This window comes from Triticum aestivum, chromosome 3B (genome assembly GCF_018294505.1).
Source record: "Triticum aestivum cultivar Chinese Spring chromosome 3B, IWGSC CS RefSeq v2.1, whole genome shotgun sequence".
In the NCBI taxonomy this organism is placed as follows: Eukaryota; Viridiplantae; Streptophyta; class Magnoliopsida; order Poales; family Poaceae; genus Triticum; species Triticum aestivum.
The window spans coordinates 452,540,974-452,613,062 of NC_057801.1; the positions used below are offsets into that span (position 1 = coordinate 452,540,974).

Sequence of the window (72,089 nt, forward strand, 5' to 3'; positions counted from 1 at the left end):
GACCATTCCCCTTGCAGTAGAAGCACTCAGTCTCAGGTTTGGGTCCAGCCTTGGGTTTCTTCACGAGAGCGGCAACTACTTTTACCGTTGTTCTTGAAGTTTCCTTTCTTTCCCTTGCCTTTCTTGAAACTAGTGGTCTTTTTAACCATCAACATATGATGATCCTTCTTGATTTCTACCTCTGCGGCCTTAAGCATCGCGAAGAGCTCAGGAAGTGTTTTCTCCATCCCTTGAATATTATAGTTCATCACAAAGCCCTTATAGCTTGGTGGCAGTGATTGGAGAATTCTGTCAATAACTGAGTCATCTAGAAGATTAACTCCCAACTGAGTCAAGCGGTTGTGCAACCCAGAAATTCTGAGTATATGCTCACTAACATAATTGTTCTCCTCCATTTTACTGCTAAATAACTTGTCGGATATGTCATACCTCTCGACCCGGGCATGAGCTTGAAATACCAATTTCAGCTCATGGACCATCTCATATGCTTTGTGGTGCTCAAAACGTCTTTGGAGCCCCGGTTCTAAGCCATAAAACATGGCACACTGAACTATCAAGTATTCATTAGAACGTGCCTGCCAGATGTTCACAACATCCACAGACGACGCTGGAGGGGGTGCGTCACCTAGCGGTGCATCATAAGCCTTCTGTGCAACTAATATGTCTCCAACGTATCTATAATTTATGAAGTATTCATGATGTTATATTATCATTCTTGGATGTTTTACAATCATTTTATAGCAACTTTATATCATTTTTTGGGACTAACCTATTGACATAGTGCCCAGTGCAAGTTGCTGTTTTTTTTACTTCGCAGGAAATCAATATCAAACGGAGTCCAAACGCAGCGAAATTTTTTGGAGAATTTTTTTGGACCAAAAGACCCAGGATGGGCTAAAAAAGTACCAAAGGGGAGGCCCGAGGTGGGCACAACCCACCTGGGTGCGCCTAGGAGCCCAGGCGCGCCCAGGAGGGTTGTGCCCCCCTCCATGACCTCCCGCACCGCCTTTTCACCCTATAAATTGCCAAATATTCCAAAACCCCTCTGGGTAACCGTTCAGCCGCCGCAAGCCTCTGTTGCCACGAAAAACCAATCTAGACCCCATTCTGGCACCCTGTTGGAGTGGGAAATCATCACCAGAGGCCATCTTGATCATCCCGACGGCCACCATGATGAGGAGGGAGTAGTTCACCCTTGGGGCTGAGGGTTTGTACCAGTATCTATGTGTTTAATCTCTCTTTCTCTCTCATGTTCTTGAGATGTCAGGATCTTGATGTATCGCGTGCTTTGTTAATATAGTTGGATCATATGGTGTTTTCCCCTCTCTATCTTGTTGTGAATTGAGTTTTCCCTTTGAGATTTCATTTTATCGGATTGAATATTTTTATGAATTTAAGAACACTAGATGTATGTCTTGCTATGAATACCCGTGGTGACAATGGGGTATCATATTGATTCACTTGATATATGTTTTGGCACTCAACTCGTGGATTCCCGAGGTGACATTGGGGTAATCTATGCATAGGGGTTGATGCATGTTCTTGTCTTTGTTTCTCCGGTAGAAATCTTGGGGCACTCTTTGAGGTTCTTTGTGTTGGATTGAGTATTATGAATCTGAAATTTGTTTGATGCATATCGTATAATCAACTCACGGATACTCACGGTGACATTAGAGTTGGTTGATGTGTATCATATGGTGTTATTTTAGTACGAACTCTTGGTTAGATCGATTGGAAAGAATAGCTTGGTGTTATTTTAGTATGAACTCTAGGATAAATTGATCAGAAAGAATAGCTTTAAGGTGGTTTCGTACCCTACAAACAATTTCGTCTTATGTTCTCCGCTAGATAGGAACTTTGGAGTGATTCTTCATCACACGTTGAGGGATGGCTATATGATCCAATTAGATTAGTAGTGTTGAGAGATTGCACTAGCGAAAGTACAGACCCTAGGCCTCATTTTCAAGCATTGCAATACCGTTTGTGCTCCATTTTATCAATTGCTACCTTGCTGTTTTTTATTGTTACTATTACAAAAATCAATATCTACTATCATTAGTACACTTGTATCACCATCTCTTCGCCGAACTAGTGCACCTATACAATTTACCATTGTATTTGGTGTGTTGGGGACATAAGAGATTTTTTATTATTTGGTTTTAGGGTTGCTTGAGAGAGACCATCTTCATCCTACGACTCCCACGAATTGATAAACCTTAGGTCATCCACTTGAGGAAAATTGCTACTGTCCTACAAAACTCTACGCTTGGAGGCCCAACACATGTCTACAAGAATAAAGTTGCTTAGTAGACATCAACAACAATGAGGATAATCCTCAAGTTACGGGCCCAGTCCACATAGTTGCTTCCATCATCTTTCAACTTAGCTTTCTCTAGGAACGCATTAAAATTCAGGGGAACTACAGCGCAGGCCATTGATCTACAACACAAATTTTGCAAATATAATTAAGACTAAGTTCATGATAATTTAGTTCAGTTAATCAAATTACTAATGAACTCCCACTTAAATCAACATCCCTCAAGTTGTCTAAGTGACACATGATTCAAATCAACTAACCCATGTCCGATCATCACGTGAGATGGGGTAGTCATCAATGGTGAAAATCTTCATCTTGATCACATCTACTATATGACTCATGTACAAACTTTCGATCTCTTGTGTTCCGAGGCCATGTCTATACATGCTAGGCTTGTCAAGTTTAACCCAAGTATTCTGCATGTGTAAAACTGGCTTACACCTACTGTATGCGAACGCAGAGTCTATCACACCTGATCATCACGAGGTGCTTCAAAACGACAAACTTTTGCAATGGTGCATGATATGTCTCCAACATATCTATAATTTTTTATTGTTCCATGCTGTTATATTATCATTCTTGGATGTTTTACAATCATTTTATAGCAACTTTATATCATTTTTTAGGACTAACCGATTAACATAGTGCCCAGTGCCAGTATTTTTTGCTTGTTTTTTACTTCATAGAAAATCAATACCAAACGGAGTCCAAACGCAATGAACCTTTTGGAGAATTTTTCTGGGCCAGAAGACACAGGATGGGCCAAAGAAGTACCAGAGGGGTGCCCCGAGGGGGGCACAACCCACCTGGGTGCGCCTGGGGCTCAAGCGCGCCTAGGGCCCAGGCGCGCCCTGGTGGGTTGTGCCCACCTCGTTGGCCTCCCGCACCGCCTATTTGCTCTATAAATACCCCAATATTCCAAAAACCCTAGGGGAGTCGACGAAACACAATTCTAGCCGCCACAAGTTCCAGAAACCATAGATCCAATCTAGACACCATCACGGAGGGGTTCATCATCCTCATTGGTGCCTCTCCGATACGTGAGTAGTTCATTGTAGACCTACGAGTCCGTAGTTAGTAGCTAGATGGCTTCCTCTCTCTTTTGGTTCTCAATACAATGATCTCTTGAAGAACTATTTGATGTAACTCCTTTTGCGGTGTGTTTGTTGGGATCCGATGAACTTTGAGTTTATGATCAAATCTATATTTTTATCCATGAAAGTTATTTGAGTTCTTTGATCTCTTATATGCATGATTTCTTAGAGCCTCGTATTTCTTCTTCGAATCTTTGGTTTAGTTAGTCCGACTAGATCGATTTTTCTTGCCATGGGAAGAGGTGCTTTGTGATGGATTCGATCTTACGGTGCTCAATCCCAGTGACAGAAGGGGAAATGACACGTATTTATCGTTGCTATTAATTATAACAAGATGGGGTCTATTCCTACATGAATAGATCTTGTCTGCATCATGTGATCGTTCTTATTGCATTACTCCGTTTCTCCATGAACTTAATACACTAGATGCATGTTGGATAGTGGTCGATGTGTGGAGTAATAGTAGTAGATGCAGGCAGGAGTCGGTCTACTAATGTTGGACGTGATGCCTATATAATGGTCATTGCCTGGATATCATCATAATTATTTGAAGTTCTATCAATTGCCCAACAGTAATTTGTTTACCCACCATATGCTATTTTTCTCGAGAGAAGCCACTAGTGAAATCTACGCCCCCGGGTCTCTTCTTTATCATATTTGCCTTCGAGATATATTTTTATTTGATTTTCTTTTCAGATCTATTAATCAAAAAATTACAAAAATACCTTGCTGCAATTTATTGTTATTTATTTTATCTCGCATTCTCGTGAGATCTATTTGTCCAATCTACTACAATTTTATCTATCTTTTTACCCCGGAGGGATTGACAACCCCTCTTTTACGTCGGGTTGCAAGTACTTGTTCTTTGTGTGCCGTTCACGTAGTGTTGCGTTGTTCTCCTACTGGTTCGATAACCGTGGTCTCATCACCGAGGGAAATACCTACCGTAGATGTGCTGCATCATCCCTTCCTCTTTGGGGAAATACTGATGTAGTTCAAGCCGCATCAAAAGGAGTTTCTGGTGCCGTTGAAGGCAACATAATAAACATCTATCAAGTTCTAATCACAAATCTCATCTCCTTGCAATTTACATTATTTGTCATTTGCCTCTCGTTTTCATCTCCCCCACTTCAAAAAATATGTCATTTTATTTGCCTTCTTTTTCATTTGCCTTTTTCTCGTTCGATCTTATATTTGCTTGTGTTGCCATGTGCCTTCTATTTGCTTGCATCTTCACTTGCTGAAAGTCTATTGATATAGATCCTCATCCACTTGTTAATCTTTTTAAAAGATCCAATTATGAAGAACCAATTGCTAGTGAATTGAGTTCGCTAGATTATCTTTATGAAGTTTTGCTTGAGATTCATGAATCTGAATATTGTGATGAAGTGCTAAACAAAGAAATTTATGAAGTGATTCATGATAGCTCCTTGAATGAAAAGCACAATTGCAATGATTTTATTATAAATTCTATTAATGTCAATTGTGCTAATAATACGCAAAACCCCAAGCTTGGGGATACTAATTTTGCTATGTCCACTATTATTGGAATGATCATGATTGGGGTGATAATGCTTCTTAATTATGATCTTGAAAATTTATTTAAGCATCATGATGAATATGTTTGCGATAATATTGAAAATGGGTTTGAAGAGGTCATGACTTTAGTTGATGTTAATCCCACTATCTTGGAAGATTATAAAACTTTTATGCATGTGGATCATGAAGAGGAAAAAAAATTACATGATAGATATATTGTTGAATTGATTATGATCCTACATGTAATTATTATGTGAGAGTCAAATATGGTTGTAGAAATTTTCATGTTACTAAATTACCTCTCGTTATGTTGAGATTGCTATTGTTTCTTTCTTCTTCCTTGCATATGCTAGTTTTTGCTTGTCTTGATAAATCTTTTCCCTATAAAATGCCTATGCATAGAAGTATGAAAGACTCAAACTTGTTTTTAACATGTTATATGATGCTCTCTTTGTGCTTCAATTTTTTGTCTTTCTTGTGACCATCATTAAAATTATCAACGCCTAGCTAAAAGGCTTTAAAGAAAAGCGCTTGTTGGGACACAACCCAATATTTTTATTTTCTATTTTATGAGTATATGAAATTATACTTCTGTTATGATTATGTTTTAGTGTTTTAATTAGTGTTTGTGCCAAGTAAGACCTTTGGGATGATCTTGGGTGATAGTTGATTCGATTCTGCTAAAAAATAGAAACTTTAGCACTCAGTTATGGATTTTTTAAAATTCACAAAAACATTATTTCGATCTAAATTTTTTACACTAGATTTATATACAAATTTGCTATGTTGTACTAATTTTTTTAGAATTTTTGAAGTTATAGAAGTTTGGCTAAAGTCCAGATTGCTACAAATTGTTCTATTTTTGACAGATTCTATTTTCATTGTGTTGTTCGCTTATTTTAATGAATCTATGGGTAGTATCGGGGGGTATGAACCACGGTGAAGTTAGAACATAGTAGACATAATGCAAATATAAAATTGGAATGAGTTTACAACAGTACCTAAAGGTGGTGATTTGCTTTATTATACTAACAAATCTCACGAGTTTTCTGTTGAGTTTTGTGTTGTGAAGTTTTCAAGTTTTGGATGAAGTTTTGATGGGATAAGGAATAAGGGGTGCCAAGAGCCTAAGCTTGCGGATGCCCATGGCACCCCAAGGTAATATTCAAGGACAACCAAGCATCTAAGCTTGGGGATGTCCCGAATGACATCCACTCTTTTGTCTACAATCCATCGTTAAATTACTTGAGGCTATATTTTTATTCACCACATGATATGTGTGTTGCTTGGAGCGTCTTGTATTATATGAGTCTTTGCTTTATTTGCTATTTAGTTTGCCACAATCATACTTTGTGGACACACCTTTTGCTCTATGTGCTTCACTTATATTTTTTGAGCTAGGTAGTTGCTTTAGTGTTTCACTTATATCTTTTGGAGCACGGCGGTGGTTATATTTTGAAGAAATTGAGGAACTATCATGCTTCACTTATATTATTTTGAGCGTCTTATAAATAATATGGCAATTTGCTTAGGTTATGAGTTTAGTCCTAATGTGATGGCTATCCAAGAGGGATATAATAGAAACTTTCACGAAGATCATTGAATATATGAGAAGTTTGATTACTTGCATTTGTTTTGAGATATAAAGATGGTGATATTAGAGTCATGCTAGTGAGTAATTGTGGTTTAGTAAGAATATTTGTGTTAAGGCTTGTGATTCCTAAAGCATGCACTTATGGTCTCTCATTATGCTATGAAATTGGAGCATGCTATATTATTGATTGTCTTCCTTATGAGTGGCGGTCGGGGACGAGCGATGATCTTTTCCTACCAATCTACCATCCTAGGAGCATGCATAGTACAATCTACCACAAGTCGGGATGAGACTCCGGACAAAAATATAAAAAATAGGCCGAAGAGCCCAACAAGAAAATGAGAGAAAAAGAGAGCAGGGACAATGTTACTATCCTTTTTCCACACTTGTGCTTCAAAGTAGCACCGTGTTCTTCATGATAGAGAGTCTCCTATTTTGTCACTTCCATATATTACTAGTGGGAAGTTTTCATTATAGAACTTGGCATGTATATTCCAATGATGGGCTTCCTCAAATGCCCTAGGTCTTCATGGGCAAGCAAGTTGGATGCACACCCACTCAGTTTTCTTTCGAGCTTTCATACACTTATAGCTCTAGTGCATCTGTTGCATGGCAATCCCTACTCCTTGCATTGACATCAATTGATGGGCATCTCCATAGCTCGTTGATTAGCCTCGTCAAGGTGAGACTTTCTCCCTTTTTATTTTCTCCACACAACCTCCAACATCATATTCTATTACACCTATTGTGTAATATCCATGGCTCACACTCGTGTATTGCGTGAGAGTTGAAAAAGCTAAAGCGCGTTAAAAAGTATGAACCAATTGCTTGGATTGTCATCGGGGTTGTGCATGATAAATACTTTGTGTTAAGAAGATAGAGCATGACAAGACTATATGATTTTGTAGGGATAACTTTATTTAGCCATGATATTTTGAGAAGACATGATTGCTTTTTAGTACGCTTGAAGCATTGTTGTTTTTATGTCAATATTAAACTTTAGTTTTGAATCTTATGGATCTAAATATTCATGCCATGTTAAGAAAGATTACGTGATATACATGTTAGGTAGCATTCCACATCAAAAATTCTATTTTTATCATTTACCTAATCGAGGACGAGCATGAGTTAAGCTTGGGGATGCTTGATACGTCTCCAATGTATATATAATTTTTTATTGTTCCATGCTATTATATTATCAATCTTGGATATTTTATATGCATTATTATGCTATTTTATATCACTTTTGGGACTAACCTATTAACCTAGTGCCCAATGCGAGTTGCTGTTTTTTCTTGTTTTTATCTTTAGAGAAAATCAATACCAAACGAAACGAAACTTTTTGACGATTTTTTTGGAGCACAAGACACCCTGGAAGCTTCGGGAAGAGGCTAGAAGAGCCACGAGGTGACAACAAGCTCGGAGGGCGCGCCCCCCAGGCTTGTGGGCCCACAGTTGCTCCTCCAGCCCTAATTCTTCTTCTATGAATAGTAAAATATTCCTCGTAGACCAGAGGAGACACCAAAAATACTTTTCCGCCGCCGCAAGTTTTTGTCCTCGTGAGATCCCATCTTGGGGCCTTTTCCGGTACTCCGCCGGAGGGGGATTCGATCATGGAGGGCTTCTACATCAACCTTGCCGCCCTTCCGATGATGTGTGAGTAGTTTATTACAGACCTACGACTCCATAGCTAGTAGCTAGATGGCTTCTTCTCTCTCTTTGATCTTCAATACAATGTTCTCCTCGATGTTCTTGGAGATATATTCGATGTAATCTTCTTTTGCGGTGCGTTTGTTGAGATCCGATGAATTGTGGGTTTATGATCAGATTATCTATTAATATTATTTGAGTCTTCTATGAACTCTTTTATGCATGATTAAGATAGCTTTGTATTTCTCTCTGATCTATTAATTTGGTTTGGCCAACTAGATTGATTTTTCTTGCAATGGGAGAGGTGCTTTTGTAGTGGGTTCAATCTTGCGGTGCTTATTCCCAGTGACAGAAAGAGACATGACACGTATTTGTATTGCCACTAAGGATAAAAATATGGGGTTTGTTCATATTTATTGGATCTATCCCTCTATATCATGTCCTCTTGCTTAAGGCGTTACACCGTTCTTGTTAACTTAATTCACTAGATGCATGTTGGATAGCGGTCGATGTGTGGAGTAATAGTAGTAGATGCAGGCAGGAGTCGGTCTAGTTATCACGGATGTGATGCCTATATACATAATCATTGCCTTGGATATCGTCATAACTATGGGCTTTTCTACCAGTTGCTCAACATTAATTTGTTTACCCACCATATGCTTTCTTTCAAGAGAGAAGCATGTAGTGAAAACTATGGCGGCCTATCTTGTATCATATTATTTTCAGATCTATAAAACCAAAAATACCTTGTTGCAATTTATTTACTTTTATTTTATTTAACACTTCTACTTATCTTTTATATCTATCACTATCAGATCTCATCCTTGCAAGTAACCGTGAAGGGATTGACAACCCTTTATCGCGTTCCGTGCAAGTATTTGTTTGTTTGTGTAGGTGCAATCATTGGTGACTTGTGTGTTCTCCTACTGGATTGATAATTTGATTCTCAACTGAGGGAAATACTTATCTCTACTTTGCTGCATCACCCTTTCCTCTTTAAGGGAAAAAACAAAGCAAACTCGAGAAATAGCATGCATCCACCCTGTTCTGGTTCGATCGCTGGGCTAGGGATACCCCCTTCGCGGCCCGCTTCCTGCATCTGTTCTCCATCACGGTGGAACCTAGGATCTCTGTCGAGGTGGTCCTTATTGACTTAGGGTACCTCGTGTTCCGACTGCGGGATATAATAGTCTGGCATGAACTCCTTGACTGCATCGCCTTTGCACGAGCCAGACGTCAAGCAGACGATCGACCGCATCTCATGGTATCTTGAATCTTCCGGCAACTTCTCCATGAAGTCCATGCCGGGCCATCGCCCCCTTGTCGGGACCTGCGCCCTTGGTGATGATATGGTCGATCAGCCCCCCTAAAGATCAGGATCTTCTTATGGCAATGGATCCGAGGCCGCATCCCTTCCGTCATGGAGGTGCTCAAGCGGCATGGCGTGGGCAATGGGACATGTCCTCTTTGTGGGACGACAGAAGACTCGAACCACATATTCTTTTCCTATGTGTCCGCCCAGTTCCTGTGGAGTTGCTTCTGCGAGGTGGTTGGTGGTCGTTGGTGCAACACCAACTTCCCGGACCTCTTTGCCGAGCTTCAGACCTTACCCCCAACGGGCCGCCATATTAGGTGCCTGGCTATTAGGGTCCTTGCATGGACGCTTTGGACAGTTCGAAATAAGCTTGTGATCCAGCATGTCCCTCTGCGACATGCGACCGACGCGGTGTTCAAAATGTGTGGCAATTTGCAACTCAGGTGGCCGCTTAGCCACCCTCAGGACCAGGACGCCATCAACATCATCATTCTTAACTTTCGCTCGACGGCTCTTCGCTTGGCGCCGCTGCTTCCTCCATCACCTCCAGAGCCGGATTAGCTTCTTCGTCTGCGGCCCATCCGCCTTTTTATTTTAAGGGCTTGTTGAGCTGTGCCCTCAAGCAGTACCCTATCCTACCTCGTACTTTGTGTTGTGCTACCTTATGTGTGTGTGCTCTCTGTTGAACCTTGTAGCTATGGTGGTTTGCTTTATATATAAAGCGGGGTGAAAATCTTTGTAAGTGGAGTGGAGACTTAACCTTTCATGGACATCATAATAGCTACTACTCCCTCCGTTCCTAAATATAAATCTTTTTAGAGATTCTACTATGGACTATATACGAAGCAAAATGAGTGAATCTACACTCTAAAATATGTCTATATACATCTGTATGTAGTTTGTAGTGGAATCTCTAAAAGACTTATATGTAGAAACGGAGGAAGTATATGATTATCCTACAAACTAATTTGGGCAATCAATTGCTTTGAGATAATCAAATTGATTGCACAAATTAGTTTCACCTACATAACAACTTATTAAAACGGTGAACGCGAGTCAATGAATCATGTTTTCGAAGATTAATACTATAATTCTATGCCTATATTTATATAAAAACTTAAAAATCATGTTTTGTCGAGCTTTTCCCGGGATACGGGCCGGGCTGTGGGCTGGAAAGTGAGTCCTTAGCCCGGCCCAGACATCGAGCTTGGGGCCAGCCATAAAAATGTGAAATACTGTAAAACCATGGAAATTATATGGTCCGGCGAGGATATAGGGGATGTGCTAGAGTTGCTCTAATCCTCCGTGGTCGCCATTGACATTCCGAACTCACAGGCTCAAAAAAGTTCATTTTGTTTTGTTTTGACTGGGCGTCTTGCAAAATGCAAAATTCGCAGCAAGAGCCATTGCATTGCATCACCCGCTCCCTGGCCTTAGGCTGGTCACAATGGGGAGGAAATTAGGAATAACATCACACACTTCAATATAAGTTTGCTTATGTGGCACATATTTAATGAAGAGAGATGTGCTTGTGGTAACTAGCTAAGTTACCGGAACATCACACACTTCAAGAAACAATGAGTCTATAACCTAATAAATGCATCGTTGTATGACACTACATAGATGTTCCTACCCACTATGAACGTAGTAACATAGTCTAGGGAAGTGTATAAGTTACTAGCTTATGTTCTTGCCCATTGTGACCAGCCTTAGCCGCACTGGCAGACGAGCCCAGAAAAGCATGGGACCCACCTATCAGTAACTGTAAATCTGTGCCTGAGACTGACATCAGTTGCCCTCCCCGTAACCCTCCCCTCGACTGGCCGCGCCGCCGTACCCACAGCCGTCTGGACTCTGGAGGCTGAGCGAGCGAGACCCCCAAAACCCTCGCTTAGCACGCGGTCTGCGATCGCTCCCCCCTCCCTCACGATGCCTCCGTCGATGCCGAAGCGGCGGCGCGGCGTTGCCGCCTCACCCCGCTGCCGGAAGAAGCAGAAACGCCTCGACGCCATCTGCGACGTCGCGCCGACGCCTCCCCCGGGGGGCGGCGGCGGCGGCGGCGGCGGCGGCGAGGATTCCGACCCGGAGTCCGTCCGCCGGAGCACACGGTCACGCCGCGCGCCGGTCACGCTCGACACCTCGCCAGCCCCCTCGCCCCGCCGCATGAGGCCCCGCCGCGGCGGGGGCGTGGCCGGGCCCAGTGGGAGCCCGCGGACGGGAGGCAAGGGTAGGGCACGGGGCCAGGCGGTTGCCCGAGCAGTGGACGGCGAGGAGGATGAGGAGGATGGCGGGGGAAATGCGGCGTGGCGCTCGCGGCTGCGGGATAGGGCAAAGGGGAAGGCCGGGGCGGGGAGGCGAGTGAGGACCCTGTGGTTCCAAGATGAAGACGAAGATGAAGAGGGGATTAAGGAAGAGGGGGGCGAGGAGAGCGGAGGTTTGTCATCGCGTGGGAGGGAAATCAGAGAGGGCGAGATCAATTTAACCATCGATGTTAGTGTACAAACTCACGAGGCTGTTGAGGGTGTCACTGTAGTAGAAGAGGAAGGTGAGGAAAAAGGAGCAGGGGAGGAAGGTGATGAGTGTGACGAGGAGGAAGAAGCAATTGGTGTGGGAACTGATCTAGACGAAGGCAACATGGAGGAAGTGGGGGAGGATGATAGTTTGCAGGGTGAAGAGAAACCTGAACAGTTGGATTTACCTGTACTAGAAGGAGAAAATGGTGATGAGAATACTGATGAGGTTGAGTTCGGCGATTTAGGGGAGAATGAGCAGCTCGATGTGCACCATGGGCAGATTGCAGAAGTGAGCAACCTTCCTGATGAGCAGCCAATGGAACTTGATGGTCCTGATGAGCAAGTGGAAGAGGTCCAGCAGGATGAACAGATGGATGATGCCCCAAATATAGCGTTGCCTGAGGAGGCTCTGAACGAGAGAGTCGGAAAATCTCTAATTTCAGATGAAAAACGAGGAGTTGTAGATGTTAAAGAAGGAAGGAGGTGTGGGCTATGTGGAGGAGGGACTGATGGGAGACCACCCAAGGTTGCACTGCATGATACTGCTGACAGCGAGAATGAAGCCTATGAGGGTGCCATGCCTTCAGAGGAGCCCAACTATGATATATGGGATGGGTTCAGTGACGATCCTGGATGGCTCGGAAGGTTACTGGGTCCAATACATGATAGATTTGGGATTGCCCGTGTCTGGGTTCATCAGAATTGTGCAGTTTGGAGTCCCGAGGTCAGTTCCTGCAATGTGTTTCAAATTCTTATGTATTTATATGAATGTGTATGTTGAGTTACTTCTTTCTTCTGTTGCTTATTATTGCTGTTCTTTAGCTCTATTATTAAGGAAGGCATGCAGCTATGTCCTTGTCTATACCCCCCCCCCCCCTTACTGTAGGGGAAGGCCCCACAATATGAATAGCAGCTCAGATCTGCGTCCGCGAGAACTTGAACCTAGGTTGTGGGTTTGTACATCCACCTTCTCATGGCCTCACCCAAGTTAGTTAGGCTCACTTCCTCAATAACCCCCTCTTTATCACCATGATTGTATTTCCTGAAAATAGTATGTTCCACTACGTGGTTAACTGGTTATGGATAAGCATTGGTTGCTGTGGATTACTTACTGAATTCCAATAGAATGTATTGCCAATAAAAACAGCTGAATGCATCCATATACACCATGTTAGTGATGCTGAGATTTTTTTTTGGGTGTTAAATTTCAGGTTTACTTTGCTGGTCTGGGGTGCCTAAAAAATGTAAGGGCAGCACTTTGCCGTGGAAGGCTTTTGAAGTGCAGTCGGTGTGGCAGACCTGGAGCAACTATTGGGTGCCGTGTCGACCGGTGTCCAAAAACCTACCATTTGGTAATTACTTTATGCTTAGGCTGCACTTCATCATTCTATTATTTCTCTTTAATATGTATTATTTATCTCTCCGTCTCGATTCTGTAGCCTTGTAGTCGAACAGAAGCCTGCATATTTGATCACCGGAAGTTTCTTATAACTTGCAATGATCATCGACATCTCTTCCAACCTCAAGGCGATAAATATGCTGAACTGCTCAGGAAGATGAAGATAAAGAAGATGAAGGCCAATATCAGAAAGTTGTCACATGATGCGTGGAGAAAGGATATAGAGGCTGAAGAGAAATGGTTAGAGAACTGTGGGGAAGATGAAGAGTTCTTGAAACGTGAGGGGAAGAGGCTAAACAGAGATCTTTTGAGGATTGCACCTGTTTACATAGGAGGTTCTTCTGAAAATGACAAGGCGTACGGTGGATGGGAATCTGTTGCTGGGCTTAGTGATGTTATTCAGAGCATGAAAGAAGTGGTGATACTGCCTCTTCTATATCCTGAATTCTTTAGCTCTTTAGGTCTTACACCACCAAGAGGTGTTCTGCTGCATGGTCATCCTGGTACTGGTAAAACACTTGTCGTACGGGCACTAATAGGGGCATGCTCTCAGGGTAACAGAAGGATTGCTTATTTTGCTCGAAAAGGTGCTGATTGTTTGGGCAAGTATGTTGGGGATGCTGAGAGGCAGTTAAGACTTCTATTCCAGGTAGCTGAAAAATGCCAACCTTCTATCATATTTTTTGATGAGATGGATGGTTTAGCACCTTGTAGATCCAGACAACAAGACCAGACGCACAATTCAGTTGTAGCGACTTTGCTCTCGTTACTTGATGGCTTGAAATCGCGTGGCTCAGTTATAGTTATAGGGGCTACGAATCGTCCTGATGCTATAGACCCTGCTCTTAGGAGACCAGGAAGGTTTGATCGTGAGATATACTTTCCGCTCCCCACCCTAGAGGCCAGGTCTGCCATTCTTTCGTTACACACAAAAAACTGGCCTAGTCCTATTTCAGGCACATTCCTCTCAGCTGTTGCAAGCCAAACTATTGGATACGCTGGTGCTGATTTGCAGGCAATTTGTACCCAAGCTGCATTAAATGCTCTGAAAAGGACTTGCCCATTGCAAGATATCTTACGCTTCGCTGAGAAAGGAACTGAACATGGACGACTTCCTCTACCATCAATCACCGTGGAGGAAAGGGATTGGTTGTCTGCTCTTGCAGCAGCACCCCCACCCTGTTCACAAAGGGAAGCAGGGATTGCTGCAAATGATCTAGTTTCCGCTCCTATTGATTCCTATCTTTTACCATGCCTTCTTAAACCATTACTTCACCTCCTTATTTCCCTCTGTTTGGATGAACGGATCTGGTTACCTTCGTCTCTTCTGAAGGCATCTTCCTCTATAAAGGCAGTGGTGTTTTCGTCTATGGAAAAGAACAACGTACCTCACACTTTCTGGTCTTCCTATCTTCCCTCTTTGATACAGCAGAAAGATGTTGGAAATAAAATTGTATCAATCTTGTCAAGCTATGGTCTTACAGCATCTCAACTAGGAAATCATGGTTCAATGTTGTTAAGTCAAAACAAACAACATGAGAAGTTTGATGACCGCAAGTTGAGTTCCACCTGTTCTCTGAACAAAGGAGGGTTAGCATATAAGTTAGCAGGTTTTCGAGCTTTAGTTGCTGGGGCACCCAGATCAGGCCAACAACATCTAGTCCATTGCCTTCTTCATGGTTTTGTGGGTCAGACTGTAATACACAAGCTTGATCTTGCAACTATGGCACAGGAGGGAAATGGTGACATCCTTAATGGATTGACACAAATTCTGTGTAAGTTACTTCTATTTCCATTTACTTCTGAAATGTTGACTGAGAAATTAGCAGTTAACTTTTCATCTGTGTTTTTCCTGTACCTTGAGTGTCAATTTCTTTGCCTGCGTATTTTATTTTTCATTTGTACTGTCCATATGCATGCAACAGAGGCTGGGGATGAATAAAATCTCCACCATCTAAAAAAGGTGACTCGTGAGTATGTGAAATTAATGCCTACTCAGAAGTTATCTGTATAAGAATCGATGATAAGTCAACCACTTCCTTTAGGCTTAAATTTGTTCACTTTGCAAGCAGATCCTGTCATTATGAAATGTAGGGAAAGGCTGCGTACAATAGACCCAAAGTGGTCGGACCCTTCCCCAGACCCTGCGCAAGCGGGAGCTACATGCACTGGGGCTGCCCTTTTTGCTGTTGCCCGCGGCACAGTAACTGCAGCAGCATAGAGAACACTGCCATGACTTTGGATTAGTATTCTCTGCAGTTATAACGCAACAACATATTCTGTCTTGTCTAAACAGGTTTGGATGTTACGTAGAAAGTAGGAGCTTTCCTGGATGTAACCTTCGGTCATGTATTCAGGAGTATTTAAATAGACAAATACATTATAGATAACTATCTTATTGGGCTTCACTGATGTGCATGCGCTACTCTTATCTGATATGGGCAGCTGGTCATCCACAACCAACCGACTTTTCACAAGCACTGTGCAGTTGACACGTAGTAAAAACAAAAAACTTGTTTTATCAAGAAAATTAGCTATATGAAGATAGTCATGCACCCGATGTTGGATCTTTCTGCTGATCAAAGTTGCATTTTTCTGTGAAGAGTTCATCACATATTAGAAAGCGAGTTGAGCATGTAGCTAATATGTATCTACACTGGACAATTCAAGTTGTTTTATCCATTTGAGGTTGAATTCATTTCAGTTGAGCTGCACATTGCCAAGTTACTGAATATATGCGCTGAAGATTGATGCACCATAGCATGATGATTCTTTATAGATTGAATTTAATGCGAAGTTGCCAACCCATATCTGGCCTGATGTAAATTAGCAGACTTAGTTTAGCTGAACCATTATCCTTTTTTGGCCACATCATGTGAGTTTAGAAGCCATTGTCACCCTATACAAATTCCAAAGGCAATCAATGTGAGGAGAATGCCTTTATGGTTTTATATATAGGTAAACTATATGTTATGCCCAATTCCTCTTTTAGTTGATGTCCAATGATCTATTGACTATCCATCTAGTACTCTATTAGTATCTTTCATTTGTTTCCAATGGATATAGGTGAGTAACCATAGTTTGTTTCTGCTTTTCCTTGACCAGTGAAAGGTCTACACCTTGGAAGGTGCATAATCTACATGCCTAGAATTGATTTGTGGGCAGTCAACACGGTCCATGAACAGGAAACAGAAGATCATGGGCGCAACATGGGTACAAGCAAGTTGGCCTCCTCGCCAGTTGAAAGCATGCCAAAATGTTCAGAAGTTTGGAATACTTTGGTTGATCAGATGGGTTCATTATCAGCATCTGTATCCATAAGTGTTCTGGTAAGCTTCATCTCCACTCTTCATGCCATGTCTTTTGACTTCCTTTTTGCTTGAGATTTTCTGTATATATGTATGCATATTCGTACTGTCCTCCATAAAATGTCACAAAGGAATGTGCATGGTAAGTTCATGGCTAAAAAACTGCATTTAAGTTCATTAACACAATGAGTGCGCCTCTGAGGATTTGTAGTCATGCAATGTTATCACCTTGTTTGCATTTCTTTCTATATGATAATCTAACTAAAAACAACTAAAACTGTTATTAAGAAAATGATATTTTGTATTTATCTTTGTTAAATCATGCTTTTGGGCCTTACAACACAAACTTAAAATGACATAAAGGTTGTGATCAGTCCATGCTGCAACATATAGTTAGTTGAGAGAATCTTTACCAATCATTGTAAAATATTTCTGCTATGGCTCTTAGTTAATTACAGAAAATATCTGGAATTAATAAACAAAACCGTAACCTAAAAGTCACTGCATTGCCAAACTAACCCCAATTTGCTCTAGAAGTTAGTAGCAAGTAGTTTGTAGCTGGGAGTGATTGCTCAAATTCGATCGTGCAACATTGTATAGCAGCAGTTCCCCCACGGATCTTAATAGCAACAATAGTGATGTGCTCAGTTTTGTATATGTTATTTGGTCTGTTTGTGCAAATGATAAAGAGCTGGTTGGTTCATTTGTTGCTGCCTTGCTGGTTTATCTTTCATCTCATATTCATGTTGAACACGGTGAGTGTTCTCACCATTGGCGATTGCCCATCACTATTTGGACTTGAGATTTAGTGGTAATTAGCTGACCTGATTATATATAAATGGGATATGTAGCTGATAATTCACTTACAGGCCACTAGTGAGCTGAAGTTCCAAGATCTTCCATGCGGAGTCAAGCATTTCTTCAGCACACATGTTGTAGATCAATGTCTTAGTTCTTCAGAACACACTGTACCAAGATTCTCTGTGAATGTTGACAGCTCTATTAGCTGGGATGAGGTGCTCAATTCATGCGCTTTGCGGTTATCACATGACTTAATTCAGCATCATGTTCAGTTATTGCATGGCAGGGCTCATAACAATCATGATGAACAGAAAGAAGTCTTTGTGCCCATGGAAATTAGTGCACCAGATGAATCTAAATCCTGTGAGAACCAGGAATCCATCATATTGGCGAAGTCTTCTTTGTATGTTGACAAACGGCCCTCATATCCTACAAAACTGGCCACGTGCAGTGCTCAGCTACAGCCATCAGCATCTGATGTGAAAGATAAAGAGGAAGATCCTGAGAAACTTGATTTTCACGAGAGTGTCTCAAGAAATCCTTCTAGCAGAACTATGAAGGGCAATGAATCACTTTCTATTATTGCCTTCGGAATTCAGATACTGCAGCACCCACAGTTCTCTAAACTCTGTTGGGTTACCTCAAAACTGCGGGAAGGCCCCTGCACTGATATAAATGGACCATGGAAAGGCTGGCCGTTTAACTCCTGTTTATTACATAGCAGCACCTCATCCGTTAAATCATTGTCTGAAGGACACAGTGTTGTTAAGGGCAAGGAGAAGTCCCTTTGTGTGAGAGGATTGGTTGCTGTTGGTTTATTAGCATATAGAGGTGTCTATGCATCTGTTATGGAAGTCTGTGCTGAGGTGAGAAAGGTTTTGGAACTGTTAGTTGAGCAGATCCGAATTAAAATTTTGGAAAAGAAAAGTCGATATCGGTACTTCCATATTCTATCTCAAGTAGCATATCTGGATGACATCGTGAACAGCTGGGCGTACACCTTCCAAAGGTATGCCTGACGAATCAGTCTCATGTTTCTATTGATTGCCAGTATTGTTTTTTTTTCTTAAGTCAGGTGCGCTAGGCCAGCAAGATCATGTTGGTACTTAATATTGCTGATCCTGTGACGAATTTTACTGACCTTTGTTTTCTTCCTTTTGCTTTCATCTACAGATTACATCCTGACACTAGGACAAGAGCATTAGGTACAGAGACAGCAAGTCTAGGAAAGTCATGCACAAGAGAGTGTGAAAGTACCAGTTACGCTACAGAAAGCAATGTACTGGCTGGTCCTGTTGGCGGCTTTCCCCACGTCCAAGACAATTCAGCCCAACAGTCACACGACCATCTGGTTGGCCCTGCTTCCTGTCCTAGTGAGATGCATGATAAGCCAGTTCAACAAGGTCCTGACCAACTTGAAATTCATAGTGTGGTCTGCAACATTGGTAATGATCATTTGACATCTATATCCAGGATGGATGCAGTGGAACATGATCTTCTCTGTTCAGCTTCGCCTGATGCGCACAAAGGTGCTCTTACATCTGCAGATCCAGTCATAAATGATGGAGGATCTGGTGAAGTAAACAACGGCTGGAAAATGTCCAGAGTAACCAATGGTAAAGAAAAATGCAAGCCAGATATTCAAAGATCTGAAAGCCTCTCTAAATCTGTTGAAGATTTCAATAATATGCAAAGGGCAGAAAATTTAAGTGCATGCCCAGCTACTATGGACAGTGTAGAAGTATCAAAGAAGACGATGTCTTCTGAATCTCATGGCAGTGGTAATGAGCTGAATACCAGCTTTCCTCTTAATGATGTTGGGTCAGGTCATTCGATTAATGGTCAAATGCAAGATAGAAGAAATAATCTCTCAGTTCCAAAATCTTCATGTCTATATGAATGTTGCTCCTCATGCTTCCGTGCTGTTTATAAGGTGTCTCATGATATTCTTTCAAATTCAGTACGATCTAATAAGCATTGCTTAACCGTTGATGATATGCATGACATTCTCTCATCTTGCTCACTGAATCTACTAGCAACAGTTAGAAAATGGCACAGCTCTCAAGGTGTAGTTGGTTGTCAAGAAGAGATTGGAAAAAAGCGTTATCTGGAAATCATCTCAGAGCATTGTGTTTGTCAGGGTGATGTTAGTTCTGTTTCAAGGGATTGTGCATGTCACTTGGAAAGCAGTGCAGAGGCCGAAGCCAGTAATAAGGAGAGGCATTCTTTATGTGGACAATCATTAAGTTTTTTCTTCAAGGATGGTGTTTTGATGCCACAAGATCTCACTGCAGGGACCACACTTCATTGCAGCTTTAAAAGACTATGTGTTTGCTCACTACCTGGAACGATTTCTATGCTCGTTCAGATCCCCAGTTGATGTGATCATGCGGGCAGATAAAAATACAATGTGTTGTCCATGCTAAAGATGCCGCGGTTTAGGATTTTTGCTCTGAGCTGACCCACCTCCAGTTCTGTACATACCACAAGATTAGCAAGTCTTCTGTTTCTCATCCTCGATGCAACTTCACGCTAGCCTTCTGCAAATAAATCTCCTTTATCGGTCATGGTTGGCAGTGGAATGCGCCAATGCGGGCTTGCGTAGTCGGTGTGAGATATGGATTGGTTGAAGAGAAGTGGAGCAATTGATCTTCTGTTAATTAAGTGGCTCTGTTGTAGACAAGGACTACTGTTACTGATGCTGGAATCTGTAGAACTAGATGAATGATGATGCCTTCTCAAATCTCATTGTATTATGTATTACAACTCAATTAAGCCATCAAGTTGAAACAAGGTTGACAAATATTAGCAGGTTTGGATGTACATTCAGACTGCTCACTGACTCGCTGGTATGCTTTGTATGAGCAAATAGCTTACAGCATGATAGTTCTGTATAATTGTGAGTCTGCTGTTATTCTGACATGAGTGAAATTAAGAGTGCTGTTTTTAGTTATTCCAGCGGAGTTAATGTTTGGCAACAGAAATAATACTAACATTATTTTGTTGATTGGTGATGACTATAACAGTATATTTAACAATATAGAGAAAGCAGTGAACCTTAGGTGTCAGTAAAAACTCTTATCAGATGTTTGATGCAAAACTATGACTGATGGGTTAGAACCCCATAGGTAATGTTTATATGCAATGGAGGTCGCACATCATGTCAAGTTTCTGAGTACTGCGACAGCAGCAATACATTGATTGTGTTAGGGGTTATACTTGGCCATGTCTCATCTCTTTTGGAGCTAAGAAAGTTCCACTGGGTATATTTGTTGGACTAGGGGTAGTTGCGACTTGGGAGGTAGGATTTAACTTGCCTACCTATTAGGATCACTTCATAATTTTGTTAGTGGACTGATTTCAGACGGTGAATTAATACTTTGCAAATACCGGTCAGGATTGTTAACAATGTGTAGTCATATTTAAAAGAGCCAGATATTATCCAGCTAGTGGCCAAACTGGTTTGCATATGGTCCCTTTTTAAATAAATTGAAATATGATTTGAATCAAATATACATTAACAGTGGCCGATGTACTAGAGTCAGACTCTGACTGGGATAACCAGGGAAGGCAGTAACTATAACTACATTGTTATTCTTGGTTTTTTAATCATGATTGTAACTTGTAGCAGGCTGCTGTTTTTTTTTTCTCCCTGATTCATGCATGCCTCCTGGTTATATGACTGGGTTTGATAGTGAACTTGCCTGGGCAATATGTCAGTAAGACTACTGACTATTTTTCTGTTGGGAACCTCGATTCACAACTGGATAACTACCATGCTGAAGATAACCAGATAGCATGGCTGCGAGGGACTGGGTAGACATAGATTGGGATGAGAGAATAACTGTGGATTAGATTTATTGTTCTTGCTTGATTCCCAAACCTTACATGATCTGCATGTATATAATATTTCCTAACTTGACACCCAAGGTGTTGCACTCTAAGTCTCTAACTAGGAAACCCTCTAATATGTGTATCTGAATCCATACTTTCCTAATCCTTACTGTCCTGAATTAAGCATTCCTAGTTCTATCTCTAACTCATCTTTCCCAGTTGAAGTCATCTCCTTCCTGAACTCTTCCCCAGCCAACTCCTTGCTCGAATATCATTGGGCGTCTCTTACCTATGCAGAACTCACGTTGTACACCTTGCTGGCCGGCTGGCCGCAATACATGTGATGCTGCTTTGAGGCAACGTTCTGATGTCCACAACATTTTCACACTATCTGTGTTACCACAATCAAAGTCCCAGCAAAGTACATTACCCTCATCAAGGACATGTACAATAATGTTGTGACAAGTGTTCGAACAAGTGACGTCGACACCGATGACTTCCCGATTAAGATAGGACTGCATCAGGGGTCAGCTTTGAGCCCTTATCTTTTTGCATTGGTGATGGATGAGGTCACAAGGGGTATACAAGGAGATATCCCATGGTGTATGCTCTTTGCGGATGATGCCGTGCTAGTTGACGATAGTCGGACGGGGGTAAATAGGAAGCTAGAGTTATGGAGACAAACCTTGGAATCGAAAGGGTTTAGGCTTAGTAGAACTAAAACCGAGTACATGATGTGCGGTTTCAGTACTACTAGGTGTGAGGAGGAGGAGGTTAGCCTTGATGGCCAGGTGGTACCTCGGAAGGACACCTTTCGGTATTTGGGGTCAATGTTGCAGGAGGATGGGGGTATTGATGAAGATGTGAACCATCGTATCAAAGCCGGATGGATGAAGTGGCGCCAAGCTTCTGGCATTCTCTGTGACAAGAGAGTGCCACAAAAGCTAAAAGACAAGTTCTACAGGACGGTGGTTCGACCCGCAATGTTGTATGGCGCGGAGTGTTGGCCGACTAAAAGGCGACATGTTCAACAGTTAGGTGTGGCGGAGATGCGTATGTTGAGATGGATGTGTGGCCACACGAGGAAGGATCGAGTCCGGAATGATGATATACGAGATAGAGTTGGGGTAGCACCAATTGAGGAGAAGCTTGTCCAACATCGTTTGAGATGGTTTGGGCATATTCAGCGCAGGCCTCCAGAAGCTCCAGTGCATAGCGGACGGCTAAAGCGTGCGGAGAATGTCAAGAGAGGGCGGGGTCGACCGAATTTGACATGGGAGGAGTCCGTTAAGAGAGACCTGAAGGATTGGAGTATCGACAAAGAGCTAGCTATGGACAGGGGTGCGTGGAAGCTTGCTATCCATGTGCCAGAGCCATGAGTTGGTTGCGAGATCTTATGGGTTTCACCTCTAGCCTACCCCAACTTGTTTGGGACTAAAGGCTTTGTTGTTGTTGTTGTTGTTGTTGCTGTATTACCACAATCTACAGTTGCCTATAATGCTAGACCTACAAAAATCTACAAATATTTTACTTAACTTTCCAAACTAATCCCCCCCCCCCCTCACCCGCGCGCGAATTGAACTGGGTGGGCCCCTTCAACCCCTATTACCAATCATAATCCTCCACATCAGCTTGTTTGTAAAAAAATTAGGTAACCTTTTGTAGATGTAGCATTACTTATGCTTCAACCGCTATTACCAATCATAATCCTCCACTTGCTTTGTTACTGTTTGAACCAGTTTGAGCTGTCTTGAGCTACCACCAGGATTGGCTTTAGCTAGGTAAGTAAATATGTGTTGAGGAACACCAGTTATTTTTTCTTCTTGATGCAAGAAACTAGCTGCAAATTTTCAGCACTGTTTGTTGGCAGGTGCTTTAGTACTTCCTATATGACTCGCAGAGCACTGCACCGGCAGCTCTTTCTGAATGAACTGTGTAATTATAATCTGATATTTGCAAACCAGGTAGTGAGGGTTGTAACTTGTATGAGGTAAATGAAATAATGTATCACCATGTGTAGGTGGGGCATGAGGCTATCTAAGGGAGTACAACCTTTAGACCTTATTGCGAAACAAACTAATGCCTCTGACTACATTCTCAAGGTTCCCCCAAAAAATAGAAGATTGTAGAAGGGTGTTGCGCCTTATGGTGGGTCATAAGTATAACTGTTTGCTTGTAATTAATGAAAAGATATGCAGGTCTCCTGCGTATTTTCAAAAATAAATAAATAAAGCTTAAGGTCCTTCCCAGCTTTTGTACCAGCAGAATGTCTTTCTCATTTGGGTTGATTAAGAAAACTACTCATACTGCAGCATAGCGATTCAGCTTAAGTGATGCCTATTGAGCATTATAAATATGGTTAGGAAGATGTGTATTTTATTTTCAAAGAGTGAAGGGAAATTACATGTGAAAACTGAAAACATTGCACCACACAATGGAAGGTGCAGATTTCTTATGACATGATTTAATGATGTTTCGTTTTTCTAGCCTTTGGCAGATATGTGCAACCTTTTCTAGCAACAGAAGGTTGGAACAATATGGTTGCATATCTATCATGCTAGGAGAAATATGTGATTTATCTAACAGGCCAGCAAATGAAGTTGGAAAGAGAACCGCTATTGCCATGAGAAGATTGCCTTAAATTCAAGTTTTGGCTTATCATCTCAGTAGTTTTTGTATTAGGTTCTTACTTATCTTGTGATAAGTTTCAAGATAAGACATACAAGAAATGGCTATTTAATCTTTTTGCAGTTATTTCTTTCAATACTGTGTTTTTTTACTGTACCTTTGTCTAACAAACCATTCTATTTGCAAGACAAAACGCCGATAGCTATGGGATGTTTCTGTAAATTTGTTGCAGATAAAGGTATATAGCCTTTGTATGCAACACTTTGCTAGAATAGTAACTGCACCAAATCTTAGCAAGTTATCATAACAACTACTACCTCCATCCCATAATATAAGAACGGGGAGTAGGAAACATTGTGTTATTCTGTTTGAATTTGGAAGCAAGAACTAATATTTTTACTTCCGAGTTAGAGAAACTTTCCTGTGCAACTCAACTGCAATTGTATCCTAAAGAAAATTTAAAATTTTAATGCTCTTTGAACTAGAGTAACACACGAAAGGAACATTGGATGAATGTAGAAGTAATCAAATGATAGAAGGCACAATTTACTGCACTGCGAGGCAGCTTGCAGGTACCAGGGGACTTTAACATGATTTATCGGGCCCAAATAAAAACAATGCCAATGTTCCCTGCCATGTCATGGATCGCTCCTACCCGCTCGATGATCTGGAGCTGCGCGAGCTGCACTGAAATGGTCGTCGATACACATGGTCAACCGAAATAGATTGACGAGGGACAATAAAGAAAAAATATCAGCAGGCAAACCCATTTTGACTTCTTCTACAAACTTGTATTCCATTGTGGATAAGCTGGAAGCTTTAAGTAATTTTTTTCGATACACTTGGTCAAACGAAATAGATTGACGAGGGACAATAAAGAAAAAATATCAGTAGGCAAACCCATTTTGACTTCTTCGACATACTTGTATTCCAGTCTGGATAAGCTGGAACGTTAAAGTAATTTTTTTAGGTCTTCTAGCTAAGTTGAGGTGTGAAGGTTTCACAAAGCCCTCTGATTTTGTAGTGGAGACTATGTACCCACTATTCTGAACAGAACTTGGTGTTATTATCTAAGGTTTTGGACTAGATCTTGTGTTCCACGAGTTTTGGATTGAACTCCTGCTGCCATATGTGTTATCTTTACCTCTAGAACGATATCTAGGGAAACACGTTGAAGTAGTTCCTTCAACACGTGTGTTGTACACTTTGTAGCAGCAAGGTGGAGTTTCTCCTCCACAACCTTGTGCTGTTTTAGGTGGTATCGCAGTCCTGTTGATCCATTCCAGTTCTTGGTGTCCTCTTTGAGGAGCAATGCTACACCTACGTAGGGAGTCTTATGTATCCTACGTAATTGTTGATTTGGCAGCTATTGATTGGACATTAGTTGAGGGCACGGGCCCACCCTAGAAATCAGGGGGGTCTGGTTTGATTAGCGCTTCAGCAAATTACGTAGGTTATGTAGCAGCTGTTCGTAAGTCTAGCATTTTTGCCTCTTTGAGAGTGAGCTGCAGCAAAACATGGAAGAATAGGGGAAGAGGATGGATGCTGAAGAATAACATATCCAAACGTATGTGCAATCTTAACCAGAGATTGAGTTAGCTGGCTGAGATGATAAGAAATGGTGTTCCTCTGCTGCCAATGAAGAAGATTCATCAGAGAAGAAGATGTTTAACAGTGAAGAAGAGGGGGTAATCTTGAAGCAAGACTACCACAACATGTAGCTCAGTGTTCTTTAAAAAGCCAACCTATGTGAATCTCAGTGTACTTCAGGAAGGACAAATTCGACACCGCTGCTGCGAGGTAATCCGGTGTCTACCCGCTGCTGTGCTCTGCACCCCCTTTCCCCATCATTGCTGGTTTAGGTGTGCTCAACACCTGCGCTGAGATATCAGCTGAACTTGCCAGTGTGCCAGTGAGTGCAACGTGCACACGTTGTGACACAAGATCGAACATCTTGTATGTCTTCGAGCCTGATTTGTAGCCGATGAAGACGATGGTTTTGCTGCAGTCTTTCGACCTTGGAATGACTTCACTTTTTTCATGAAAGTCAGACAACTGAATGTGCAAAGAAAGCTCACCATCGGGTTCCTGGCTGCCATGCCAAACTTCGGACGGCGTCTTTCCGTCGAGGGCTTTTGCCAGCGCATAGTTCAGGAGAAAGACGGCCGTAGAGACCGTCTCGCCCCAAAACTTCGTAGGCATGCTGCTTTGCTTGAGTAGGCTGCGTGCTGTCGCCACGGTGGTTTGATTCCGCCGCTGCTCGACGACGTCGTTTTGCTGCGGTGAGTATGACGCAGAGTGATGCCTCTACACACCTTGATCTGCACAATATTCGCTGAATTCGACCGACATGAACTCACCGCCCTAGTCGGTTAGTAGCTCTCGGAACTTGCTGCTACTTTCCGAGTTCTACAGCCTCCTAGAAGCGCTTGATCGCCATCGGTGCTTCGCTCTTTTTGCCGCCAATAACACTAGCCACTGAAGCGGTTGTGGTCGTAGACAAGGAAGAAACGTTTGCTGTCGGGACCTGCTGGTGGACTGGGCCAGAGAGGTCGCCATGGACCAAATCCAGAGCACGCTCACGCTCTGCTCTGAACTTTAACTTCTCCAGGAAAGTCGAGCGTGGCTGCTTGGTGAGGATGCGGGTGTCACAGAGGTGGTAGGCCTCGAACCATCTACAGACGTGCCGTCTGCCGGAGTGAATCGAAGATGATGTGGCCGTACCGTTCGTGCCACCGCCAAGAAGACAAAAAAGAAGTGTGAGTGGCATCCTGACAAGTAGAGAGGAGGTGTGGCATTGCACCCTCGTTGGACCTTGACAAGTGTGCATCAACCCCCTCTTGGTTGCCACTTTCGGGCCTTTCTCGCTCAAAATCTAATATACAATTCTGAACTACGAAACCGTCTATTTTACAACCTCAAACTTTCAAAACTGGACAAGGAACAACCCTTGGCTGGTTTTTAACTGTTTCTGACTGGTCAACAGCCCAGTCAGCCGCCATGCTACCCATGCTTCTGAATTTGATTTTTTTTTTCCGGCAAAACTTCTTGAAACTTTCCCAGATTGAATATAAGAGCAGTGTAGATATTTGAGATTTTTTTGGAAACTTTTTTTTGACCAGATTTTGTCCCTAAATGCTCCTGATTTTGAATTTTGCTTCTAGTTTTTTTTTTATGTTTGGCAAAACTTCTTGAAACTTCCCAGATTGGATATTTATGAGATTTTTTTGATTTTTTTCTGGAAACCTTTTTTTGGCCAATTTTGACCCAAAATGCTCCCGAATTTGAAGTTTGCTTGTAGTTTTTTTTCCTGTTCGAAAAAACTTCTTGAAATTTTCCCAGACTGAATACAAGGGCATTGTTCATTTTTAGAAAATTTTCAATAATTTCTGGGCACTTCCATCTTTTGGAAGCATTTAGCTAGCAGCATTAAGCCATCAAAATATGGTACAAGTCACTTAGGTCAAGAATTTTGTAAGCCACTTCATATGTTCAAAAGGCCAAAATATCCGAAAATGACACATAATTCAAGAACTTAGGTCTCACACATTACAACATTCTCACAGACCTTCATGACATCCCTTGCCCCATCTCTGGTAGCCTATACTGCATAGTACCGACATGGTTTATTATGTGCCGCAACATTACAACAGCCTATACTGCATAGTGTTTATATATAGAGTGCAGGATCGGTACAGGGGGTAAGTCAGTTTGCATAAACCTGGCGGTCCACTAGTGTTAGACAGCATAACAAAACAAAGTTTGGCACTGCTAATCTTGGCTAAGTGCATGAGACTTTACATCATGTTCCCTGGCTACTGGCTTATGAAGCTGTAAAGTAAAAGCAACCGGTATGGAAGAACATGATGCGCTGCTCTAGAGATCCATATCTAGGAACTACTACTTGCAGAGCTCAATGAACCGACCTCTAACTCTTTTAGCATTATAAATAATTTGTACCAGACACAATTTGAATAACGTAACGCATTATCGAACTCACTGATCCAATTTGAACCGACCATTATCAAAACAGTTATAGCATGTTGAGTAAAATATGTCATACAAACATAAAAGAAAATACTGCGCTGCACCTAACTCCCCGCCTACCAGCCTTGCAGCCTGTGAGGATACCAACCACAATTTAAATCAGGAAGGCAGAAAATCTGGAGAATGGATCTAATCTTTCCAATTCATAACAGAAGGTATACACTGCATAGAAAATGGCATAGCTGTTTTTTTTCTCTTCTGATGCCTTGTTTAGCTTGCTTTCATGCTTCTGGTAAAATGCCATCAAAAGTATGCAGGATGATAATCTTCATCGTCACATTCCATGAGATTTCTGGCAATTTGTTCCATTGTTGGCCTCTTGCTTCTTTCATCAAGGCATGAAATAGCTATCTTCACCATAACTGTTGCTTGCTTGTGATTGAAATGCCCTTTCAGTCTAGCATCCACTATATCCAGGTCAGCCCCATTGGCGAGCATCTGTTTCACCGCCTGAACAAATTGCATGAACCCCATCTCTTCTCCGCCTTCTGTTGCCCCACTGGGAATTTGCATCAAGCCCATCTCATCTTCGTATGCTGTCACCCCACTGGAAACCCTACTCCCAGTGACAATCTCTAGAAGCACAACTCCGAAGCTGTAAACATCTACCTTTGCATCAATTGGCAAATTCATCACCCATTCTGGTGCCATATAGCCCGTTGTGCCTCTCATTTGAGTGAAATTTAAGCTAGAACTATCTCTCTGAGAGAGCTTGGATAGTCCAAAGTCTGCTATCTTGGCTTCGAATTCTCGTGTCAGCAGTATGTTTTCTGGCTTTACATCACAATGGACAATCCATTCGAGACATTCATGATGCAGGTAAGCAAGGCCTCTTGCTGTCCCCAAGGCAATCTTGAACCGCTGACCCCATGAGAGCAGTCTTTCAGTGCCTCTGCCATCAAAAAGGTATCTGTCCAATGACTCATTCTCCACAAACTCGTAGACTAATAACCTGTGTTGGCCTTCTGAGCAAAACCCATACATTCGTACCAAATTCATGTGGTTGATCCTCCCAATGAGAGTTACTTCTGCCCAAAATTCCTCTTCACCTTTTCTAACATCTGTAAGCTTCTTTACTGCCACAACCTTCTTGTCTCCGAGTATTCCTCTGTAAACTACTCCATTGCCACCCTTCCCTAGCTCTTCTTTGAACTTCCCTGTTGCTTCAACCAACTCACGGTACGTAAACCTCCTGAACTGGCTTGTTATCATCTTGTAACCTTCCTCCATGGACTTGGGTATGTTGTGCATTTTGAAAAGGACGTACCATCCTGTCATGATAAAAAACAATTCAACTGCCCCTAATATAGCAGCAAAGATGTAGAGGTATGCCCAGCTTATGTGGTCAGAGTTTTTTATGTATGCATCTGCAGACACTACCATAACCTTGGATCTCTCCGGACTGCAGGTAATACCAGGATGATTGGCGGCTGGAGATGTTGAACTGACACTCTTAGGAAGTTTGAAGTAGTTGTCTCCCAGGAAATATGGATAGACCTGGCCGTTGTAGAGCACATTTTTAGTGTAACATAAACCCTCTCCAGCTTTGTATGTGAAAGATATGCACATGCAGCTCTCCAAGCAAATCCGCCTGCATTCTTCGAGGGAGATTGACTTGTTGGAAGTGAGATCGAAGCCATAAAAGTCACCATGAGGAACCTTGACGAATTGAAAATCCTCCTGTGGTTGCCCGCATTGGATGCTGAATGTTGGCTTGCAGCCTCTGTCCCAGTTCTCGGGATCAACCATCTTATATCCTGGAGGACAAGTGCATCTGGGGCGGCCTGCTGGTGAGTACTCACAAATTCCATTCTTTCCACACAATCCATGCACATAACACATCTGCTGCACACCCTGCCCTGTGATACTCCAGTTTCCACTTGATGCATTCAAACTGTACATTCTGAAGTTCCCATCATAGTCGATGGTGATCCTTCTCTGGATCCCCAAACCTGAATCCGAGGCTATCATCTTGAACCCATCACTTGACAAGAACTTGCCCTCGCGGTCCAGGACTGCGAGCTTGCTGCTGTTGAACCTAGTCCGGCCGTTCTGGAGTGCATTGTAATCAGGGCTTGGCCAGTATATGCTTGTGATGTCCGGTCCATTGTACAGGAGGCGTAGGACGTTGTCATTGTCGAAATAGAGGACATGGTAACTATCTGACTGGGAGACCAACTTGTTTGCTCTCGTCAGATGCTGCGTCGGGAGCAAGGTGTTGGTGGGCAAATCGAAGCTCTGCCATACGGTCTTACCGGCCGAGTCGTTGATCACGAGGTTCCCGGTGTCGAGGAGAGCCACTGTTGTGTGCTTGCCCCAGCCTGTCTTGCTCTCCCATGCTGTGGAATCATTGAAGTCGGTGAGGACCAGGTTGCCCTCACGGTTCAGGGATATCCTGGAGCCCTGGGCGTTCACTGGGAAGCGAGGATTCGCTGTCCAGACGACGGTCTTGTCGGTGGCATGCGTGAACCAGATGGAGAAGTAGAAGGCGTTGGTGCCGTTCCCGGACGGGTAGAAGCCGCAGGAGAAGGTGGTGTCTGGTGAGACGAGCAAGACTTTCTCACGATCTACTTGCAGAGATGTGCCTGTGCTTCTCTGCCATGGGGACGCACAGGAGCAGAGCAGAGTGGAGAGCAAGGGAAGAAGAAGGGCTACTGGGTAGAAGAAGAGCCTAGGCATCTTTTCTGGCTGGAGGTGATGACAGACAGGGGAGTAGGCTCCTTATGCAGCCTTTTGCGGGGCTCTTTTAGTGGGGTTTCTGTCCGTCCATCTCGTGACCAGTATTGTGTCCTGAGCTACTATCCATTTGTTTGTTTATGACCACGGAGGTGATGAGTGCGCCTGCTCGTCTAGGAATTTACGTATACTGCTTTCAGTGTGTGATCTTGAGTACTAGTAACTTTCTCTGACCCAGAAAACCACTGGCCTGATCTGGACAAGATAGGAAGACCGGAGCCTGAGAGTTGCGCTGGCCCTTTGCTTCATCTCCAGCGGCTGTCGTCACGGCGGAAGAGCAGCAATCTCGGTGCGGCGGCGGCGAGGTCTTCTCGGTATTTTGTTGGTTGGCACGCGTGTGCATCTGCGTGTCTCTTCCCTTCGTCTGTGCTGGGCTGTAATCCTCTCCCATCCTTGTTCGGTGGATTCGCTGCGTGTCGCCACGGTCTACCGAATGCAGGGTTGGCTACTTTTGCCCCAGAGAGTTTCGAAAAAAAAAACTTTTGCCCCAGAGAGAGAAAGAGAAGATGGAGGCAAGAAATTTACACCAAATATCGCTTTCGTATGCGGTCCACATGGGTATCATGGACGCATGAATATCGATCATGTGCTGCTTCTAGGTGACCACTGACTCAGCCATGTTCCTCTCGTTGCGATTACAGTGCTGCTCAATAACTATGGTCTTTAATTTAGTTGGTCTTCAAGCTTCACAATGGAATGTCTTCTATAGTCTTGATGGCGACCTGAAGGCTGCAAATTTAGTTGGTCTTCAAATGAATGGAAAATGGGTTCTTCATGCAACCTAAAATTTTGTATTCCGTACTACAAGTGCTTCCATTCTTTTGAAGTGCTTATGTTCCAGTGATCATAGGGCATTGCATTCTGTACTAGAAATTTTGATGGCGCCCTGAAGGCTGCAAGATGCCAGCTTTTCTTTTGGGGGCGATCTGAATAATCTTATAGACCATTTTTGCCAAGACATGTTACATTCCAGGGGCAAGACGTAAATGTTCGAAGGGGCCATGTGTAACCCTTTGTGTGAGATCTGACGCACCATGCAGCCCCGTAGCAGCGTATCATCTAATAGCTCGGAGCACTCATATTTTCCCGTCTTCTCTAATGGTTGAGTCAGTGTCATCTGTTCATACATGTACCCGTGTGTGGTCATCTCTGATGGCTATCGTGCATCGGTTTGTTATTTCAACCAGATATTCTATGGCTGGATTCCCCTCTAACTTCTTTTATAAATCTGGATCTCTTTTTCTGCGGGTGGTATTTTTTTTTGAGCATCAGTACAGACACAAGCGCTCATATACACGCGCATACACTCATCCCTATGAACGCACACACGCACACCCTACCCCTATGAGCACCTCCGAGAGACTGAGCCGTCATATCAGGAATAATGCGAGCACCAGGATTTAAACCCTGGTGGGTTAAGGATACCACTGTTCACCTAACCAACTCAACCACAGGTTGATTCGCTTCTGCTGGTGGTATTGGTATCCGTATTTGGAGCTACTTTTGGCTGGCTAGTGGGAACGGCACGAAAAACGCTACCTCCGTGTCTGGCCTAGTTTCCTAAAGAAAGGAGTCTCACCTAATAACGTGGCCTAATAACGTGGGCATCTATCTCGTCTCGTGGTATGAGTGTCGGTCTGTACTATCTTACCTTTTCTCTTTTAAAAATGGTGTACTATCTTACTTGCGTGGTGCGTATTCCCTTAAAAGAAGTCGTCATGAATATGCCAGCCAAGTTACTAATCGAGTTTGGTTCTTGCACCGCTGCACGAGGGGCTCTGACTTGAGCAACTTCAATGGGGCGACCCATTTCGTTCGCGACTGTCCGTTTGGGTCGGCGCGAACAGAAAATGCGGCCCAACGCGCTGACCCAAATGGACGCGCGTCCGTTTTTTGTCCACGGCGATCCATTCCCGGCCCATTTTTTAGCCTGATTTGCGTCGGCGCGGACGCGCGACGGACGCGCGCACGGTCGCGTTTCCAGGCCCGCTGGTTTGTGGCACATTGGCCTCCCTCCCCCCGGCCAACAAGCAACCCTCGCCCTCCGCCTCCTCCGTCACCGTTGCCGCCGCCCATTTTTGCGGCGACCTCCAGCTGCCGCCGCCTCCACATCCGCCCAGCAATGCCGCCCCTGTCCCCAGTCGCCCGCCGCCGTCGGGGAGCAAACTAGTTCCCGCCGCCGCTTCCCCCACCGCACAGCCGCCCGCGACCAAGAAGACGCCTCGCCGCCCCCGCCACATACGACCGACACGCTCGTCGGACGCCGTCACACTCGTCGGACGCCGGTCGGGCAGCTAGCTGGTCTGTGGGCGCCGCGTCTCCCCTCGTCGGCCGTCTCCTTCTTCGACGCCTGCAAGCTGTTCGACAGTTTGCCAAGGTACGAAAATGGACTCCGCTGACGAGTTCTTTTTCCACAATTTCATTTGCGACTCCGACGATTCGTCGTCCGACGACGAGGAGGAGATATTGGATGTCGTGTTGGTCCATCACCACCTCAACAACCAGCGACCGTTGTTCCGTGGCTCCATTCCGGGCCACCTTCCGGCGTTGAATCGTAACCGAGAGAGCGGGCATTTCCTTCTTTGGAAGGACTACTTTGATACAACAAACCCGTTGTTCAAACATCACCAATTCCGCCGTCGATTCCGTATGAGTAGGCATGTTTTCAACCGTATTAGAGGGAGTGGTCGGCTATGATGACTACTTCGAGTGCAAAGAGGATGCTGTCGGCAAGATTGGTTTCTCCTCTTATCAGAAATGCACTGCCGCCATTCGAATGCTTGCATACGGAGTGCCCGGTGATCTCATTGACGAGTACGTCTGTATGAGCGAGTCTACGTGCCTAGAGTCCCTGTATAAGTTCTGCAAGGCTGTGATTGCTGTGTTTGGCCCTGAGTACTTGAGAGAGCCGACAGCTGCAGATACAGCCCGTTTGTTGGCAATGAATGCTAGCAGGGGCTTCCCGGGGATGCTTGGCAGCATAGACTGCATGCACTGGGAGTGGAAGAACTGCCCTTCTACTTGGCAAGGGCAGTATAAGGGACATGTCAGGGCTTGCACTGTCACACTAGAGGCCGTGGCGTCTCAAGATCTCTGGATCTGGCACTCTTTCTTTGGCATGGCTGGATCACACAATGATATCAACGTGCTTCAGCGCTCGCCGGTGTTTGCTAGGCTTGCCGAAGGCAACAACCCACCGGTGAACTTTACTGTCAATGGCCACAACTACGACAAAGGGTACTATTTGAGTGACGGTATCTATCCTCAGTGGACCACTATTGTAAAGACAATACCTGACCCTGTTGGAGAGAAAAGGAAAAGATTTGCCCAAGAGCAAGAGAGTGCTAGAAAGGATGTCGAGCGTGCCTTTGGTGTTTTGCAATCTCGATGGGGCATCGTTCGGTATCCTGCTAATACTTGGAGCACGCAGAAACTATGGGAGGTGATGACTACTTGTGTGATCATGCACAATATGATCGTAGAAGACGAGCGCCCGGAACGTCTGTACGATCAAGGCTTTCAGTTTTAGGGTGAGAATGTTGTGCCTGAGCATGGAGTAGCGGCAACATTTGAGCAGTTCATTCAGTTTCATGAAGACATGTGTGATTGGGAAACTCACGTGCAACTACAAAATGATTTGGTTGAACATACGTGGACTCATGTTGGCAACCAATAGATGTATCTACTTTTATTCGTTCATAAAACTATGTGAAACATTTTTATTTTTATTTGGCCTGTAAACTATACTATTTATTTGGGCAGACTATTTTGTTTGTTAAATTTTCATTTCACAATATGTTGAATGCAATGCAAAATTGGGCGGCCAGCCGGCCACGCCTGCACATATGGGTCGGCGCGTTGGGCGCTCTGCCGACCCATATGAAAAACAGGATGGACGCCGGGCGGGCGGCCGACCCAAACAGACAAAAAGCGGACGAAATCGCCGTCCGTTTGGGTCGGCCCGTTGAAGTTGCTCTTATATGCGGCTAAAGTATCTATAGTTCTTTTCTGGTTTTGTCTTTGTAGCTCGTGTCACTTGCTCTGAACCTAGCCGGCTAGCTCCCACAATAGCTAGGATATACTTTGTTAGAACTTAGAAGTGATAGAGAGATAGGTGGAATAGTTGCGGAATATGATGGTTGTATTATTGACCCTCGAGGGTGAGTATATATTGAGTACAAGACTTGGAGGGCAAGACACCTCCTAGATATAAGATGGAAATAACTCTATCTAGTCTTGAGCAATCTCTACTATCAAATATATCCCCGCAGTCGTAGCAGTAGCGTTGCAAACAATAGGAGCGTCGCAGACGGTCAGACTGGAGAGAATAGCAACCGACGAGCTGACATCCCCTCGCAGTCATAGCAGGAGCGTCGCGGACGGTGTCGCGTTGCGGACACGTTGGCTGTAGAGGAAGCCGGCGAGTTGCTCACGCGGATGACAACCCTTTGTGCCGATGTCGAGGTAGCCGAGAGCGTAGGGTGGTGTAGCCGTGGTCGAGGTAGTCGTGCGAAGAATGCCGCGGTCGATGTCGAGTCAGGGTAGCCGGTGTCAAGGGAGTCGCTGTGGAGTTGCGGGAGCAAGGAGGCACCGAGTTAGTCATGGGCGCAGTGGTGTCGAGGTAGTGGTGCACCGGAAGGAGGATGGTGTTGACGAGGCGTCGCATCAGGTGTCCCAAACCTGGGGACACGTTGTAGATGAAGGCACGCATCGGTGTTGCCAGCACCGTGCATGCGTAGATGGACGAAGACGAAGTTAACGAAGCACCGACCAGGCTAGCCAGACCCGGGGACACGTCGTGGATGAGGGCACGCACCGGTGTTGCCAGCACCGGGCATGCGGAGATGGGGACCTGCACGAGCTATACGCCATGTCGGAGAAGTCGGAGAGGCCACCAAAGAAGAACTCGACGACGATTGCGGCGTTCCATCGGCGCGAGGCCGATGTCACCAACGATGGTCAGAGTAGACGAAGTGGTCGGGGTAGACGGCGATGCTGGCGATCGGTTGGTGCTTAGACGAAGATGAAGGGGGTGGACGGGCGGCGGCGGCTACAAAGGTAGAAGTGGCAGCGACTGAAGAAGAGCGGCGGTGGCGGCCTAACGGCGGCGGCAACAGCTAGGTTAGTAGTGCGGTGGCGGTGCTCAAAGTAGGCGAGGAACCCAACATTGTGACGAATACCGGCACAGACAGTGGTGTTCCCTCACCGAGGGAGGCGGCGCGGCGCATACCACGAGAGTCAACGCGCGGGAACGACGGAGTGGACCGTGGGCTGCCACGCTACGGCCCGAAGGGGTGACCCAGCAGCAACGGTGTGACGCCCCTGATTCAATCGTACACTAATCATGCACGCAAATGTGTACGATCAAGATCAGGGACTCACGGGAAGATATCACAACACAACTCTAAAACATAAATAAGTCATACAAGCATCATAATACAAGTCAGGGGCCTCGAGGGCTCGAATACAAGTGCTCGATCATAGACGAGTCAGCGGAAGCAACAATATCTGAGTACAGACATAAGTTAAACAAGTTTGCCTTAAGAAGGCTAGCACAAACTGGGATACAGATCGAAAGAGGCGCAGGCCTCCTGCCTGGGATCCTCCTAACTACTCCTGGTCGTCGTCAGCGGTCTGCACGTAGTAGTAGGCACCTCCAGTGTAGTAGGAGTCGTCGTCTAAGGTGGCGTCTGGCTCCAGGGCTCCAGCATCTGGTTGCGACAACCAGGTAGAAGGGAAAGGGGGAAAAGAGGGAGAAAAGCAACCGTGAGTACTCATCCAAAGTACTCGCAAGCAAGGAGCTACACTACATATGCATGGATATATGTGTAAAGGGCCATATCAGTGGACTGAACTGCAGAATGCCAGAATAAGAGGGGGATAGCTAATCCTGTCGAAGACTACGCTTCTGGCAGCCTCCGTCTTGCAGCATGTAGAAGAGAGTAGATTGAAGTCCTCCAAGTAGCATCGTATAGCATAATCCTACTCGGCGATCCTCCCCTCGTCGCCCTGTGGAAAAGCGATCACCGGGTTGTATCTGGCACTTGGAAGGGTGTGTTTTATTAAGTGTCCGGTTCTAGTTGTCATAAGGTCAAGGTACAACTCCAAGTCGTCCTGTTACCGAAGATCACGGCTATTCGAATAGATTAACTTCCCTGCAGGGGTGCACCACATAACCCAACACGCTCGATCCCATTTGGCCGGACACACTTTACTGGGTCATGCCCGGCCTCGGAAGATCAACACGTCGCAGCCCCACCTAGGCACAACAGAGAGGTCAGCACGCCGGTCTAAATCCTATGCGCGCAGGGGTCTGGGCCCATCGCCCATTGCACACCTGCACGTTGCGAGGGCGGCCGGAAGCAGACCTAGCCTCCCTAATACAAGAGCAGGCGTTCCAGTCCAATCCGGCGCGCGCCGCTCCGTCGCTGACGTCAAGAAGGCTTCGGCTGATACCACTACGTCGAGTGCCCATATCTTTCCCACGTAGTTGGTTAGTGCGTATAGGCCAATAGCCAGACTCAGATCAAATACCAAGATCTCGTTAAGCGTGTTAAGTATCCGCGAACGCCGAACAGGGCCAGGCCCACCTGTCTCCTAGGTGGTCTCAACCTGCCCTGTCGCTCCGCCTCAAGGTAACAGTCGGGGGCCATCGGGAACCCAGGCCCACCTCTACCGGGATGGAGCCACCTGTCCTTTCAGCCCCCTCATCAGAATCACTTGCGGGTACTCATCGAGCTGACCCGACTTTAGTCACCATCTGTATAGTATGTATGTATGTATAGTATATACCCGTGATCACCTCCTGAGTGATCATGGCCCAATAGTATAGCAAGGCAGACTGACAAGAATGTAGGGCCAATGATGATAAACTAGCATCCTATACTAAGTATTTAGGATTGCAGGTAAGGTATCAACAGAGGTAGCAACAATGTCAGGCTATGCATCAGAATAGGATTAACGGAAAGTAGTAACATGCTACACTACTCTAATGCAAGCAGTATAAAGGAGAATAGGCGATATCTGGTGATCAAGGGGGGACTTGCCTGGTTGCTCTGGCAAGAAGGAGGGGTCGTCTTCGGTGTAGTCGAACACACGGACATCGGCACCGGTCTCAGAGTCTAGCGGAAAGAAGTAACGAAGGGGGAACACAATAAATAACAGAGCAATCAAATGTAACACAAAGCAGGACACGACAATATGCGGTGCTAGGGGTGACCTAACGTAGTGGTAGGTGATATCGGCGAAGGGGGGAAACATCTGAGAAACTATCCCGGTGTTTCGCGTGTTCGGGCAGAGGTACCGGAGGGGGAAAGTTGCGTGTTCGGTATGCTAGGGGTGTGTGGCGGACGAACGGGCTGCGTATCTGGATTCGTCTCGTCGTTCTAAGCAATTTTCATGTTGAAAATATTTTCATCCGAGTTACGGATTAAAAGATATGATTTTCTAAAGATTTAAATCATTTTTTGATTTTAGTTATTTATTTAATTCCAACATTATCCAAAACAGTGAATGATGATGCAGGCATGACATCAGAGTGATGTCAGCAGGTCAACTGGTCGGTTGACCAGTCAAACCAGACATGTGGGTCCAGTGGGACCCACATGTCATTGTCAGGGGCACTAACAGGGGGTTTTAGACTAACTAAACAGGTTAATTAGAGGGTGGGGCCGAGTAGTCAGTGACTAATTAGGTTTTAGTTAATTAGCTTAACTAATTAGCAGTTTATATATTTGTGTTTATTTGTTTTATGGCATGGGGCCCGCATGTTAGTGTCACTGGGCTACCCAGTCAGCACGTTGACTGGGTCAACCCAGTCAACGGGGCCCCCATGGCCCACTGGCAGTGATCCAGGGGTGGGGCCCACTAAGCCACGTTGGCGTCGGCCGGAGACGCGCCGGAGATGGCTCCAGTGAGCCAAAATGGGGCGGCCGAACGCCGAAGCAGCTCGGGTTTTCGCCCTGGTGCACCATATCGAGCGTGGCCAGGCTATCTGGAACGGCCTCTTCGCGCCGCGTCCGATGGAGGGGAGCTCGGCGGCGGGGGTGGCCGGAATGGTCGACGGCGACGAGCGCAGCGGGCTGCAGTTCGGGCGCGGACGGGGATCGCGCTTCGGGGTTTTTGAACGAGGCCTGTTTGGGATCGAACTGACGAGCGCGTCGAGGCGCGTCGAACGGTGGAGGAGGCTTGGCCGGAAGCAACCGGAGACAGCGGTGGCGAGCGGCGGAGCGGACGCCAGAGTTCGGGCGTCCGTGGATCCAACGATAGGGGGCACGGGAAGGCGTGTGCGTGTGTGCGTTGGGTTCCTGGAAGCACCAGGAACACGATGTCGTGCTCACGCGAGCACGACGGAGACCATGGCCACGGTGGCGAGGCGATCCGCGGCGGCGTGCTCACGGCAACGGCGACGGGGCAGCTACGGTGCACGAGGGGAGCTAACGAAGATGGCCGGGAGATGGGGAGCTCACCGTGCGGCACGCAAGATGGCCCTTGGGTGGCTTAGTAGCTGCAGTGGCGTCGCCGGAGATGAAGAAGAGCGGCGGCGGGGTTTGTCGGAGCAGAGGAGGAAGACGGTGGTGTCGGGGGTGTTGCGGTGGTTCCGGTCTCCAACGGGTTGCGCCAGACGAAGGAGCGGACGACGGCGGCCCTTGGCGACACCGTGGGGCGGTGAGGTGGCCTCGGTGGCCGTGGTTAGGCCGGAGCCATGGCGTCGGTGGCGTCCGGATGCGGAGGGGAACAAGGGGGAGAGGCACGGTGGATCTGGAGGGGTGGAGAAATATCTGGGGGGGGGGAGGGGGATCTGACGAGGCCGAGAGGGGGCCGTGGCGGCCTTATCCTCCCCCATCACCGGCGAGCGGGTCCGGTGGCGATCGCGCCTGTAGCGGTGCGCGTCCGAGGAACAGGAAGGGGGGGGGTGCGGTGCGAGGAGCTGGGCCGGCTGGGCCGACCAGGCTGGTTGCGGCCCAGGGAGGCAGGGGCTGTGGCCGGCTTGAGCTGGGCCGCCTAGTCCAGGGGGGCTTCCCCCCTTTTTTTGTTTTTTGTTGTAACTTATTTCTTTTATTTATTTTCCCTTTTCTGTTTTATTTAGTTTTAGGGCATTTAGGTATTTTGTAAAATTGTGTCTTCTACACCATAAATACCAGTGCATTATTTGGCATCCACCTAACACTTTTGCTTTAATATTGGAAAACTTTTATTGTTTGCTTAATTTTGAATTTGAATTCGAACCAGTTTTGAACTAACACGAGATTAGCAACAGTAATCGAGGTGACGTGGCATCATTAGCAGAGGCTCACTGTAGCTTAAATACCCGAGCGTCACAATTCTCCTCCACTACAAGAAATCTCGTCCCGAGATTTAAGAGGGAGAGTAAGGGGGGAGATCTGGTTACAAAACTCTAATGAATGTTCTCGGTTCTGGTTGCTCTTCTCAAAGAGGTCAATCCATTACGTTGATGCCTTCATTTCTCTGCTCCCGGTCATCATGATGAAGTCGTCCTCCTTTCTTTGGAAAATACCGCCGTACTTACAAATAGGTAAGGGGCTGCTCTAAAACGATAGAATGGTATAAGGGGAACTCATTTGGGGTTATCCCAGGGATGAACACATGAGTATATCTAGAGTTGAACAAATTAAACACCTTGAGAGACAAGTAAGAAGGTACCATAAGAAGTTTCATGCACACAGACAATCGTTCATTGCCCGAAACAAAGTGTGAAAGGGGTTCAGAGCAACGGGAATAAGTATTGTGTTTCATCCCAGAATTGATGATCTCTGGAAGGTGGCTCGTGAATTACATACGAAGCCAAGCGTGAGGAATAACTTTGGAAACAGGGGGTGTACAGGAGAGTCAGGTTTCGATCCTGTGGAACTGTGGGTTATGGGCCCACCATGTGGGTTAAAAGTAAGAGGAGAGGTGACATCTTGCATGGACATGATAGCAAGGCAGGTCAGAGGGTAGCCTGTCGATTATGTCGGCAACAACAGCGGTACCAAGGGCGAGGGACGAAGAGAACCATTTTCCTGCTCATTAGGACGAGGCGGACCAATAGGCAAAGTTAGCCCATCGGTCGTTACCGGAATGTCATCAACAATAGTAACAGGGTCTTACTGACAGAGTTGTACACCGAGGTGTTTACATATGCATGAGAATATTATTGCTGAGATCATATAGATAACAAGAAACGTTAAACCAACCAATGAAATGGAAAATATGGTTATCAGATTAAACAGAACAATGGGAAGGAAAATGTGTTTAAACACATACTTCCAGGGAATATCCTTCCCAAGGACAAGCAGAGCAAGATATCCATGATAGGATATAAAGTAGAAAACACTTTAGGTAAGGGGAGAGAAATTTCATGACATTACCCATACAACGGTGTTCGGATAATTGAGCAAGAAACATTTAGCATTGTGCTTCAAATGTTCTTATTGAATATTAGAGTACCACAGACATGCTTCGAGATGGCATTGACATGGTCTTCAAGCAAAGGTTGGACTTTGGATACTAAAAGGACCCATCAGGAACAACATATAGAATAAGTCTTTCAATTTCCTCTAGGAAGAATGGTTATCCTTGCAAAAGATATTATAATGATAGGTCCTCCAGCCAGGGGTGCTAGGCATGACATCGTATTACAGGGTCATCAAGGGACCAACAACATAACTCCTGGAAAGTTGTCCCAACCATCATATCTGACCGAGATTCAGATCAGATTGGTGTCATAATACCTCAGACTCAGGATGTCCGAGAAGAAAAGGTGCAACACAAATCGATGAAAAGGCATTGCAAGATTCTTGGGAAATGAACTATGGGAGCGGGTTCCTAAAACAATAGTTCATCATTAAGCCAAGGAGAGGACAAGGGGGTGGCTGATGAACTCAGCGACAATTCATCAAAATTTCCAAAGGATGGATTTCCACAATTATGTGAACTAGGAGATAACATTTGTCAGATCAAATGATATATCGAAGTATGCTCGAGGAAAACATACACAATTAAACGTTGGTTGAAAGGTGCGCCCAAAATATGGGTTGGGTTGCACGACCAATGTCAGAATGGTGGTTCAATAAGCCATAGTCATAGAATGAAACTATAGACCAATAACTTCAAAGCAAGAGGGTTGCTCGAAGTTTAGAATTTACACATCACAGACCATTTGTCGGTATTCCGGTTAGAAACATCACGAGGACCAAGAAAAGAATGGTGATGTTAATAAGTATCACTGGTATCAAGAATTCTTAAGGGTGGTGAATTTCTCACAACATTGAGGACATAAGAGATGTTAATGTTCCAAGGTAAAGAATAACAATTACTGGATAGCAAGGAACTCAAGGTATAACACCAAACACGAACAAGCTTGTGTTGGTGGGAAGGCAATAAAGTGGTCGATGATAACACAGATCATCGAGGGTAAGGATGGTATTTCTCATCATGAACTCATTTGATATCCTGGAAGAGCTCATAAGGTTGATGATGATCACAACACACTTTGTCGAGAGATTTCAAGATGTAATCGATTGGCGATGACATCAAGTCAAATGAATGGTGAAGCGAAAGGTTATTGGAACCAAGGGTACGACACAAACTCGAAATCAAGTTTGATGTTCAAGGTGAAATGATATGACGAGGAAGATCGATGTAAGATTAGCTCACCATCAAAATTTGTGCTCCGGGAAGGACCAAGTAGCACAATTAAAATTAGCACGGTAAGGATGTAGCTGAACAAGCTAGAAATGACGCGATCGGGTACAAATTCATACTTAAAGAAGATTGTCAAAAGTTGTTGAACCATGCAGACTCGGTTCAGTTATCGGTGCCTTTGAGTGTTTAATAACTCAGAGCCCATGAAAACTGTAATCAGTGAGAATGTAGTACTTGATGAAGAACTCATAAGAAGTTATGCAGTTCCAAGATAATCTCGAGATACCAGGGGGGTAATACTCGAAGACGGATCAAAGTAGAGGTTGGACTGGGGTATTGATCCGCAGAAGACAAATGTTTAAACTTGCCCGAGAAATGGGAACAAAGAATAACAATATGGTCGAAACCATAACTACAAGGGGTCCAATTTAATGACATCGAAAGAATTACTCGAATGAGTAAATATTTGGCAAGAAGCTTCCATGATAAGTTCCACATCGGGTCCATGGGCATGAACGCAGAGTTCAAGGTCGACCCCCACCTCTCCAATGCATACCCTTTCATTCACTTCTCGCTTTCGATGAAGTTGTAGTGTTGAAATATTACCTGGCAAAACACCAGAAGAGTATGACTCGTGAAAACTTTCGGGTTCACACGGTTTTAGAGAAGGTATAGGTTCAACCCATCGGGGCATCTTAGAAACATATACCACAAGCTTCGAGAGTAATTATCACCAGCTCGAAAGCAGAGCATGGTTGGCCAATTCAAAGTATAGGATTTACCAATGGTATTATGTATTAGGGAAATAACTCACAAGGTGATTAATTATGAAGGACACTGTTGGATAACAATCCAACAAAGGACTTGATGGTCCACAAAGGATCTGATTTGAGTATCGGTACTCAACCAGAAGAGGAAAGAATGCAAATGCAACGGTTGTGGAATCATCTGAATAATTCGAAGCTCAAATGCAAAGGAATTATGATCCCAAATCGAAGGATCGGAAGCAAACGCTCTGATTAAGAATGGATAAGCTGAATAGACTTAGGGGTACAACCGACGGCAATTGATTGGTCGAGAACCAGCTCATGTTCAAAAATGACGTCTGAGCCAGAAGGATGGATTCTAATTGTGATTGACGATTGCGAACAACCGCATCATATTGAATCAACGGTCTCAAAATGATAGTGCAAAGGATGTCAATGAATAATGCTAGGCATTTGGGATTTAACCATAATGCAGGCAGACAAGAATTTCTAGAGCCATGTGTTGCAGAGGATTCTCAAAAATCAGATAACATTTCGAAGAATTTTGTGAAACACTTGAACAACTCGGGAGAAACAAATCCTCGGTAAGTGTGAGGATTAATTTGTAAGTGTATTCAGGCGACAAGGAACTGCAAGGCATTAGGCACAAAGTATTCTCGAAACAATAGATAAAACTTTGGGGTATCTTGTAATAACAAGATCAACAGGGGATGGTCGTATGAATGGCAAGTGTAAGTAGTTATCCATAAGGATTTATCGGTGGTCGGGAATAGCAAAAGTGGTGGACACAAAGTCTTGAGAGAATATCGAAGAGTATCTTCGGAATCTTCTAGTGAAGCAGGCCATCATCTGGAATGAAGGGGACTCTCCGGGAGAAAGTATTTACGAGAACCTAGAGTTAGAGTTAGCAAAAATCGTTTAACCCGAGTAGAAGAGAGATCAGAATCCCAGAGTATAGGTCGAGGAATAAAAGATCCTAATATCACCCAATGGCGACGTGGGCCCATGGGCCGCACAACCATGTTAGTATAACAATTTTGTAATATCTAGACTCAACTTCGGCCAAGGAGTGTGGAAGGGGGATTCCTACAGGCAGTCGGCTCTGATACCAACTTGTGACGCCCCCGATTCAATCGTACACTAATCATGCACGCAAATGTGTACGATCAAGATCAGGGACTCACGGGAAGATATCACAACACAACTCTAAAACATAAATAAGTCATACAAGCATCATAATACAAGCCAGGGGCCTCGAGGGCTCGAATACAAGTGCTCGATCATAGACGAGTCAGCGGAAGCAACAATATCTGAGTACAGACATAAGTTAAACAAGTTTGCCTTAAGAAGGCTAGCACAAACTGGGATACAGATCGAAAGAGGCGCATGCCTCCTGCCTGGGATCCTCCTAACTACTCCTGGTCGTCGTCAGCGGTTTGCATGTAGTAGTAGGCACCTCCAGTGTAGTAGGAGTCGTCGTCTAAGGTGGCGTCTGGCTCCAGGGCTCCAGCATCTGGTTGCGACAACCAGGTAGAAGGGAAAGGGGGAAAAGAGGGAGAAAAGCAACCGTGAGTACTCATCCAAAGTACTCGCAAGCAAGGAGCTACACTACATATGCACGGATATATGTGTAAAGGGCCATATCAGTGGACTGAACTACAGAATGCCAGAATAAGAGGGGGATAGCTAATCCTGTCGAAGACTACGCTTCTGGCAGCCTCCGTCTTGCAGCATGTAGAAGAGAGTAGATTGAAGTCCTCCAAGTAGCATCATATAGCATAATCCTACCCGGCGATCCTCCCCTCGTCGCCCTATGGAAAAGCGATCACCGGGTTGTATCTGGCACTTGGAAGGGTGTGTTTTATTAAGTGTCCGGTTCTAGTTGTCATAAGGTCAAGGTACAACTTCAAGTCGTCCTGTTACTGAAGATCACGACTATTCGAATAGATTAACTTCCCTGCAGGGGTGCACCACATAACCCAACACGCTCGATCCCATTTGGCCGGACACACTTTACTGGGTCATGTCCGGCCTCGGAAGATCAACACGTCGCATCCCCACCTAGGCACAACAGAGAGGTCAGCACGCCGGTCTAAATCCTATGCGCGCAGGGGTTTGGGCCCATCGCCCATTGCACACCTGCACGTTGCGAGGGCGGCCGGAAGCAGACCTAGCCTCCCTAATACAAGAGCACGCGTTCCAGTCAAATCCGGCGCGCGCCGCTCCGTCGCTGACATCAAGAAGGCTTCGGCTGATACCACGACGTCGAGTGCCCATATCTTTCCCACGTAGTTGGTTAGTGCGTATAGGCCAATAGCCAGACTCAGATCAAATACCAAGATCTCGTTAAGCGTGTTAAGTATCCGCGAACGCCGAACAGGGCCAGGCCCACCTGTCTCCTAGGTGGTCTCAACCTGCCCTGTCGCTCCGACTCAAGGTAACGGTCGGGGGCCATCGAGAACCCAGGCCCACCTCTACCGGGATGGAGCCACCTGTCCTTTCAGCCCCCTCATCAGAATCACTTGCGGGTACTCATCGAGCTGACCCGACTTTAGTCACCATCTGTATAGTATGTATGTATGTATAGTATATACCCGTGATCACCTCCCGAGTGATCACAGCCCAATAGTATAGCAAGGCAGACTGACAAGAATGTAGGGCCAATGATGATAAACTAGCATCCTATACTAAGTATTTAGGATTGCAGGTAAGGTATCAACAGAGGTAGCGACAATGTCAGGCTATGCATCAGAATAGGATTAACGGAAAGCAGTAACATGCTACACTACTCTAATGCAAGCAGTATAGAGGAGAATAGGCGATATCTGGTGATCAAGGGGGGGGGCTTGCCTGGTTGCTCTGGCAAGAAGGAGGGGTCGTCTTCGGTGTAGTCGAACACACGAACATCGGCACCGGTCTCAGAGTCTACCGGAAAGAAGTAACGAAGGGGGAACACAATAAATAACAGAGCAATCAAATGTAACACAAAGCAGGACGCGGCAATATGCGGTGCTAGGGGTGACCTAACGTAGTGGTAGGTGATATCGGCGAAGGGGGGAAACATCCGAGAAAGTATCCCGGTGTTTCGCGTGTTCGGGCAGAGGTACCGGAGGGGGAAAGTTCCGTGTTCGGTATGCTAGGGGTGTGTGGCGGACGAACAGGCTGCGTATCTGGATTCGTCTCGTCGTTCTGAGCAACTTTCATGTTGAAAATATTTTCATCCGAGTTACGGATTAAAAGATATGATTTTCTAAAGATTTAAATCATTTTTTGATTTTAGTTATTTATTTAATTCCAACATTATCCAAAACAGTGAATGATGACGCAGGCATGACATCAGAGTGATGTCAGCAGGTCAACTGGTCGGTTGACCAGTCAAACCAAACATGTGGGTCCAGTGGGACCCACATGTCATTGTCAGGGGCAATAACAGGGGGTTTTAGACTAACTAAACAGGTTAATTAGAGGGTGGGGCCCAGTAGTCAGTGACTAATTAGGTTTTAGTTAATTAGCTTAACTAATTAGCAGTTTATATATTTGTGTTTATTTGTTTTATGGCATGGGGCCCGCATGTCAGTGTCACTAGGCTACCCAGTCAGCACGTTGACTGGGTCAACCCAGTCAACGGGGCCCCCATGGCCCACTGGCAGTGACCCAGGGGTGGGGCCCACTAAGCCACGTCGGTGTCGGCCGGAGACGCGCCGGAGATGGCTCCAGTGAGCCAAAACGCGGGGGCGAACGCCGGAGCAGCTCGGGTTTTCGCCCTGGTGCACCATATCGAGCGTGGCCAGGCTATCTGGAACGGCCTCTTCGCGCCGCGTCCGATGGAAGGGAGCTCGGCGGCGGGGGTGGCCGGAATGGTCGCCGGCGACGAGTGCAGCGGGCTGCAGTTCGGGCGCGAACGGGGATCGCGCTTCGTGGTTTTTGAACGAGGCCTGTTTGGGACCGAACTGACGAGCACGTCGAGGCGCGTCGAACGGTGGAGGAGGCTTGGCCGGAAGCAGCCGGAGATAGCGGTGGCGAGCGGCGGAGCGGATGCCGGAGTTCGGGCGTCCGTGGATCCAACGATAGGGGGCACGGGAAGGCGTGTGCGTGTGTGCGTTGGGTTCCTGGAAGCACCAGGAACACGATGCCGTGCTCACGCGAGCACGACGGAGACCATGGCCACGGTGGCGAGGCGATCCGCGGCGGCATGCTCACGGCAACGGCGACGGGGCAGCTACGGTGCGCGAGGGGGGCTAACGAAGATGGCCGGGAGATGGGGAGCTCACCGTGCGGCACGCAAGATGGCCCTTGGGTGGCTTAGTAGCTGCAGTGGCGTCGCCGGAGATGAAGAAGAGCGGCGGCGGGGTTTGTCGGAGCAGAGGAGGAAGACGACGGTGTCGGGGGTGTTGCGGTGGTTCCGGTCTCCAACGGGTTGCGCCAGATGAAGGAGCGGACGACGGCGGCCCTTGGCGACACCGTGGGGCAGTGAGGTGGCCTCGGTGGCCGTGGTTAGGCCGGAGCCATGGCGTCCGGATGCGGAGGGGAACAAGGGGGAGAGGCGCGGTGGATCTGAAGGGGCGGAGAAATATCTGCGGGGGGGGGGGGGAGGCGGATCTGACGAGGCCGAGAGGGGGCCGTGGCAGCCTTATCCTCCCCCGTCGCCGGCGAGCGGGTCCGGTGGCGACCGCGCCCTATAGCGGCGCGCGTCCGAGGAACAGGAAGGGGGGGGGGTACGGTGCGAGGAGCTGGGCCGGCTGGGCCGACCAGGCTGGTTGCGGCCCAGGGAGGCAGGGGCTGTGGCCGGTTTGAGCTGGGCCGCCTAGTCCAGGGGGGCTTCCCCCTCTTTTTTTGTTTTTTTTGTTGTAACTTCTTTCTTTTATTTATTTTCCCTTTTCTGTTTTATTTAGTTTTAGGGCATTTAGGTATTTTGTAAAATTGTGTCCTCTACACCATAAATACCAGTGCATTATTTGGCATCCACCTAACATTTTTGCTTTAATATTGGAAATTTTTTATTGTTTGCTTAATTTTGAATTTGAATTCGAACCAGTTTCGAACTAACACAAGATTAGCAACAGTAATCGAGGTGACATGGCATCATTAGCAGAGGCTCACTGTAGCTTGAATACCCGGGCGTCACAAACGGGCAGGTAGGGGCGACAGCCGGGACCGCGTATCGCGGCACTACGGCTCGAAGGGGCGACACAGCGGCGACGCGCGGGTCGGTGCAACCGTGGGGATCGCGTATCACGACACTACGGTCCAAAAGGGCGACGCGCGAGTCGATGCAGCCGCGAGGAGAATCACCGGGCGACGGCGCTGTTGCCCAACGGGGCGACGCAGCGGCAACCGTTGCTCGACCGGTGGAGGGGCGTGTTGAACTCGGGGACGATCTTCACGGGACCAACGGAGGCGCGAGCAACCGACGAGCTAGGTCGGTCGCGGGGCGTAGATGAGGCGGATCGCGGCGGCGAGCAGGTGATCAAGCCGAGCGCGCGCGAGGTCGGGGACGCCGCTCGGTGGAGGCGGGGTGGCGGTGGAGTCCGAGATGAAGCCGGTGATGACGAACGGCATGGCACGTCGTGCGATCGGCATCTGGGCTACCAAAGCAAAGCCCGCGCCCCGGCAGCGAGGCCCGAGCGACCAAGGTAGCAGCGGCGCCTGAGCTGAGACAGTCGACGAGCCTGACGCTGTTGGGGACGAGGCCGACGAGGTAGACCGCAGGGCCGCCGTGCAGATGCGGCAGATGCGGTTGGCATGGATCGATGGGCGGGCTGGTGCGTGAACGACGGCTATGATTGGCCGCTGCATGGTGCGAGGCCGCCGGGTCGGGGTGATGCAGGTGTCCTGATCGGAGAGGGCGGTGATGGCTGGCGTAGATGGACGAGAGGGCCGGCGCGCGGACGACGACCGTGAGGGGCCGCATGGCGCGCGAGGCTGCCGTGTCGATGAAGAAGCCTGCTGGTCGCGCCGGCGTCAGAGTAGAGGCGCACGGGGGTCGTCGGCGGCGGCGGGCGACGCAAACTAATCAAGCATAGATCAAAAGACCAAAAAGAAAAACATAGATCAAGGTGACCGACAGGAGAGAGAGAGAAACCCGGAGCAAGGGCTCAGGGAAAAAGACTCTCTAGGGCAGCCGGTCAACACGACCGGCGGACGAACCCTAGGTATGGGCAGCGCGGCCTTCGACCGCGGTCATGGAGGCCAACCTCCCCGAGGGCGGCGCACAGGTGCGGAAGCGGTGATGGCTAGGGTTTAGGATCAAGTAAGGCTGATACCATGTTAAAAGGGATAGAGATAGATTGGTGGAATAGTCGCGGAATATGATGGTTGTATTATTGAGCCTCGAGGGCGAGTATATATTGAGTACAAGACTTGAAGGGCAAGACACCTCCTAGAGATAAGATGAAAATGACTATCTAATCCGGGCAATCTCTACTACCAAATATATCTCTATACTTCATCCGTAAAGAAATGTAAAAGCGTTTAGATCACTAAAGATATATATTTTTGAACCGAAGACTGTAGAACAATTGTTCTATGGTAATTTTCATTAATTAAAATTTATAAAGGAACGAAAGAAAACAAGCACACACAATTAGCCAACACCAGTTCTAGGGAACTCCATAAATAAATCGAAAGCAGATTTACTTCAATCAATTGCTCAAAAGCATCTGTGTGCTTGTTCTTTGTCCTCGAAAGTATCAATTGTAGATCATTCCTTACTTGAATCCTCCATGACTGCACCGAGGGCGTGATGTTCTGTTCTCTACATCCATAATGTAACGCATCCGATTCAATCGTACACTAATCATACACGCAAATATGTATGATCAAGATCAGGCACTCACAGAAAGATATCACAACACAACTCTAGACACAAATTAAAATAATGCTAGCTTTATATTACAAGCCAGGGGCCTCGAGTCTCGAATACACAAGCTCGAATTCAAACGAGTCAGCGGAAGCAACAATATCTGAGTACAGACATAAGTTAAACAAGTTTGCCTTAAGAAGGCTAGCACAAAAGCAACATGATCGAAAAGGCAAGGCCTCCTGCCTGGGAGCCTCTTAACTACTCGTGGTCATTAGCGGTCTCCACGTAGTAGTAGGCACCCTCGGGGTAGTAGTAGTTGTCGCCGAAGGTGGCGCCTGGCTCCTGGGCTCCACCATTTGGTTGCAACATCCGAGAAGAATGGAAAAGGGGGAAAAGGGGGAGCAAAGCGACCGTGAGTACTCATCTAAAGTACTCGCAAGCAAGGACCTACACTACAAATGCATCAGTATCAAAGAAATAGGTAGTAGATGTGGACTAAACTGCAGAATGCCAAAATAGAGGGGAAAGCCTAGCCTATCAAAGACTAGCATCTTCAAGAAGCTCCAAGCATCTTGCAACATTCATAAGAGTATAGAATAGTAGTTTATATTTAGCAAACATGTTGTAACATTGCCCAGAGATGACTTCCTCGACTCCCTGCGAGAAAGCAATCCCGAAGCCATCATTTCCATTACATGCGTCAACATCCAGTTCTAGTTGTATCGATCGGGATACAACTCCGAACGTCCGTTACCGTGGACAAGGCTATTCAAATAGATCAATGTTCCCTGCAGGGGTGCACCAACTTACCCAACACGCTCGATCAACTCCGGCCGGACACACCATCAGGTCATGACCTGCCTCGGCCGATCAACACCCCGCAATCCTACCTATAATCATCAGAGGCCAGCACGCCGGTCTACATCCTAAGCGCACAGGGGTCTTGAGCCCATCGCCCTTTGCACTCCTGCATGTTGCGTACGCGGCCGGTGAGCAGACCTAGCTACCTCCTTAGGCCCTGTTTGTTTGGGCTGCGGCTGAACTAGAAGCAGCTGGAGCTGGTAGAAGCTGAGAAGCTGGCTGGAGCTGGTAGAAGCTGAGAAGTCCAAAAAGCCTGTTTGGTAACTTTTTTAGGACGACTAGTGAGGAAGTTTTCGTGGATTTAAACTGAAATTGCTCTAATGATATAGACAGTGGCGTTTTAATGAATTTGGTATATTTGACATATGACAACACCGTTGAACACACCATAACAATATAGTACTAATTATATATTACATCAAACCATCATTTCAGTTGCAAAATACATGGTTATTGCAAAATAAAATCCTACTCCGTCGCCACAAATACATAGTTCAACTATTAAACAAGCAAATACATAGTTCAAATAGTTCAACAATTAAGCAAGTAAATACATAGTTAAACAATATGATACACTACTTCTTCGGTTACAACTCTCGTCAAATTGCCTCTCGAGGCAATTGAGTCTCGCTTTATTTGACTTCATTGCATAACAGAAACAACGACACATTGTTCGAGAGTACATCAACATTTGTTTCCCCAACCATGATCATACGATCCTTTACGTCCGCGGGGGGTCCTTTGCGAAAAGCATGACTTGCCATGTGAACCTACACAATAAGATAAAACTTTAGAATTACATAGACATAATAGAACATTACATTAGTAAATCGGATTTCTGCATTTGAAAGCAAGCAACCTTGAAAGAAACCATCCATGTCAAGTAGTTGTTCAGCCTATGCCCATGTTGTGCTTGATCAGCTGCACACTTAGAAAAAACTTCGATGGGCTCTCGATCCCGCATCTGAACTGACATCTACATAGTCAGACATCAAGCAATCATCAAACAATCACCTAATTGTCCAGATCTATATAAAAATACATGCACATCCCATGACATCAAGCAACCATGACCATCAAGCATATTTTGTTCAAATTGAAAGCAAGTGACAATTTTTGGTCACATATGCCTCAAAAATCTTATAGGTAGAAAACATATATGCCTCAGAAATCACAGAACAAGTCTATATCTTAGCAGAAAAAATTGATCCTGATGTTCGTAAACAAGCAAATTAATGTTCGGCACTATCATACAAATAAACAAGCAAATTAATGTCACCATTTATCAATAATTTGTACCAAACAAATCAGGAAATTAAACCATGACAACACTACCAAGCATATCACATCTACTACCATGACAATTTTTCAAACCAATCATACACCAAGCAACATGATATTTTGTTCACAACAAGTAACAATTTCTTCGTAGGAATCATCAAGAAATTGCTCACCTTGAGCCTGCACGAGGTAGCAGGGAGGGAGATCAAGGAGGCGTGGTCGAGGCAGCAACTGTAGGGTTGCGTGCTCCAGGCAGCTGAGGTCGTGGATGGGGTGGTCGGATCCAGTACGCGTTGTGGCTGGAGAAGGCCGGATCCCGTCGGTGTGGCTGCTACATATGGCGGCAGTGTTGGGTCGTGGAGGAGGCAGGAGATCAATCTCCCAGATTAGGAGGAGGACGGGGAGAGATCCGGCTGAGGGGGGCGCGAGCTCCGGCTGCCGCGGTGGCCGGAGATGGCGGCGGCGGACCGAACCCTAGCGCCTCCTCTGCTCTCTCTTGCTACTAGCTCGGTGGGGTGGGGGCGAATGGGGTGACAGGGTGGGAGCGAGGAAAAATCTGAAGGCGTGGCGGTGGCATTTTTTTTTGTAATTTCAGTGAAGTGGAGGGGTAGGATTTTGCGGGAGGGATGAGAAGCCAGTGGAGCTGCAAGAAGCTACTATGGAGGTGCTTTTCGTTTGTAGTGCAATTTCGAGACATGCTTCTCGGAAGCACCGTCGCACGAAATAGGTGTTTGGCTAGGCTTCAGCTTTTAGAGGGCTAGAAGCAGCAAAAGCTGAAGCCCAAGCTCAAACAAATAGGGCCTTAAAAAGGCAAGTGCTTACGCAGTCCAATCCGGCGCCCACGCTCCATCGCTGACTTCCATTGAGCTTTCGGCTGATACATACAACGCAGACTGCCCATACTTATTCCCACATGGTGATTAGTGCGAAAAAGGCCAGAGGCCTACTCGGATCAGATATCCAAACCGTTAGTTTCTTGGTAGTGCGCGGTAACGAGCAGAGACTCATGATCATGTGACCCCGCCGCCCCGTCTCGTGGAATTATGTCAAGCGCTAAGAATGCCCGGCCGTGCCACGTAATTATCTCTCGGGTACCCTCCAGGTCAACCTAACTTCACATCACTCATGGGTACCCCACAGGGCCGACCCGATGTCATCATGGTTCTGTGGTAAGTCAAAGTAACCGTGTGTCTGAAACAGCAAGGGGGAAACCCTAGGAATCACCCTCAATGGATTCCCACTCGATGTAACCGTCAAGGTGGACTTGGAGGAATCACCCTCGGTGGTCCACACTTGAGGGGTTGCACGACAGAGTCGTTATCGGGAGTGGTGAAGGAGGAATCAACCTCAATGACCATGACTGAATAGCTACACTACCGGGTTAACATCAGAAGTGCTGACGAGGTATCACCCTCAGCACTCGATAGTAAGTCTGCAGAGTCGTACAACTCGGTGTCAGGCTTGGACGTCGACCTTGTTGATCGAGTCATCGAACATAAAGAGGGGCAACCGGGACAAGGTGGGGGTCACTGATGGATCTCTAACCAACCTATACTAAACAGTTTTGGATAAGCAGGTAAGGTATGAAAGCAGGCAACAAAAATAGGCTATGCATCAGAATAGCAGCAACCAAGTACAGTAGCAAAATCTAATGAAAGCATGAGAGAGAATGGAATGGGCGATATCAGAATGATCAATGGGGGTTTGCTTGCCTGGAAGATCTGTTGAGAAGGAAGGGTCGTCCATGACGTAGCCGATCACAGGGGCAACATCGGTCTCGGGGTCTACCGGAGAGAAGAGGGGGAAGAAACAACAAATAGAAAGCAAATAAAGCATCACAAAAAATGACTTAGCAATACGTCGTGCTAGGGGTGACATATCGCCGTGCTACACGTTGCAGGCGGAAAGGGAAAACATCCGGAGAGGTTTTCCCGGTGTTTGGTATTTCTTGGAGAGAAGAAAGAGAGGGGACAATTCCATGTTCGGCATGCTAGGGGCATGTGACAGATGAACGGACCGCGTATTCAGAATCGTTGGATTTTCCTGAGCAACTTTCATATATATAACATTTTCAACCGAGCTACGGTTTATTTTATATGAATTTCAAAGTTTTCACAAAATTTTGGAATTGTTATAATTAACTAAATCGAAAAAGGCAGAAAAGGGGTTGGGTGCACCCAGAGGTGCACCAGTGCCCGACAGGTGGGGCTAGTCAATTGCTGATGCAACAGTTGACTGGTCAACCTTTGAACGGTCAATGGGTCTAGTTGGACCCGCATGTTAGTGACCCTGGTTCTACTAACAGTTTTATTAAGAAAATAACATTTTTAATTAGTGCCCTGGGGCCCGGTTGTCAGTGGATCTAGCTTGGTTTACTTAACGCTAATGACGCGCCATGTCAGGGACGTAACCGGCGACGAGGCCGAGCGCCGGCGACGGCCGTCCGGCCGATTTAGTGATGGCTGCACGCGTAGGCGGGACCTTTGACAAGCTGGGGATCTCGCGCTTCGGATGGTGGCCGCTGGGTGGCTGGAGATGGTCTGATTCGACGCCGGCGATGACAAAGGGCGGCGGCAGCGGCGGAGCTGTACGCCGGGACGGCGAGGGCGCGGCCAGGGAGCTACGAGTGCACGCGCGGAGCAGCAACAACAGCGGTGCGCGGCAGCAGTAGCAGTACAAGGGCAGCGACGGCGGCTAGAAGCGGCAGTGGACGAGCGGCGAGGCGATAGTAGCAGTGCACGGCGCCAGCAATGGCAACAACAGCAATGGGCAAAGGATGGAGTCCGCAGGGGCGCGGGGGAAGCAACTATGGGCAGGGACGGCGCAGGGATGAGAGGGAAAGTAAAAGGGGCTCACCTCCATTGCTGGGAAGGCCCGGGGAGGACTTGCCAGAGCGAACGACGACGACAAGCTCGGCGTCCATATGAAGAAGTGGTCGGGATGGTGCTGTGGGACCGTCCCGACTCACGTGGTTTGGCGGAGGCATCGAGGAGGTCAAGGAGGAGCCCCTGGCACGGTCCTAGGCAAAGGCGACGGCGAGGTGGTCGGCGATGCGTCGGGCGCGATGACCTCGTTGTCCGGGGTGGAGGCGAGTCCAGGGGAAGAAGGGGATCTGGTGGGAAGAGGGAGAGGCGGAGAGGGAGAGCAGGGTGGAGTGGGCGAGTGGGGAGGGAGCCCGAGGCATCGAGGCTGCCCTTATCCCCTCGTCGGCGACATGGCAGCGCGGGGCGCCGCGCTGGGTCCGGCGAGGACGGGCGGGGGTGCCTTGGTCGGTCGAACAGAAGGGAAGGAGGGGATCGACCGCGGGGGAGGCGTTGGGCTAGCTGGTGGGCTGAGGCCCGAAGAGGGCAGTGGGCCTCTCTCTTTTCTTTACAGTTTTTTTAAAACCTGTGTTACTTTTATTTTAGTTAGCAAAATAGTTTACAAAAATTATAACTCTTGCTCCTAAACTAGCATAATAAAATAGTCCACTGCCACATTTAGGTTGAGGTTGAAAATAAAATATTTTAGAATTTTTATAAGTTAAAAACATTTAAATAATTGTTTTAAACACTGCTTCAATTAGTTTAGGGCATTAAACCACTTTATACAAAAGTTGGTTCACCACCATAATTAGTTAAGGATTATTTGCCACATGATGAACATTTTAGTTTTGACATTTGAAAACTTTAAATTTTGACTTTATTTTAAAATTTGAATTTGAATTTGTTTTGAATCAAAGTGAGACTAGCAACAGTAACAGTGATGACTTGGCATCATTAGCAGGGGATTACTGTAGCTTGATTATCCGGACGTTACAAATCTCTTCCACTACAAGAAATCTCGTCCCGAGATTTAAGAGGTGGAGTTAGGGGAAAAGTTCTGCTTACGAAATTGTAACAGATCTTCTCATTCTTGTTTGCTCTTCTCGAAGAAGTTGATGCCTTTCGTTGATGTCCTCATTTCTCTACATCGATGTATCATGATGATGTTGTCATTCTTCCTTCCAAATCTTCACCGTACTTATGAATGGACAAGGGTTAACTTTGGAAGAACGGACCTCTATAAGGTCGCTTATCTGGTAGATGACATTAGGGATGGTGGTGGAAACTAACTCCCGAATAGAAACTTAAGAAAATATCGAGAGCAAAGTAATAAGGTACCACGAGAAGTTTCGAAAGGGCAGGCAATCGTTCGATGCCCAAACAGAAGGTGAAAGGGGTTCAGAGTAATGAAATAAATATTTCGTTTGATACCAGAGTAGATCATCTCTAGGAAGGTGGCTCATGAATTATATATGAAGCCATTGTGAGGAGTAACTTTTGGAAATAGAGACATACAGGAGGGTCAGGTTTCGATCCTGTGGAACTATGGGTTATGGGCCTACCATGTGGGTTAAAAGTAGAAAGGGGGGGGGGGTGACATCTTGCACGGTCATGATAGAAATGCATGTAAGGGGATAACCTTCAGTTATGTCAGCAACAACGTTGGTACCAAGGGCGAGGGACGAAGAGAACTATTTTCCTCGTCGTTGAAACTAGGCGGACCAATAGGCAAAGTTCTTGTCCATCGATGGTTACTGAAATATCATCAACAATAGTAACAGGGTTTTACTGACAGAGTTATACACCGACGTGTTTACATAAGCAGGGAAATATTACTGCTTATATAAATATAGATCACAAGAAAGGTAAAACAAAACAATAGAAAGGAAAATGTGATTATTATATTAATCAGACAAATGGAAAGGAAAAGGTGTTTATACTCACACATTAGAGTATACCCTTCCAAAGGACAAGCAGAGATTGATATACCCATCAAGACAACAAGCAGATAACGATTTGGGAAAAAGGGGCGATGAAACTCCTAACGTTACCCATGCCATGGTGTATGGATAATTGATCAAGAAACATTTAGCATTGCGCTCAATGTTCTTGTTGATGAACATAGTACCACAATCATGCTTCGAGATAGCATTGACATGATCATCAGGTAGAGGTCAGTCGATACACAAAGGATCCATCGGAAACAACTTATAAATTAAGTCATACAATTTCAGCAAGGAAAATATGAGGATAGGGCCCACGGGCTAAGAACCAATTCATCGAGGGGGCAAGGATGGTATTTCTCATCATGAATTCGATTGATAACCTGGAAGAGCTCAGAATGTTGATGATGATCATGTCACAATTGTCGAGAGATTTCATGAGATGTAATCAGTTGACAATGACATCAAGTCAAAGGAATGATGAAGCGAAAGGTTATTGGAACCACGGGTACGACACAAACTCAAAACCAAGCTTGTTGTTCAAGGTGTAACGATATGACGAGGAAGATTGACGTAAGCTTAGCTCATCATCAAAAGTTGTGCTCCGGGAATAAGGACCAAGTAGCATAGTTAAAATTTAACATGATAATGATATAGCCGATCAGGATAGGAATGACTTGAAGCATTATTAAACTCGTAAGCATCAAAAGTTACTTAGAGTTATTGAATTAGAGTGCAGAATCGATTCACTTATTGGTGTCCTTGAGTGACTAATAACTCAGAAACCCGGGGGAAATCTGAAATCGGTGAGAAGCATTACTAGAGAAAGACTCATAGGAAGCAACACGGTTCTTTGATATTCTCGAGATACCGGAAGGTAATACTCGAAGGTAGATCGAAATAGAGGTTGGACAAGCGTATTGATCTGCAGAAAACAAGTGCTTTAACTTGTTCGAGAAATGGAATCAAATAATAACAATCATGGTCAGAACCACGGCTGTAAAGGACCAAACATGGATACCGGATGAACTTATAACAAAGGGATTATTATTATTACAAGAAGCTTCCATGATAAGTTCCACATAGGGTCCATGGGCATGAACACAAAGGTTCAAGGTCGACTCCCACTTCTTCAATGCGTAACCTTTCATTCACTTCTTTTCTTTGAAGAAGTTGTTGAGTTGAAAAATTTATCCGAAGAAACGCCAGTAGATATAACTCGCATAATCTTCAGGTTCACACAGATTATGGATGGCATATTCAACCCATCGGGGCATCATGGAAACATATACCACAAGCCGCAAAAGTAAATATCACCAACTCGAAAGTTGAGCATGGTTGGCCAAATTAGATAATAGGATTTACCAACGGCATTATGTATCAGGGAAAGAACTTCTCGAGGTTTTTGTATACAAAGGACACTATAGGATGATAATTCAACCAAGGATCTCACGGTCCATAATGGAGCTGATGTGAGCATCGACACACGATCAGAGGAAGAAACAATGCAACGACATTGGATTATAGAAACAACTGACTAATTCATAGTTCAAATGCAAAGGAAGTATGAATTCCAAATCAAGGGATCAGAAGCAAGCGCTTTGAGGAAGGATGGATAAGTTAAGTAGGTTTAGGGGTACAATCGATGGCAATTAGATTGGTTGAGATCCAACTCATGTTTAAATTGACGCCTGAGAAAGGATGATGAATTCTAGGATCTGACTGAGAATAGCGAGCATCCTCAACATATTGAATCAACGGACTCAAAATGATAGTGACCAGGGATGCCAATAAGATTACTACACTTATGGGATTAACCATAATGCACGCAAGCAAGAATTTCAAGAGCAATTGGCTGTTGAGGATCTTCGGAAGGTCAAATAGTATTATGAAGTATTTTGCGAAACATACGAACAACCGGGATGAACGAATCCTCGGTAGGTGCAAGGAATTATTCGTACATGTATTAATGCGGAAAAGTAGTTGCAAGGCAACAAGCAGAATGGATTCTCGAAACAACGGAGAGTATTTCGTGGTAACTTGTAATAACAAGGGAAACTGGGAAATATTGTATGAATGACAAGTGTATGTCGTTATTCGTCAAGATTTATTGATGGAAGAGAATTGCAAAAGCGATGGGCACAAGGGTCTCGGGAAACATCGAAGAGTATCCTTAGAATCTTCTGGTGAAGCAGGCGATCATGTGGAATGAAGGGCTCTTCGGGAGGAAGTAGTTGCGAGAACCTAAAGTTAGAGTTAGCAAAATCTTTAACCCGAATAGAAGATAGATCAGAGTCCCGAAGTAAAGATCACGGAGTAAAAGATCCTAACACCACCCAATTGTGATGTGGGCCCGTAAGCCACACAACAATGTTAGTAAAAGTTTTTCAAAGACTAGACTCAACTTCGGCCAAGGAGTTGGAAAGGGGGCCTACCTACAGGTAGTCGGCTTTCATACCAACTTGTGACGCCCCCGATTCAATCATACACTAATCATACACGCAAATGTCTACGATCAAGATCAGGGACTCACAGGAAGATATCACAACACAACTCTAGTCACAAATTAAAATAATACAAGCTTTATATTACAAGCCAGGGGCCTTGAGGGCTCGAATACATAAGCTCCAATTCAAATGAGTCAATGAAAGCAACAATATCTGAGTACAGACATAAGTTAAACAAGTCTGCCTTAAGAAGGCTAGCACAAAAGCAACATGATCGAAAAGGCAAGGCCTCCTCCCTGGGAGCCTCCTAACTACTCCTAGTCATCAGCGGTCTCCACGTAGTAGTAGGCACCCTCGGGTTAGTAGTAGTCGTTGTCGAAGGTGGTGCCTGGCTTCTGGGCTCCACCATCTGGTTGTGACATCCGAAAAGAATGGAAAAGGGGGAGCAAAGCAACCGTGAGTACTCATCCAAAGTACTCGCAAGCAAGGATCTACACTACAAATGCATCGGTATCAAAGAAATGGGTAGTAGCTGTGGACTAAAATGCAGAATGCCAGAATAGAGGGGAAAGCCTAGCCTATCGAATAGCATCTTCAAGCAGCACCAAGCATCATGCAACATTCAGAAGAGTATAGAATAGCAATTTATATTTAGCAAACATGTTGTAACATTGCCCAGAGATCACTTCCTCGACTCCCTGCGAGAAAGCAATCCCAGAGCCATCATTTCCATTACATGCATCAGCATCCAGTTCTAGTTGTATCGACCAGGATACAACTCCGAGCATTCGTTAACGTGGACAAGGCTATTCGAATAGATCAATCTTCCCTGCAGGGGTGCACCAACTTACCCAACACGCTCGATCAACTCCGGCCGGACACACCATTAGGTCATGACCCGCCTCAGCCGATGAACACACCCCAGTCCTACCTAGGCTCATCAGAGAGGCCAGTACGCTGGTCTACATGCTAAGTGCGTAGGGGTCTTGGGCCCATCACCCTTTGCACTCCTGCATGTTGCGTATGTGGCCGGTGAGCATACCTAGCTACCTCCTGAAAAAGGCAGGTGCTTACGCAGTCCAACCCAGTGCGCACTGCTCCATCACTGACATCGATTGAGCTTTCGGCTGATACATACGACGCAGAGTGACCGTACTTATTCCCGTGTGGTGGTTAGTGTGAAAAAGGCCAGAGGCCTACTCAGATCAAATATCCAAACCGTTAGTGTCTTGGTAGTGCGCGGTAACGAGCAGAGACTCACGATCATGTGACCCCGTCGTCTCGTCTCGTGGAATTACGGCAAGGGCTAAGAATGCCTAGCCATGCCATGTAATTATCTCTCGGGTACCCTCCAGGCCAACCCGACTTCACATCACTCGCGGGTACCCCTCATGGCCGACCCGATGTCATCATGGTTCTGTGGTAAGTCAAAGTAACCGTGTGCCCGAAACAGCAAGGGGGAAACCCGAGGAATCACCCTCAATGGATTCCCACTCGATGTAACTGTCAAGGTGGACTTGGAGGAATCACCCTCGGTGGTCCACACTTGAGGGGTTGCACGACAGAGTCGTTATCGGGAGTGGTGAAGGAGGAATCACCCTCAATGACCATGACCGAATAGCTACACTACAGGGTTAACATCAGAAGTGCTGACGAGGTATCACCCTCGACACTCGATAGTAACTCTGCGGAGTCGTACAACTAAGGGGGGGGGGTGATGTGCGGTGTCAGGCCTGGACGTCGATCACGTTGATTGAGCCATCGAACATAAAGCAGGGCAACTGGGACAAGGTGGGTGCCTCGGTCGGTCGAACAAAAGGGAAGGCGAGGATCAACCATGGGGGGAGGCGCTGGGCCGGCTGGTGGGATGAGGCCCAAAGGGGGCAGTGGGCCTGTCTCTTCTCTTTACAGTTTTTTAAAACTTCTGTTACTTTTATTTTAGTTAGCAAAATAGTTTAAAAAAAATTATAACTCTTGCTCCTAAATTAGCATAATAAAATAATCCACTGCCACATTTAGGTTGAGGTTGAAAATAAATTATTTTAGAATTTTTATAAGTTAAAAAGCATTTAAATAGTTATCTTAAAAACCGCTTTAATTAGTTTAGGGCATTAAACCACATTATAAAAATTGGTTCACCACCATAATTAGTTAAGGATTATTTGCCACATGATGAACATTTTAGTTTTGACAATTGAAAACTTTAAATTTTGACTTTATTTTAAAATTTGAATTAGAATCGGTTTTGAATCAAAGTGAGACTAGCAACAGTAACAGTGATGAATTGGCATCATTAGAAGTGGATTAATGTAGCTTGATTATCCGGGCGTTACACATAAGTTCCAGCAAACCATGATGATAATCTCCATGTGAATTGAGCGGGAAGGTGGTCTACCATTATCCTTAATTCATCTAGCACGTTGATACCCCTTTTCCCGTCTGACATGATAGTATCCCAACAGCTAAGAGAAAATGGACAATCCCAGAAGAGATGAAGAGCAGTTTCCTCATTATGTGTATCACGTAAAGCACATTGGTAGCCAGGCATGAAGAAACTTTTCCTTTGAAGGATTTTTTTGTATTAACTCTGTCATAAGTCATGAGCCATAGAAATATCTTGTATCTGAGCATTGCTGCACTCTTCCAAATTTTTCCTGTAAATCCCTGGCACTGCATCTATCTGTTGGAGATGGTGGCACATCTTAATAGAAGAATATCCTGTAGATTTCCAAGGGTAAGGCCATTTGTCTAAGTTGGTAGACAAACCATTTTGGTGCGTGGAGTTGGTTAGAGTCTGAAACTATTGGAATGCTTGAAATGAAAGTGGCGTGTGGAAGTGCTGAGATTGTGCACCCAAGTTCAAGAATTTCTTGACAGATATGTGCTCATTCAGACTAGAGGAAAAAAGCTCAGGACACTTCTCTTTAAGAGGTTCATCGGACCGAGTATCTTGCCATAGCATGACAATGTCTCCATTACCTATTCTTGGTTTGGCAACTGTTTTGTATTCTGGAAGGAGTTTGAGTATTGATTTCCACCAAAAGGATCCCTGAGGAGCCTCGGTAACCACTTTATCTGGATAATAAGACTCCCAAATCAATTGCACCCATGGTAAATCATGTTGATTGAGAAATTTGTGCAGATGTTTCATAAGCAAGCATTTGTTGTGAAGAGCAATATCAAGAACTCCAAGACCACCTTTATATTTGCGCTTGCAAACCTTTTCCCAAGCAATGAGTGTTGTGCCTCTATCTTCCATACCGTATTTTATCCAGAAGAAGTGTCTAAGGTATTTGTTAATCTGTTCCATAACTTCAATTGGCAATGTAAGAGTGCACATGAAAAAGATTGGCAGACTATGGAATACAAATCTGACCAGCACCAGCTTGTCACCATAAGATAAAAAGGAATCGCATCCAGCTAGCACTCTCTCAATTCTCCTCATGATGGGCATGAAATTCTAAATTTTAGGTTTAACTAGACACAAAGGCAGGAACAAGTAGGTAAATGGGAAGGACCCAATCTTCTTGCATCCCAAAGATAGGGACAACTCTTGTATCTTACTTTGAGGAGTATTTATAGGCACCATCACAAATTGTTTCAAAGTTAACCCTGAGCCAGTGTAGGTTGTAAAGTGCATCAATAGGTTCTTGAGCTGTTTTAACTGAGCAAAACATGCTTGCATGATTAAAACAGTATCATCAGCATATTGTATGATAGGAAAGTCCTTGCAAGAAGCTAACATGATTGGAACTTGAATTATATTGTGTGCCATTGCTTCATTAAGAATTGATTGCAACAGATTTGTAGCAATGCCAAACAGTAATTGAAAGTGCTAGTATTCGACTAGAGGGGGGGGGGGTGAATAGGCGATTTTTATGGAAGTCTTCAAAACAGGGGTGTTTCGAAGACAAACAATAGAAATCAACCTATTGATATACAACGGAAGGTAGACTACACTAGACAATCCATAGTCAAGTAAGCAATGTAGTGAAAGCATGAAGACTATGAGCAGCTAGGTAATATGGATCAGGATGGAAGAAGGTATGAAGCCAAACAGACAACAATCTTCACTCAGTGAAGTCAATCAGATCAGGCAAGTAGGCAAAGAGTTCACGAAGACAAACTGTAAGTAAGGTGAGAGAGGTAGGATAGAACCAGTTGCTCGGAGAGGACAAGGGATTTGTTGGACCAGTTCCAATTGCTGTGACAACTGTACGTCTGGTTAGGGAGGCCGAGATTCAACTCAGAAGACCGTATCTTCACCTTATTCCCCTTGCACTAAGAACACTTAGTCCTCGCCCAATCACTCTAGTAAGTCTTCAAGGGAGACTTCCAAACCTTCACAGACTTTGTTCACTGGCAATCCACAATGATTCTTGGATGCTCAGAACACGATGCCTAACCGGCTGGAGGATTCATAGTCCTCAAGTGTAATAAGTCTTCAGATCACGCAGACAGAAAGACTTCAGTGATGCCTAACACTCTTGGGTTTTGGGTGTTTTGGGATTTGTCCTCACAAGGATTCTCTCTCAAAGAATTCGGAGGTGGGTTGCTCTCAAATGACAAAAACCGTGCACTAACTCTGAGCAGCCGCCAATTTATGGTGTAGGGGGTGGGCTATTTATAGCCAGGAGGCAACCCGACCTAATTTGTCCAAAATGACCCTGGGTCACTAAGGAACTGACACATGTCCAACAGTCAGATTTCAAACACACGCGGCAGCTTAGCTTGGGCTACAAGCCAAGCTGACTTATCCAGCTCTGGATAAGATTTGCTCTCATTGTCTTAGCTCGAAGACATAGGATTTGGTTGAGCATCACATCAGTCACTCTGACTTTGTTCACTTGGACCCCACTTAATAGTGCAGTGGTTCCTATGACTCAACAAAGAAGAAAAGGAAACTATGAAACAACTATGTCTTTGCACTCCATAGTCTTCACACGATGTCTTCTCCTGTCATAGTCTTCAATGTGAATGTCTTAACAGACCACCATTGTCTTCAATGTCTTCACACATTTTTAGGGGTCATCTCTGGTAGGTAAACCGAATCAATATGGGACTACTACCTATGTTATCCTGCAATTCTCACAAACACATTAGTCCCTCAACCAAGTTTGTCGTCAATACTCCAAAACCAACTAGGGGTGGCACTAGATGCACTTACAATCTCCCCCGTTTTGGTGATTGATGACAAACTGGTTGGGATAAAAGTATGTGGAAGTTTAGTGTTGTGAGTATTGTCTTCATACATAAGACGAGCCCCCCTGAAGATGTGCATATAGATGACTTGCGTTTGAATGCAAATGCACATGGCAGGTTTTGCTTTGTGGAGGCCATCATCAAGGTGTGAAGACAATGCATTATGCATATAAGCAAGTAAAGAAGATAATGCTATGCATAATGGAAAATGGACGTCTGCAGAATGACTTCATGCAGGATTTATCATCGCATCACAGAATAGCAGATAAAGTAGCAGACGACCATCAGGTTTAAGTGTTACAACTCAGAGATCCAAATGTATCAAAAAGATGAGAGTTGTAAGACTTGGCAAAAAGTAATGCAGCCACCCATAAGGACCCGCTTGAAGACTATCAACTCATATGCTTCTCCCCCTTTTGTCAGTAATGACCAAAAAGGTTTGAAGACATAGAGTATCTACTCATTCCTAGAAGGAGTAGACGGTGGAGCAGGGTCATTGCTGGAGTTTGGTGGTGTAGAGGGGCCTGGTGCGGAGTCGATATGCAGTGCAGACATGGATGGTGAAGTGGCGTCTTCTTCTTCATCGACGACATTGGCAACAATAGTTGCGGCCGAAGATGAATACTCGGAGTCTTCAAGAGAGGGAGTACGGTGCCAGCTTGCATTAGGAGGAGGCCTGGAGTCAAACTTGAAGCTTTCGGTGAAGCCATCCGCTTGAAGATCATCTTCAGAACATAGCAGAGTGAGGCTCTTCCAGGACCGCCTAGCATTCTCATGGGCAACAAAAGAGTTCTTGGTAGCCAGATTGCGAATGCGATTGACATCCACCAAGATACTATGCATTTGACGCTTAAGCCAGTCATGGCGCTTGTCTTGCTTCTGGTGTAAGGCCACAAGTAGTTCTCGATCATTGAGGACTCGAGAGCGCTTCCGAGCCCTTTGTGCAACTATACTGGCAGTGGCTTCGGTATTAGCACGGTGAGGCAGACGTACATTGCCAGGAAGCGGATAGGCAGTAACAGCAGCATTCGGAACATGAACTCCTTCAATTGGCTGCGTGAAGCTTTGATGATCAGCATTGTGAAGATATATTGGCTCCTTGGCAGGCTCAGGGTAGATGGCTTCAACAGACAGATCAACCTCAGGCAAGAAAACCATATGATTACATGCAGAAGGCTGATAGTTGACAGTTGAATGAAGCTTGATTAGGCGCATCACCCATGGAGCGTAAAACTTCAAGCCAAAAAGATCAATCCTAGATGCAGCAAGTTGTCTGATGAAGAAATCCTGGGAGTTGAACTTGATGCCATTGACAATATAGAAAACCAAAGTCTTCATGGCGCCTTCAAGTTTGGCTGCAGAAGAATGTCCCTTGATTAGCCAGAGAGTACGCCTCAAGATATGATAAACTGTGCAGGGCAAGTACTCAAGGTCCTGGACAAAGAATTCCTTTGGATATTTTGCATCACGAGGCAATGGCTTCATCATGCTGAGCATCTGACTCATATTGGGTTCAGGCCGCTGAAAAATGCTCTGCAGTCCTTCTGTGTGGCGCTGACAACCAGGTTCATACAATTCACCTGGAGTGGGCAGGGAGGTGAGCTCAGTGATGTCCTAAGCTTTGGCTTCATGATGCACATCACCTGTCATCCACTCAAGGGTCCATGTCTTCGGGTCCCTGTTGTATCCACATATGTGAAGAGTAGCATAGAACTACAACAGACGCTCTTCATTCCAGTGCTCTTTGGCAGTGACGAATTCCAGAAGGCCAGCATCACGAAAGCAGTCCATAGCTTCCTCAAGACATGGGAGCCCAACCATAGCTTCATAGTCAAGGCGCATGTGAGGGGAAATTTGATCTTGGTTGTAGAGAACACAAGAGTAGTAGCTGCGCTGTTGGTGGCTCCAGAAGTGATCTGACGAGATCCTTAGCTTCGAGTAGGGATTCTTATCACTGTCATAGAAGGTGTTGTGTGCTCTGAAGCTATTGACATTGAAGGATCCAGGAGATGTAGCAGGACCTGGAAGTCTTGGCAGTCTTGGCTTAGGTTTCTACACTGGTGGTCGCTGCTGCACATGATAGTCATATTGCGGTCCGGGACCAGTGGGTGGTACCAGGACAGGCCAGTGAACAGTGACCAACTCCATATCTCGGTTGTAGGCCAACACCATTGTGTGAGGCCTTGGGGGAGGAACAGTGCCATCAGTGGGGACCGGCGTGGCAGAAGCTTCAAGATTCTCATTGGCTTCAGGCACAACATTGACTCCAGGCTCCAAATGATCGTCACCCAAGACATGGTCATTGGCTTCAGGAGTGTTTGTGGCAGCCTCAACATTCTCAACCTCCATATGGTCAACGACTCGAGGGACTTGCACAGTCACATTCTCCTCGAGAATGACTTGATCTGGGACAGGGGGTGTAGCAACTCTCTCTTCTCTTCTTGTTTCTTCATTGGCTGATGCAGCCGGAATGTCTTCAGCAGCCTTGGCTTCAGACTCAGGAACCATCGTAGAAGGATTCTCTTCAGGGAACACTTGACATGCCACTGAGCTAGATTGGTGTGAATCTTCTTCTGGGATGGTTGCCAAGGAGACTGATGGCCTGAGATCTTTGCAAAGCCGTTGGAACACGGGCAACAGTCGGATTTCGGGTTCCGGCAGACCCTTGAGGTTTGAACACTGGGGTGCGCACGAAGCTCTTTCCCCTACCAGCTCATGCGTCGAAGTCCCGCAAGGATCTAGGCTAGAAAGAAGAACACACAAGGGACACGAGATTTATACTGGTTCAGGCCACCATACTGGTGTAATACCCTACTCCACTGTGTGGTGTGGTGGATTGCCTCAGGGGCTGATGATGAATAGTACAAAGGGAGAACAGCCTCGCGAGGGGCTGTTCTTGAGCTGGTGCGATGAACTACTAGGGTGAGTTCAGTCACTTCTCTCTCTCTCTCTGGTCGATCTTCAGATGCCGCTACCCTGTGGGTGGCTAGTCCTATTTATAGATGGAGGCCCTGGGCCTCTTCCCAAATAATGAGCAGGAAGGGCGCCAACACTTGGCCATTTTGAAGGGGAACATCTAGTACACTTATCCTGACTAAAGTTAGTCTTCGGCTACCAAAGGCTCCGATGATGACGCCGTCCTGGGCTCCACGATGACCTCCATCCTGCCGTTCTGCTGGTCTTGGTCTTGTTGCACCAGAATGGTAACCTCTGCCAGATGCCTCGGTCTATGCTCGCCCGCCTTTGCACCGAAAGGGAAACAAGGACACTGCACAGGCCGGCGCCCGCCTGACGCCCGCCTGGTCTCAATCGTCATGGCTTGCGTCACGGGCTCCTCGGGAGGTACCCTGCCATGATCTCTCCGCCTCCTCGCGAGCCTGCCTGAGGAGGCTGCTCCTGAGGAAGTTTCCCATCGTCCGCCCCGCGAGGCTTGGCCCCTCGCGAGGGTCTTGAGCTTGAGCTGATGAAGCCGGGCTGCGCTGGGCCCCCACTTGAGCCGCGCCGCAGGCCGCAGGCAGGCAAGTCTGGGGACCCCCGTTCCCAGAACACCGACAGTAGCCCCCGGGCCCAAGGCGCGCCCGGACTTGGCTTAGCAGAGAAGCGAAGGGGCAAGTGCGAAGCGCCACGGGCCCCAATAGCCTGCGGCCTTGGGCGCCGTGTGGCGATTGATTGGACGTGGGCGTCTCTGCTTCCCCACGATGCCTCGGCAACCGCCCTTCTGACAAAAAGATGTGCCCGGGCCAGACTTACCTGCTTTGTTCTCGCTTGCCTTGCTCCAGATCCCCTTTCTCGCTCTTCTCCTTCCTGCTTCCAAAATCCTCCAGATCCGCCTTAATCCTTCCCATCCGGCAAGCCATGGCGCCTCGTAAGATCCCGACCGAGGCCTGGTACTCGCCGGCTCTGGATCCCCCGAATGTGCCGGAGAAGAATCTCGCCCTCATGTGCCTGAGGACGGTAGCGCAGGGCAAAGCGGGAGCGACTGTGTTCAAGGCCGGCTCCGACCAGCCTGAAGGCAAGGGGAGCACCTTCTACCCGCTTTTTGTGAGCGCCATCATCGCTGGTCTGGTGCCCCCTTTTTCCGAGTTCTTCCTTGCTGTTCTTCGCCTGTACAACTTGCAAGCTTTGCACCTCCACCCCAACTCTGTTCTTCTCCTGGCGATTTTCGCCTACTATTGCGAGGCTCACGTTGGGGTAAAGCCCTCAGTAGCCTTGCTGCGCCATTTTTTTACCTCCAGGTTTCTCGTGGCCCCATCTCCGCATGCGCGGGTTTTATCGCATACTCCGGCTCCAACGCCATCTTGAAGCCCGGGAAGAGGATCGAGGGCTTCCGGAGCAAGTGGGTCATGGTGGATTTCGGGCGCCTCCACCCCCGACTGGTGCTGCCCACAGGGCAGCCCAAGGCCGTCGATGCGTGGTCTCGCATGGAGCTTGTCGACCCGCGCGCGAGGGCGGTGCTGAAGAGGATGGATGCGGACCTAAGGCCAAGCAACCTGGGGGCGGCGAAGCTGACCGGGGCCACGCTCCTGAGGGAGTTCCTGGAGCACCAGGTGGCTACACTCCGGGAGCACTCGCTCCCATTGTGGAGGCTTGGGGAAGCAGACGCTGCCCTTCACTTGAGCTCTGCAGCCCTGGCCGACGAAGATCTGGTCGCGGCCCTCCACTCCTTGGTCGGGGGAGACATGGCGAGGCCGGACGATGCTCCCGCCCCCCTGTTTCTTTGCGGCAATTGGGAGCAGGTGGTGAACGCCATGCCCACCTTCAACGGTTAGGGGCTAGTGCTCGCAGTGGCTCCCGAGGATCTGGCGGTGTTGCCAACGGTGAATGTGTCCTCCAGCGGCTCCGGCGGGAGTGACGAGGAAGAAGAGGAGGAGGAGGAAGAAGAAGAGGAGGAAGAAGAGCCTGACTCCGAGGCGACTGGCGGGGAGTCGGAGGAGTCCTTTCCCCGGCGCAGGTCCCGTGCCCTCCGCTCCATGCCGGACGATGACGAAGCCAGCGCCAGGCGAGGAGGGAAGGATTCTCCCCTGGTCCCGAGGAAGGACAGGTCGGGGCTGGTGCTCCCAGGATCTGCTCTGGCTCCGGGGCGGTCTAAGTCCAGCTCCAGCCCTCTCGACGTTTCCTCTGCTTCCATGCCTCCCAAGGCTGATCCTAGCTGTAGGCTCTCGGGCTTCAAGTTTGGCCGGAGGCTACTTGAGCCCGCGAACGATGACTAGTAAGTGCTCGATCCGCGCTTTCCTTCATTTCTGCCGGTGAGACTTGATGTCTGCACTCTTTTGGCCAGGCCGACACCTGCAGCGAAGAAGTTGAAAGGGGCTTCTGCGACCCCGCTTGAGGCGAGTTCATCTGCCGAGGCTGTGCCTCTGTCTGTGGGGAAAAGAGGCATCAAGGCCCGTGCCTCCCCTGCCCGGTCGTCCTCGCAAGCCCAACAGAGACACTCTGGCGAGGAGTCAGCCCCCATGGCCCCGCTGACCCTGGAGGTGCCTGGGCTTGGCGCTGCCGCTGAGACACCCAAGGCCCGGGAGGCTCCTTCCTCCCAAGCCGTGATCACCTTGCCATCCTCTCCGCCTGCTCCACCGGCCCCCGTCTCTTCTGATTCCTCGGCCATCTTGGACCAGGCCGCTAATGAACTGAGCCGGCTGCAGGAGGATCTCCAGAGTGCGGACCCCCGCCTGGTGGTCGGGCGCCTGGAGCTAGCTTCTGGTTGGGCCCGCTCTGCCGCCTCTGTACGAGCAGCGCTGAGCCAGGCTGCGTCTACCTCTGACGAGGAGAAGCAAGCTGCCCGCCAGGCCAAGGCCTCTCGCGATGCTGCCCAGGGCGACGCTGCGGATGCCCGGGGCCGCTGCAAGGCATTGGAGGTCGAGCTGCAAGACCTACGTGACATGCTCGTGAAGGAGGTCCGCATCCGCCAGGAGAAGGAGGAGGGGATCAAGGCTCGGGAGGCTACCGTCAAGGACCGGGACGCCGAGCTTGATGACCGCCATGGCCGGTTGGAGACGCTGGAGCAGGCGCTGAAGGTGGAGAGGACCGAGCTAGACCGCAGGGCGAAGGTCCTGGCCGAGGATCGAGTGGCCTTCGCCAAGCTGGAGGAGAAGGCTCGCGCTGCGCTGAAGACGCTCTATGAGGGCGGCTTAGAGGAGCCGTTGGCTGGGGAAGAGGACAACCCTTCCGAGCTGCTTCCCTTCTTGGTCCGCGCGCTTGAAGCTGCCACAGACGGCCTTGGCCCTATGGCCGAGGCCGAGGCGCGTGCCGTGTCGTCTGCAGGGCTGACGCGCATCATCAGCCACGTCTACCTTCACGACCCCAACGCCGACCTCGACAGCCTGATGGAACCCGTGAGCGGCGACCTTGCCGTCGCAGCTGCTGAGGCCGTGATGGGCCGAGCCGAGGCTTTGCTGGGAAGGTTCCATGCCTTCAGCACCTTGCCTAGACGCGGCGCCACCAGTTTCGCGGCTTCAGGAGGCGGAGCCGCCCAACGTGACTCCACCACAGGCGGCGGCGCCACTGGAAAGTGATCCCTTTGTGGCTTCTATCCCGTTTTAATTCCTTCAACATGCACCATGCCTCGTGGAGGCGTTTAATTAAACTTGTGTTTGGTGTTGTGAAACACTCTATGGCTTGTAATATTTGCTTTTGAATTCCCTAGAATTTGCATTTTCCCCTCCTATTTGCTTGTGTTCTATGTCGGCAGGGCCCGACCCCGCGCATACCTCAGCCGCCGCTAGCCCTGACCGGAAACCAGGACGGGGCTAAGGAGTGAGGGGCTACGTGACAAGTTAGGCTCCTGAGTCACGATGCTCAGGAGTCCCCCTTGACGCGCAAACAACAAGTAGGGAAGGGAGGCGTAGGAGTGGATTTGTCGTTCTACGTCGGCAGGGCCCGACCCGCGCATACCTCAGCCGGCGTTAGCCCCGACCGGAAACCAGGACGAGGCTAAGGAGTGAGGGGCTACGTGACCAGTTAGGCTCCTGAGTCGCGATGCTCAGGAGTCCCCCTTAACGTGCAAACGAGTCTTCATACCTTGGCTCCGCTCGGGGAGAGGCGCGTGACGACTAGGTCTGAGGGACCTGGCTGGGTGACGTGCGTTCGGGTGTAGCCCGGGTGCAGCCACCGTGTCCAGCCCCCTCGCGCGGCACTCCCGAGGGGAGGCATTGCGATGGTGCCAGACACTAAGCTCTGGGCTCCCTGAGGTTGATACGGCTGTGGGCCGCCCTCAGTTGTTTATCACCAGCACGGAGCATAGCGCTTCCGTATGTGTACGGGTATAGCCGCTCCTCGGCAGTGTCGTCAGCCAGCGCGGAGCATGGCGCTTCCACTGGTACGTGGGAGGGGGCTCCCCTCCGGGAGGAGCCCCTGGGGCGTGTACAGCCCCGCCCTGACACGTGACCGGCACGGTAGGGCTAGGAGAGGTGTATCTGGGCACCCGTGAGCCAGCGCGGGACTCACGAGGCCCTACCTCGAGGCGGGTTGCGCCTGGCTGTGGGCCTTTATCAATGGAGTGTTCCTGCAGGGTGGTTAGAATGCAAATGCTCTACATCCTTAGGTCCCGGCCCTCGAGCGAGCTCAG

General features: G+C 46.7%; 2 protein-coding genes across 2 annotated transcripts; one reads left to right on the forward strand and one right to left on the reverse strand.

Annotated features, from left to right (window-relative positions):
* The first annotated feature begins 11,316 nt into the window (after positions 1 to 11,316).
* Positions 11,317 to 20,537, forward strand: LOC123070315 (uncharacterized). The gene is made up of 6 exons (XM_044493458.1): positions 11,317 to 12,746; positions 13,234 to 13,374; positions 13,462 to 15,196; positions 16,527 to 16,750; positions 17,599 to 18,539; positions 18,704 to 20,537. The coding sequence occupies exons 1-6, from the start codon at positions 11,439 to 11,441 to the stop codon at positions 19,908 to 19,910; spliced, it is 5,556 nt and encodes a 1,851-aa protein (XP_044349393.1). The 5' UTR covers positions 11,317 to 11,438; the 3' UTR covers positions 19,911 to 20,537.
* A 7,451-nt stretch (positions 20,538 to 27,988) lies between these two features.
* LOC123070316 (putative receptor protein kinase ZmPK1) lies at positions 27,989 to 30,764 on the reverse strand. The gene has a single exon (XM_044493459.1). It carries the CDS (start codon positions 30,716 to 30,718, stop codon positions 28,283 to 28,285), a length of 2,436 nt encoding a protein of 811 aa, XP_044349394.1. The 5' UTR covers positions 30,719 to 30,764; the 3' UTR covers positions 27,989 to 28,282.
* Between the last annotated feature and the right edge of the window lie 41,325 nt (positions 30,765 to 72,089).

Coding starts and splice junctions, on each gene's coding strand:
- LOC123070315 (XM_044493458.1), top strand. CDS start 11,439: ATGCCTCCGTCGATGCCGAAGCGGCGGCGCGGCGTTGCCGCCTCACCC. Junction 13,375..13,461: donor GTCCAAAAACCTACCATTTG/GTAATTACTTTA, acceptor TCGATTCTGTAG/CCTTGTAGTCGAACAGAAGC. Junction 16,751..17,598: donor CTGTATCCATAAGTGTTCTG/GTAAGCTTCATC, acceptor ATTCACTTACAG/GCCACTAGTGAGCTGAAGTT.
- LOC123070316 (XM_044493459.1), bottom strand. CDS start 30,718: ATGCCTAGGCTCTTCTTCTACCCAGTAGCCCTTCTTCTTCCCTTGCTC.